Here is a 71,515-nt window from a genome sequence, read left to right as displayed (position 1 = left end):
AGACGTGGTAAAAACTGGCCTGGCACGCACCCAATACACGCGTATTCACTATCGCAGGCCACTTTTTTTTTTACCTCGGCTTAGCAGAAGGGCCCCTTAGAATGTGTTAGTCTGGGCCAACGAGGATTCCTTTTGAGATGCATTCATTTGAATCATTTTTTTTTGCTTGCATTTTGACTCCTCTAAACCTCGCTAAGGATTAAAGTCATAATTTCATGATCTGACTCAAATATGAATAGATTCCCTTTTAGATCTTAGTGGGAAGCACAAGATAGTGCTTCACAGAGAGCATACTACGTACCTCATCTGCATGCAACATTCCCTTCTTTAAATACAAGTACACACTAATCTTTATGCTGGTCCAAATAAAGCTAACCAAATGATAAAACTATCCTGAAGCAAAATGGCTATTAGATCCCCACACTGGTTGAAAAATGTGTTAATAAGCTCTGCTGTCTCTGTCCACTTCAGATTAAACATGGAAGAAATGATCCTGCAAAATCAGACCCTCAAGACTGAATTTATCCTCCTGGGATTCTCGGACCTGTCTTTACCTGTGCAGCAATTTCTCTGTGTACTGTTGCTGTTAGTCTACATGCTTGCTGTGACGGGAAACTTGCTTGTCTTTACCATCCTTACTGTAGACCCCGTCCTCCACACGCCCATGTACTTCTTCCTCAGGAATTTGTCCTTCGTAGAAATGTTTCTCACGACAATTACGGTGCCCAAAACACTGATGAACCTCTTGACTGATGATGGAAGCATCTCATTTTTGGGATGTGCCTTGCAAATGTATTTCTTTCTTCTTTTTGCTAATGAGGAATGCGTGCTTCTATGTATCATGGCTTATGATCGTTACGTCGCAATATGTAATCCTTTGCGTTATTCTATTGTTATGAGCAATATAAGGTGTATTTATATAGCTATGGGGTCCTGGATTATGTGCATTCTCTTCCAGTTTGGACAGGTCACTTTTATATTCAGTTTACCTTTTTGCAAGTCGAACAAGATCCATCACTTCTTCTGTGATATTTCACCCGTACTGAAGTTGTCTTGTACAGATACTTATTTGAATGACATTGTCCGGATGACAGCCTCTGTGCTTTTCCTGCTCATGCCATTCGTGATCATTCTTTCCTCTTACATATACATATTCTCCACCGTAATGAAGATGAACTCCAAAGCCGGGAGAAGTAAGGCTTTCTCAACTTGTATCGCTCACATCACTACTGTTACCTTATTTTACGGGACTGCCATGCTCGTCTATTTACAACCAAGTGAGGGCTATGTAGATGAGAGAGTTTTTGCAATATGTTATTGCTTAATTAACCCACTGTTAAACCCCCTGATTTACAGCCTGAGGAGCAAAGAGGTGAAAGGATCCCTGAAGAGAAAAATATGGGACAAAGTATTATTTCTCTTCAAGCTAAGACACATTTTTTAGAAGACTTGTAATACTGTTTAATAGATATGTGGATTTGCTCTCAGATGAATGGTTACACGGGACAAGGTCAATATTCGGACTCTGGTGGTCATTAGTTTTTACACACTGTCTTCCGTGGACTGAACGAAACCCAGATATTCAGTTACAGGTCTAATCTGGCCACGGGCACTGAATTTTCATGTCTTTACAGGCTGCCCGAAGTTATCTGGGTCTGGTTAGTATCAGTGGCGTAGCTACGGGTGGACCTGGGTGGGCACAGGCCCACCCATGTTTGACTCAGGCCCACCCAGTGATGACACTACACTATATTACCCCTTCTCCCCTCTGTGGCACTCCAGCATCTGCCCTCCTGTCGCCAAACCCCATCCCTCCTGGTGCACCCCAAAGGTGTCCCCGGCACCTGCTGCTATCCACTCCACTACCCATAGTGGCCCACAGGCTGGGACGCTGTGGAGGAAGGAGGAGAGATGTTGGATATGGGGTTAAGTAAAAAAAAAAACTGTAATTGTTTTAAATCTCAGGGTGGGAGGCGTAGAAGGGCCCATCCAAATTAACTCTGGGCCTATCAAAATACTGGCTCTGGCTATGACCCTGGTTGGTATTCAGTGCCATTACCCAGATTAAGAAATGAGCTTAGTTAGGACAAAAGTAGTTCTTCAAATGCTACTGAAGGCTTGAAGGGACACGTTTTTAAGACTTTATACATTTTTGACATCAATGATGTGTCAGAACTGGTTGGGCATCACATTCCACATCTGTAGAGCACAGCAAGAAAACACCTGGCTCTGAGTTACCTGGGTTCTACCAAATGCCAAGTCAGCAAGACATATATGTATTCTGAGATCCAACATGAAGTAGTTGGGTAGACATTAAAGAGGCATTTTAGAAAGGTCATCCAACTCAGAATATGGACATCTAACTCTGTACGTCAAGTATGGGACCTCCATTTCTCATGTATTTTATAATAAGAGAAAGGGGAAATGGGACTTGATATACTGCCTTTCTGAGGTTTTTGCAACTACATTCAAAGTGGTTTACATATATTCAGGTACTTATTTTGTACCAGGGGCAATGGAGGGTTAAGTGACTTGCCCAGAGTCACAAGGAGCTGCAGTGGGAATTGAATTCAGTTCCCCAGGATCAAAGTCCACTGCTCTAACCACTAGGCCACTCCTCCACAATAAGGTCTTCCATCATACAGCATGTTCTAAAATACAGGAGAAATAGACATTTAAGTGCTGTATATATCCATTTTACAAACTGAAATGTCTAAATTATGAATTGAGCAAAACAAGGGACATAGACATCTTTGTGGCAGCAGAGGGACATCCATATAAAATGACCCCAGAACCAATCATGGGGAGAATAACCTAATGGTAAGAGTAACTTGCAGAAAACCAGAGTTCAGGCTCACTTCCTTTGCACTACCTCCCCTCTCCCTCAGAAGGGCTTAGCAGGAGTTCAGCCTGCTGTTCCTTACATCCCAATAATTCAACCCTTTCACAAACAGTATCTTCAAAGGAAACCACTACTTAATGCCCCTGTCCTCTTCACAGCACCCAGGAGGACCCTGTATCAAACAAGGCTGGCAGCTTTCCTCCTACCACACAGCACCACACCCCTGTGGCCTCTCACACTGCCTTCATATGCTGGACAGGGCTACGTTTACATTCTCACACTCTATGGTAGCTTACTCTTCCCCCCCAGGGAAGCTCCAGTGGCAGGCCCTTTGCGTCCTCCACCTACTCCATGGCAGCTTCTCTCTCAATCAGTTTCCTCTCCCTCCTAGTGGCTGGGAGCCACCCAGAAATCTCTCCCCCTCTTACAGCTGGAGGGAATTATATACCGACACTGCAGCTAAGGGACTGAGCTCCACCTCCCCTTCTACCTCTAGTGGGGAAGGGAGTAACTGTCTCCCCTAGCACTGAGCCACTGCTCCCACTGTTGGGGTTAGAAATCCGTTCCACCCTTTTGGGGCTACCCTCCTCTCGCCTGCTTGCAAGGGCTTCTGGGAACTGTAGTTCAGGGATTAGCTGCTTCTCTGTGGGGCTTCGAGTTTTCACTGATAATGGAAACTAATGGCGGCAATATCAAACCTCCTCCACTCCTGAACACAGTGAAAAGAACATGGGTAGATGAGTACTTTTACATTCTGATCATCTACTTAGATGTATACTGCCACCCTACATAGCTAAACCTTGATTATATTCATAAAGATACTGAAATACATTGAAAGTGTGATGATTTTTTTTCCAACAAGTTGACTGAAAATAAAATCTTTTCATTAATTAATATCCAGGGGAAAGAAGCATGTACAGTTAATTATAATGTTGGGACTTGACCTTTATCAGTTCCCTTCAAGTATATAAAGGTGGTTAGTTATGGATAAAAAGTTAACTTGCTCCACATCTCTTGAGACTGTCATTGGAATGCTTTTCATGTCTTACTGATATATATTCTTGATAGTGTCATGTTTTGCTCATATCCGACCTGAAGAATGTTCTGCCTTTGAAAACGTGTCAAAAAATATATTAAGCTAGTCCAGTTAAAAAGGTATCACTTCCTTTTCCTTTCTTTTGTTTTCTATTTTATTTTTACTTTTAAATTGGATTCCTACTGCTTTATCCTTAATAAGAAGAATCTTTGTGGATTTTGATTATTTTAATACATGAAATTTTGAGACCACCTGCAGCTCTTTTTTTTAATGTTGCCATTTTTTTCTTCAAATACATCAACAAAATCGATAAAGATTACTTGTTGCATCCAGTTTCTTACAGGTACCAGATTCATTTTGTATTCTCTGTTTCGATAAGATTGTTTGCAGGTGGTTATGCTTGAATTTTAACATGTGTACTATATGAGATTTCAAGACCACAAAAGTCCTTTGTTTAAGTTAGTTTGGGGGTCTTTTATAAAGTCCCACGTTAAAAATAAGCACTTTTTAAATGTTAGAATCGCCTATATATTTCTATGGGCGTTGCTAGAGTTTAGCGCACGCTAATGGTTAGCGATTCCTATAAAAGAGAAGAAAAGACACTAAATTGCCGGGAAATAATTATAACACACAAGGCTGATAGTCAACTGTATTGAAAGAAAAATTGATTTGGTTACACATTTCCAGTTCAGAAATAATATAACTTGCCTGCTTCGTTAATGATCGATCATACACTTAAACAATACAGTAAGCGCAAGTGAACCTTCAGGAACAGGACAAAGGAAACTCAATAAAGAGATTCCTTTGTCCTGTTCCTGAAGGTCCACTTCTGCTTTAGTAGTAGATGACGGCAGAAAAAGACCTGCACGGTCCATCCAGTCTGCCCAACAAGATAGACTTGGGGGAAAAGCCACTGCATATCTTTGAGCATAAGCTGTAGTGGATATAGTGATCAATTAAGCTTTATTAGTCACATTTAGGTAGATTCACACAAGGCTGAGTACAACAGATATAACTTATACTGTTAACTACAATGAAAGTTATTTAGGTCATCAATAACGTCACAATATGTCAGTGAAATACACAAACACAGGCAAATTGGAGAGAAGCAATTAATTTCTAGGAATTACAATAATATTATAGAGTGACAGTCTAGTACACAATGTAACAGCACAGTAGAATATTCATATAATAAAAATAATATAACATGAGCAAAATACAAATGATCCATCATAATAGACAACATGATATGATCTGTCTACTCTTTGAGATCCTGCCACTACCACAGAAAGAATACTGGATTCGATGGACCTTTAGTATAATCCAGTATTACAGTTACCATAGTCTTATGTAAGAAAACAAGATTACATGGTTGATATAAAAAGAAAATAAGGGCATATTAACATATGGGTAAGAATCATGAATTTAGAGGACACGGCTGAATGAACACAAGAGCTCAAACTTGCTGTAGCTCTATTAACTTGAACTGATACTGCAATCTCATCGAATACAAGAATTTAGAATGTGTTAGTCTGGGCCAATGAAGATTCCTTTTGATATGCATTCATTTGAATCATATTTTTTTTTGCATTTTGACTCCTCTAAACCTCGCAAAGGATTAAAGTAATAATTTAATGATCTGACTCAAATATGAATAGATTCATGTTTGGATCTTAGTGGAAAGCAGATAGCATACTATCCAGCTTATTTTCGAAACAGAAGGTCGGCCATCTTCCGACACAAATCGGGCATGCATAGACGTTTACTTTGCTTAGTAAAAGGGCCACTAATCTTTATGCAGCTCCAAATAAAGATCTCCAAATGATAAAACTATCCTGATGCAAAATGGCTACTAGATCTCCACACTGGTTGAAAAATGGGTTAATAAGCTTGGCTGTCTCTGTCCACTTCAGATTAAACATGGGAGAATTGATCCTGCAAAATCAGACCCTCAAGACTGAATTTATCCTCCTGGGATTCTCGGACCTGTCTTTACCTGTGCAGCAATTTCTCTTCGTACTGTTGCTGTTAGTCTACATGCTTGCTGTGACGGGAAACTTGCTTGTCTTTACCATCCTTACTGTAGACCCCGTCCTCCACACGCCCATGTACTTCTTCCTCAGGAATTTGTCCTTCGTAGAAATGTTTCTTACGACAATTACGGTGCCTAATACACTGAAGAACCTGTTGACTGATGATGGAAGCATCTCATTTTTGGGATGTGCCTTGCAAATGTATTTCTTTGTTCTTTTTGTTAATGAGGAATGCGTGCTTCTATGTATCATGGCTTATGATCGTTATGTCGCAATATGTAATCCTTTGCGTTATTCTATTGTTATGAGCAATATAAGGTGTATTTATATAGCTATGGGGTCCTGGATTATGTGCATTCTCTTCCAGTTTGGACAGGTCACTTTTATATTCAGTCTACCTTTTTGCAAGTCGAACAAAATCCATCATTTCTTCTGTGATATTTCACCTGTACTGAAGTTGTCTTGTACAGATACTTATTTGAATGACATTGTCCGGATGACAGCCTCTGTGCTTTTCCTACTCATACCATTCATGATCATTCTTTCCTCTTACATATACATATTCTCTACAGTAATGAAGATGACCTCCAAAGCCGGGAGAAGTAAGGCTTTCTCAACTTGTGCCTCTCACCTCACTACTGTTACCTTATTTTACGGGACTGCCATGCTCGTCTATTTACAACCAAGTGAGGGCTATGTAGATGAGAGAGTTTTTGCAATATGTTATTGCTTAATTAACCCACTGTTAAACCCCCTGATTTACAGCCTGAGGAGCAAAGAGGTGAAAGGATCCCTGAAGAGAAAAATATGGGATAAAGTATTATTTCTCTTCAAGCCAAGACACCTTTTGTAGAAGACTTGTAATACTGTTTAATAGATATGTGGATTTGCTCTCAGATGAATGTTTACACGGGACAAGGTCAATATTCGGACTTTGGTGGTCATTATTTTATAACACCCTGACTTCCATGGACTGAACGAAACCCAAATATTCAGTTCCAGGCCTAATCTGGCCACGGGCACTGAATTTTCATGTCTTTACAGGCTACCCAAAGTTATTTGGGTCTGGTTGGTATCAGTGGCATAGCTACGTGTGGACCTGGGTGGGCACAGGCCCACCCATTCTTGATTCAGGCCCACCCAGTGATGACACTACACTACATTCTCCCTTCTCCCATCTGTGGCACTCCAGCATCTGCCCTCCTGTCGCAAAACCCCGTCCCTCCTGGTGCACCCCAAAGGTGTCCCTGGCACCTGCTGCTATCCACTGCACTACCCATGGTGGCCCACAGGCCTCCATCCACCATGTCCCACCCTTGCTGACATAATTTCCTGTTTCCTGTTTTGTGGGTCATTTCACATCACGGCAGATGGAAGCCTGTGGGGCCAGGACGGGCAGCAAAAATGAACCACTGCAGGTGCCGGGGATGCTCACAAGGCACACTGTGGAGGGATGCGGCCCAGAAACAGGAGGTCAGATGCTGGGACGCTGTGGAGGAAAGAGAGGAGAGATGTTGGATGTGGGGTAAGTAGAAAAAAGACAAACTGTAATTTTTTTTATCTCAGGGTGGGAGGCGTAGAAGGGCCCATCCAAATTAACTCTGGGCCTATCCAAAATACTGGCTCTGGCTATGACCCTGCTTGGTATTCAGTGCCATTACCCAGATTAATAAATGAGCTTAGTTAGGACAAAAGTAATTCTTCAAATGCTACTGAAGGCTTGAAGGGACATGTTTTTAAGACTTTATACATTTTTGACAACAATGATGTGTCATAACCAGTTGGGCATCACATTCCACATCTGTAGAGCACAGCAAGAAAACACCTGGCTCTGAGTTACCTGGGTTCTACCAAATGCCAAGTCAGCAAGACATATATGTATTCTGAGATCCAACATGAAGTAGTTGGGTAGACATTAAAGAGGCATTTTAGAAAGGTCATCCAACTCAGAATATGGACATCTAACTCTGCATGTCAAGTATGGGACCTCCATTTCTCATGTATTTTATAATAAGAGAAAGGGGAAATGGGACTTGATATACTGCCTTTCTGAGGTTTTTGCAACTACATTCAAAGTGGTTTACATATATTCAGGTATTTATTTTGTACCAGGGGCAATGGAGGGTTAAGTGACTTCCCCAGAGTCACAAGGAGCAGCAGTGGGAATTGAACCCAGTTCTCCAGGATCAAAGTCCACTGCTCTAACCACTAGGCCACTCCTCCACAATAATGTCTTCTATCATACAGCATGTTCTAAAATACAGGAGAAATAGACATTTAAGTGCTGTATATATCCATTTTACAAACTGAAATGTCTAAATTATGAATTGAGCAAAACAAGGGACATAGACATCTTTGTGGCAGCAGAGGGACAGCCATATAAAATGACCCCAGAACCATTCATGGGGAGAATAACCTAATGGTAAGAGTAACTTGCAGAAAACCAGAGTTCAGGCTCACTTCCTTTGCACTACCTCCCCTCTCCCTCAGAAGGGCTTAGCCAAAGTTCAGCCTGCTGTTCCTTACATCCCAATAATTCAATCCTTTCACAAACAGTCTCGTCAAAGGAAACCACTACTTAATGCCCCTGTCCTCTTCACAGCACCCAGGAGGACCCTGTACCAAACAGGGCTGGCAGCTTTCCTCCTACCTCACAGCACCACACCCCTGTGGCCTCTCACACTACCTTCATGTGCTGGACAGGGCTACATTTACATTCTCATACTCTGTGGCAGCTTATTGTTCCCCCCCAGGGAAGCTCCAGTGGCAGCCCCTTTCCGTCCTCCACCTACTCCATGGCAGCTTCTTTCTCAACCAGTTTCCTCTCCCTCCTGGTGGCTGGGAGCCACCCAGAAATCTCTCCCCCTCTCACAGCTGGAGGGAATTATATACCGGCGATGCAGCTAAGGGACTGAGCTCCACCTCCCCTTCTCCCTCTAGTAGGGAAGGAAGTAACTGGTTCCCCTAGCACTGAGCCATTGCTCCCACTGTTGGGGTTAGAAATCCGTTCCACTCTTTTGGGGCTACCTTCCTCTCTCCTGCTTGCAAGGGCTTCTGGGAACGGTAGTTCAGGGATTAGCTGCTTCTCTGTGGGGCCCCGAGTTTTCGCCGATAATGGAAACTAATGGCAGCCATCTCAAACCCGGCCAAATCCAAGCCATTTGGTTGTGGGAGGAGCCAGCATTTGTAGTGCACTGGTCCCTTTCACATGCCAGGACACCAACCGGGCACCCTAGGGGGCACTGCAGTGGACTTCAGAAATTGCTCCCAGGTACATAGCTCTCTTACTTTGTGTGCTGAGCCCCCCAAAACCCACTACCAACAACTGTACACCACTACCATAGCCCTTACGAGTGAAAGGGGGCACCTAGATGTGGGTACAGTGGGTTTATGGTGGGTTTTGGAGGGCTCCCATTTACCACCACAAGTGTAACAGGTAGGAGGGGATGGGCCTGTGTCCGCCTGCCTGAAGTGCACTGCAGTACCCACTAAAAAGTGCTCCAGGGACCTGCATACTGCTGTGATGGAGCTGGGTATGACATTGAGGCTAGCATAGAGGCTGGCAAAAAAAATGTTTTTAATTTTTTTTTTTGGGTGGGAGGGGGTTGGTGACCACTGGGGGAGTAAGGAGAGGTCATCCCCGATTCCCTCCGGTGGCCATCTGGTCATTTAGGGCACATTTTTGAGGCTTGGTCGTGAACAAAAAAGGACCAAGTAAAGTCGGCCAAATGCCTTCTTTTTTACATTATCGGCCGAAGCCAGCCATCTCTTAACCACACCCCCGTCCCGCCTTCGGTACACTGCTGACACCCCTCCTTTAACTTTAGCCGGCCCTGCGACGGAAAGCAGTTGGCGCCGGCCAAAATCGGCTTTCAATTATACCGATTTGGCCGGCCTTAGGAGAAGGTCGACCATCTCCTGATTTGTGTCGGAAGATGGCCGCCCTTCTCCTTCGAAAATAAGCAGGATAAGGAGCCCCAGAGGGAGTCAGAAACAGTTCTATAACCAGTGGGCGACTCCTCCGCTCCTGAACACAGTGAAAAGAACATGGGTAGATGAGTACTTTTACATTCTGATCATCTACTTAGATGTATACTGCCACCCTACATAGCTAAACCTTGATTATATTCATAAAGATACTGAAATACATTGAAAGTGTGATGATTTTTTTTTCCAACAAGTTGACTGAAAATAAAATCTTTTCATTAATTAATATCCAGGGGAAAGAAGCATGTACAGTTAATTATAATGTTGGGACTTGACCTTTATCAGTTCCCTTCAAGTATATAAAGGTGGTTAGTTATGGATAAAAAGTTAACTTGCTCCACATCTCTTGAGACTGTCATTGGAATGCTTTTCATGTCTTACTGATATATATTCTTGATAGTGTCATGTTTTGCTCATATCCGACCTGAAGAATGTTCTGCCTTTGAAAACGTGTCAAAAAATATATTAAGCTAGTCCAGTTAAAAAGGTATCACTTCCTTTTCCTTTCTTTTGTTTTCTATTTTATTTTTACTTTTAAATTGGATTCCTACTGCTTTATCCTTAATAAGAAGAATCTTTGTGGATTTTGATTATTTTAATACATGAAATTTTGAGACCACCTGCAGCTAGCTCTTTTTTTTAATGTTGCCATTTTTTTCTTCAAATACATCAACAAAATTGATAAAGATTACTTGTTGCATCCAGTTACTTACAGGTACCACATTCATTTTGTCTTCTCTGTTTCGATAAGATTGTTCGCAGGTGGTTATGCTTGAATTTTAACGTGTACTATATGAGATTTCAAGACCACAAAAGTCCTTTCTTTAAGATAGTTTGGGGGTCTTTTATAAAGTCCCACGTTAAACATAAGCACTTTTTAAATGTTAGAATCGCCTATATATTTCTATGGGCGTTGCTAGAGTTTAGCGCACGCTAATGGTTAGCGATAAAAGAGAAGAAAAGACATTAAATTGCCGGGAAATAATTATAACACACAAGGCTGATAGTCAACTGTATTGAAAGAAAAATTGATTTGGTTACACATTTCCAGTTCAGAAATAATATAACTTGCCTGCTTCGTTAATGATCGATCATACACTTAAACAATACAGTAAGCGCAAGTGAACCTTCAGGAACAGGACAAAGGAAACTCAATAAAGAGATTCCTTTGTCCTGTTCCTGAAGGTCCATTTCTGCTTTTTCTTTTTTTTTTTGCTCTTGGACTGTACTTGTTCCCCTTTCTTTTCTGCTTCAATCATACTTAGACATTATTATTTTCCTTACTTTTTTTTATTATAGGTTTATGAGATATTTACCTTTTTATCTCCCCGGTTTAATCTCAGCCCCCTTGTTTGTGGACTGTATTAATGGGCAGGGGTATTATTTTGATTTATTAAGTAAATGTATATATTTTCTACATTTTTATAAAGAATGTTTATTTATTTATTTTTTTCTCTTTCTTGGCTTCTTCCTATTTTTCTTTACAAGTTTGAATTTTATATTTTTTTGTTAAATTGTGTGACCTCACCTGTGTGCAATTCTGATCTCTGCATCTCAAAAAAGATATAACAGAATGAGAAAAGGAGAAGAGAAATGCAATCAAAATGATAAAGGGGAAGAACAGCTCTCCCTTATGAGGACAATTCTAATAACGCTAAAAGAGAAAGTATACAGCTTAGATGAAATATTTTTATGTACTACTATTCACTCTCATTGCCACTTTCAGGCTTGCCTACCAGCTTCGGCTGTCCATCCAGTACCCCGCTTACTATTTGGGTTTCTGCCAGGTACTTGTGACCTGGATTGGCCACTGTTGGAAGGAGGAGACTGGGCTAGATGGACCACTGGTCTGACCCAGTATGGCTGCTCTTATGTTCTTATGATAGAAGTCTGTGAAATCGTGAAAGAAGTGTATTGGATAAACTCCATACAGTAATTTACTCTTCAAAACAAATGACGTTACTAAGTAGATTTAAGAAGAAACAGGAGAAAATATATTTTTACCCCACACGTAATTAAGTTCTGGAATTTTTTGCTTGAAAATGTGGTAAACAGCAGTGAGCACAGCTGGGTTTAGGCTTGGCCAAAATCCTGGAGGCAAAGTCCAGAAGCTGTTATTAACCAAATAGACTTGAGGAAAAGCCACTGCATATCTTTGAGCATAAGCTGTAGTGGATATATTGATCAATTAAGCTTTATTAATCACATTTAGGTAGATTCACACAAGGCTGAGTACAACAGATATAACTTATACTGTTAACTACAATGAAAGTTATTTAGGTCATCAATAACATCACAATATGTCAGTGAAATACACAAACACAGGCAAATTGGAGAGAAGCAATTAATTTCTAGGAATTACAATAATATTATAGAGTGACAGTCTAGTACACAATGTAACAGCACAGTAGAATATTCATATAATAAAAATAATATAATATGAGCAAATGATCCATCATAATAGACAACATGACATGATCTGTCTACTCTTTGAGATCCTGCCACTACCACAGAAAGAATACTGGATTCGATGGACCTTTAGTATAATCCAGTATTAAAGTTACCATAGTCTTATGTAAGAAAACAAGATTACATGGTTGATATAAAAAGAAAATAAGGGCATATTAACATATTTATTTGTTGCATTTGTATCCCACATTTTCCCACCTATTTTCAGGCCCAATGTGGCTTACATAGTGCAGTAGTGGCAGTCGCCAATATCGGCAAGAACAGATACAAAGATATTGGTAAGACTCATGAATTTAGAGGACACGGATGAATGAATATAAGAGCTCAATCTTACTGTACCTCTAACAACTTGAACTGATACTGCAATCTCATCGAATACATGCTAAGAATTTAGAATGTGTTAGTCTGGGCCAATGAAGATTTCTTTTGAGATGCATTCATTTGAATCATATTTGTTTTGCATTTTGACTCCTCTAAACCTCGCTAAGGATTAAAGTCATAATTTAATGATCTGACTGAAATATGAATAGATTCACTTTTAGATCTTAGTGGAAAGCACAAGATAGCATACTACGTACCTCATCTGCATGCAACATTCCCTCCTTTAAATACAAGTACACTCTAAGGGGTCCTTTTACTAAGGTGCGCTGAAAAATGGCCTGTGGTAGTGTAGACGCATGATTTGGGCACACGTGGAATTCAGTTTTCAGCACACCTGCAGAAGAAAATGCCCTTTTAAAAATGTTTTGCTGAAAATGGACGTACGAGAAAATGAAAATTGCTGCACGTCCATTTTGGGACTGAGACCGTACCATCAACCATTGACCTAGCGGTAAAGTCTCACGTGGTAACCGTGAAGTAATGACTTATGCGCGACAAATGCCACTTGGTGCATTTAGCTGATGTGAGCCAGAAAATAAGAAATATTTTTCTGGCGAGCATAGTGGACTTGTGTCCGAAATGAAACTACTGCAAGGACCACGTGGTAACCATGTGGTAACTCCATTTTGGTGTGCATTGGGCATGCATAGATGCTTACGCGGCTTAGTAAAAAGGCCATTAATTTTTATGCTGGCCCAAATAAAGATATCCAAATGATAAAACTTCCCTGTTTATCGTGATGTAAAATGGCTACTAGATCTCCACACTGGTTGAAAAATGTGTTAATAAGCTCTGCTGTCTCTGTCCACTTCAGATTAAACATGGAAGAAATGATCCTGCAAAATCAGACCCTCAAGACTGAATTTATCCTCCTGGGATTCTCAGACCTGTCTTTACAAGTGCAGCAATTTCTCTGTGTACTGTTGCTGTTAGTCTACATGCTTGCTGTGACGGGAAACTTGCTTGTCTTTACCATCCTTACTGTAGACCCCGTCCTCCACACGCCCATGTACTTCTTCCTCAGGAATTTGTCCTTCGTAGAAATGTTTCTCACAACAGTTACGGTGCCCAAAACACTGACGAACCTCATGGCTGATGACAGAAGCATCTCATTTTTGGGATGTGCCTTGCAAATGTATTTCTTTCTTCTTTTTGTTAATGAGGAATGCGTGCTTCTATGTATCATGGCTTATGATCGTTACGTCGCAATATGTAATCCTTTGCGTTATTCTATTGTTATGAGCAATATAAGGTGTATTTATATAGCTATGGGGTCCTGGATTATGTGCATTCTCTTCCAGTTTGGACAGGTCACTTTTATATTCAGTCTACCTTTTTGCAAGTCGAACAAAATCCATCATTTCTTCTGTGATATTTCACCCGTACTGAAGTTGTCTTGTACAGATACTTATTTGAATGACATTGTCCGGATGACAGCCTCTGTGCTTTTCCTACTCATACCATTCATGATCATTCTTTCCTCTTACATATACATATTCTCCACCGTAATGAAGATGACCTCCAAAGCCGGGAGAAGTAAGGCTTTCTCAACTTGTGCCTCTCACCTCACTACTGTTACCTTATTTTACGGGACTGCCATGCTCGTCTATTTACAACCAAGTGAGGGCTATGTAGATGAGAGAGTTTTTGCAATATGTTATTGCTTAATTAACCCACTGTTAAACCCCCTGATTTACAGCCTGAGGAGCAAAGAGGTGAAAGGATCCCTGAAGAGAAAAATATGGGACAAAGTATTATTTCTCTTCAAGCCAAGACACCTTTTTTAGAAGACTTGAAGTACTTTTTAATAGATATTCAAACTCTGGTGGTCATTATTTTTTAACACATTGTCTTCCATGGGCTGAACGAAACCCAAATATTCAGTTCCAGGCCTAATCTGGCCACTGGCACCGAATTTGAATGTCTTTACAGGTTGTCCGAAGTTATCTGGGTCTGGTTGGTATTCAGTGCCATTACCCAGATTAATAAGTGAGGTTAGTTGGGACAAAAGTAATTCTTCAAATGCTACTGAAGGCTTGAAGGGACACGTTTTAAAGACTTTATACATTTTTGACAACAATGATGTGTCATAACCAGTTGGGCATCACATTCCACATCTGTAGAGCACAGCAAGAAAACACCTGGCTCTGAGTTACCTGGGCTCTACCAAATGCCAAGTCAGCAAGACATATGTATTCTGAGATCCAACATGAAGTAATTGGGTAGACATTAAAGAGGCATTTTAGAAAGGTCATCCAACTCAGAATATGTACATCTAACTCTGTATGTCACATATGGACCTCCATTTCTCATGTATTTTATAATAAGGTCTTCCATTGTACAGCATGTTCTAAAATACAGGAGAAATAGACATTTCAGAGCTGAATATATCCAACATGTATTTTACAAAGTGAAATGTCTAAATTATGAATTGAACAAAACAAGGGACATAGACATCTTTGTGGCAGCAGAGGGACATCCATATAAAATGACCCCAGAACCATCCTTGGGGAGAATAACCTAATGGTAAGATTGACTTGCAGAAAACCAGCATAGAGAACCAGAGGTTGCTGGTTCATATCCCACCCTAGCACCTTGTAATTTAGGGGTCCTTTTACAAAGGCATGGTAAAAAGCGGCCTGCGGTAGTGTAAGCACGGGTTTTGGGCGCGCGCAGGATAATTTTTCAGCGCATCTAGCAAAAATGCCTTTTTTTTCAATATTTGCCGAAAATGGACGTGCGGCAAAATCAAACTTGCCAAGCGTCCGTTTTGGGTCTCAGACCTTACCGCCAGCCATAGACCTAGCGGTAAAGAATTTGGGCGGTAATGACCTATGCGCGTCAGATGCCACTTGGTGTGTGTCAGCTTGGCGTAGCGGACGTGCACCAAAAATGAAATTACGGCAAGAGCCAAGCGATACTTGGGCGGTAAGTCCATGTTGGCGCATACTGGGTGCGCGTAGAGCCTTCCAAGACTTAGTAAAAGGGGCCGTTATTTGTCTATTCTTTTCTTTTTTTAACTGTGAGCTCTCCAGCAACAGAAAAATACCCGTTAGACTTCCTTTACTCCATCCAGTGGAGAACTGCTTAACCGGAGCAGCTTTCTCTAACCTGGACATGCCAAATACCAGATCTAAATACAAATGCCCATTTTTTTTGTCATGGACACTCTTTCCCGTTTTGCAATATGAGTTTGATGTTCAAATTTTGACCGCTCCCTAGTCCCAACCCAAAAATGTCTATATCTTGGTTTTATAAAATCCGGCTTTGGATGTTGTAAACTCCCTCCTTCCACAGAAGGGCCGGGTCACCTTCCCGGGCTCAGCACTCCACTCTCATTCACAGCAAGTGAACACCTCCACAATGCCAGTTGAGGGAAAGAAATCCCTTTTATTGCAGTCCACATTCACAGTTCATAAACAAGTTTAGGTGTAACCCCCCCCCCCCCCCCCACAGTCTCAACCTGGGAAGCAGTGCCAGTACTATAACAGTCCTCTGCCCTCCCGTAAGCAATGAACAGGCTTCGCCTCTTTCTTCCAAAAGAAACACTTTTACCCAGGGCTTTTTTTGAGGGGGTACTTGGGGGTACTGAGTACTGGCACCTTTTCCATTGTCTGCTAAAATTGACCCATGGACCCCGTTTTATTGATAGACCTCAGGCTCTACACACCAATTCTGCCTTGTCATAGATTCTGTGACTGGTAGTAGGGGGCCTGGCTATTATGGGGTGGGTCCCTCAGTGATCACCCCACTCCTGAAGGGTGGCCTAGCATTTGAGTACCTTTTTTGCTAGAAAAAACACACTGCTTTTACCACCAGTTATATCAGTCTTTAGTCCTCTGCATTGACAGCTCAATGCTGTCCTCTTCCCAGCCTGGAACCTCAGTCCTTGAGGTTCCCTGCCAGAGCAGCGCTCCTCCCTCTGCACAGCAAGAAACAACCCTGTGGCCTCCCATGCACTGCCCTTTTCTTTATGCCAAAGTCACTTATCTGAACTCCTCCACCTCCATATGTTCCTCCCCACCGGGTGTAACAGCAGGTAGATTTGTCTCACTTGCTTCCCATTCCATGGCCTTCCTCTCTTCTCCCTCCTCCCCCTCCCTTCTCTTCAAAGACTCCAGAAAAGCCACCCCCTCTTTCTCACAGGTGGCAGGAATTATGTATTGATTCTTAAGCCAGGGGAACTGATTTCCCTGGTTCATGCACCCCCTTCTGGTAACCACTGCCTCTCCATTCCCCTTCACTGCTGCTGCTGGAAGGGGAATCTGCCCCGGGATTTGGGTTCTACCCCCTCTCCTACTGGATTCTGGGTATAGTATTTCTGGCTCCATTGGCTTCAAGGAGAGTTCCCCGGGTCTTATCCTATTACAATGTTCATGAAATATGGATGCTTGAATGGCAGTTTTCAGATTCCAAAACATGAATAAAGCTTCTTAAATAACCACCATCGATGATCAAGAGTGCCAATAAACTGTCAGGGAACAGGTGTTGAGAAAGCTTTTTGAAGTAAAAAAAATATTGAAAAATGAAAAAAAGGAAATGAATCTTGACAGCAAAGGCAGGGCTCAGAGAAAGATATGATAGATATTAGCAGCACCGCTTTCTTTCAGTATCATAGGAAGTGACTCTTTAAATAATATATCTCAGACTGTTAACGTGTGAGACCTTACCGCTAAGTCAATGGGTGGAGGAAAGGTCTCAGGCCCAAAATGGACATGTCCCAATTTTCATTTTGCCGCACGTCCATTTTCGGCCCAAAAAAGAAGGGCCTTTTTTGCCGGTGCACTGAAAAATGAACCTGTGCGCGTCCAATACACGCGTCAACACCAACGCCGGCCACTTCTCGTCACACCTTAGTAAAAGGACCCCTAAATTTACCCCTTATAATGTAAGCTTAAGGTTAAAACTGATAAACAATAATTAATATCTGGTCATGTTTTCTTTTTAAAATCAGAATTGTCTAACACAGTTTCTAAATAAATATTGTTGAAAACAAATTATCTTTAATAATTAATACCCAGGGATCAGGGAGAACAAGGGGGCAATTACAACGCTTGTAAGAATCTCTATGGATTGGCGGATTAATGGTGGTACTATACTATAAATATCGAGAGAAGTAAACTGTAGGATAGTATGTGAAATTATGAGACCACGTAGGACTCTTTCCTAACAAGGTACCATTATTCATCTTTAAACAGAGTAGACAAGAATGCCTTAAAGGATTTTGCAGAATTCATTCAATCACAGGTACAAGTACATTTTCCTATATATTTCATTATTTTGACTGGATTACTACTACTACTACTTATCATTTCTATAGCGCTACTAGATGTACGTAGCACTGTACACTGGACGTGAAGAGACAATCCCTGCTCGGTAGAGTTTACAATCTAATTAGGACAGACAAACAGGACAAATAAGGGATAATGGAATTACTAAGGTGGGAATGATGAAACACGGGTACTGTGCAAGTAAGTAAGGGTTAGGAGTTAAAGGCAGCATAAAAAAGGTGGGCTTTAAGCCTAGAGTTGAAGACAATCAGAGATGGAGCTTGACGGATTACATTATTAGACATTTCTATCCTACATTAGCCATAAAGTTCAATGTGGCATACCCTTTGTAAAGAGTTAAATAAGCACAGTAGAGTCAGAGAAAGCCAGAAGGAAACACAGTGCTATATTAAGAATACAGAAATCTCCGGAATAAAAAAGATTTCACCGTTTTTCGAAACAGTCCATAAGATCCCAGAAGCCTAATTTCTGGCGTCAGAGTATTCCACCAATCTGATGCCAACTAATAAAAACTGGCTGAATATGAATACTTACAAACCATTCGCCCGATATTTAGTGCTATTTAACTGGTCAGAATGGATGCTGATCGGTTAAATAGCGCTTAATTGGCCAACCACCGATATTCAACGGGGGATAACCGGCTATCTCCTGCTGAATATCCATGGTTAGCAGCTAACAAATAACTGGTGATATCGCTTGATGTAACCAGCCATCCACCTATTTTTAAACCGGGTTTAGTGGCCGCATCAAACCCTGGTATATCTTTGGCTGGTTTAAACATAATTGGCCATGTCTGAATATCGACATAGCCGGTTATCTTCAAACTGGTCAACCACCCCCCCCCCCCCAGTCACCAGAAATGACCCGGCATTGAATATCCAGGTTCAGTGTTGCTCGAGTGAGACAGCCCAGCTATCTCCCATGGTCTGAAAATCGGCCGGAATATTCCTACAACTGGGGAAAAAAGAGAGTGAGTTAATTCCTAGACTGAAAATTAGAATTCCTGTCAGACAGTTGAATAAATCCTTGCATATAGCTAGGTACAAGTCCATATATTATTTAAAAGACAAATGTACATAACTTAAAAAGTAACCGGGCCTCAACAGGTATCCAATGAAACTTTACCAATAGCGGAGATGTCTTTTCAAACTTGCTGGCTTTGATACTCCTTTTGGATCAAATAGAAAACGGGACCACAAAAGATAAGATAGGACCTGAGCTTCAAGACTACAGAGGTCCCTGTCCTTGGTGCTGAACGTTGAGACGTCCATAGGAATTTAAGACCCGATTCTAAATAAATAAAAACTGCAGATACATCTTTTAGACACTAATCTATAAAAAAAAGTGGGCACGGACATGGGAGGGGCATGGGTGGATCAGGGGCACTCCTAGATTTTGCGCTCTGTGTTACTGAATAGGGCCAATCCATGCCTAATTTAGGAATGAGGATTTATGCCAGGTTTCCATTAACGTAAATCCTTGCACTCAAAATTGTTCATGGATCCTGGCCCCAAGCCTGAGCTTGAGGGCTATTTATAGAACAGAGCTTACCCCCTCCCCCTGGATTCTATATAGTGTGCTTAGATTTAGGCACTGATAGCGTGGATTCTAGAACTCTGCATGTAACTTAATTGGCTCAACAAGCTAATGAGCGCTGATACTAGCATTTAACAAGCAATAAGGAGCACTAATCGGCACTGATTAGAATTTAGGCGCACAACTCGCTAAGCGTATTCTGTAACGATGTGCTGAACTTCTAACGTGTGGATGTAAAATGGGGTGTGGTGTATAGGCTTGCTTGAAGAGGTAAGTTTTTAGCAGCTTCCAGAAAGGTAAGTGGCCATTGACTATTCGAATAGACCTTGGTAAGGCGTTCCAGAGTTGGCTGCCTCTGACGGAGAAGTTGGATGCATAATATGTTTTGTACTTAAGTCCTTTGCATATTCTATAATCAGTGCTTAAATCTAGGTGCCGATTATAGAATACGCTTACTCAGTACTGATTTCAATGTCAATTTTTTTTAGGCGCCATATATAAAATCTCCTGCTTAGTGCTTAATTCTTTTTTTAATTGATCAAATTTGGTCCCAATGGTTACATGTTTAGGCTATCACCTTGCACTATGGTTGGGCCACAGTCACTAATCTTGTAGCAAAATCATTGTATAAATTCTAAAGCTACAAAATTCTTCACATTCTCCAAAAGCAATGTCGCTATAATGTCTTTGCACTGGTTGATTAACATGTCAACAAAATATCACTTTTATGTCTGCTACAGGTTAAACGATGAATTAATGGCATCTGAAAATCAGAGTGTTGTGAGTGGATTTATACTTCTGGGATTCTCGGACCTGTCTGCTCAGGTTCAGCGATTCCTTTTTGTCCTGTTGCTTCTCTGCTATATGCTCGCTATGACTGGAAATCTTCTTGTCTTTACCATCCTTACAGTTGATCCCGCACTTCAGAAACCCATGTATTTCTTCCTCAGGAATTTATCCATCATTGAGATCTTTATTGCAACGTCTATAATCCCAAGAACACTGGTGAATCTTTTGTCTGAGGACAGAAACATCTCTTTCCTGGGATGTATCTTGCAAATGTATTTCGCCTTTTTCTTTGGCAGTGAAGAATGCATGCTTCTTGGTATCATGGCCTTTGATCGCTATGTGGCAATATGCAAACCCTTACATTACTCCACCATCATGAGCAATAGAAACTGTGTCTCTATGGCCGTGAGCTCCTGGATTATTTCGGTTGGGCTGCAGTTTGGACAAATGACATTCGTAATCACGTTACCTTTCTGCGGGTCTAAAGTAATCCATCACTTCTTCTGTGACTTTCCAGCTGTACTGAAGCTGGCTTGTACTAACACGTATTTTAATGACGTAATTCGAATTGCTATAGCAGTTTTTTTCCTGGTCCTACCATTTCTGATCACTCTCTCCTCTTACATTTACATTCTGTCCACCGTGCTGAGGATGGTTTCCAGAGCAGGAAGAAGCAAGGCGTTCTCCACCTGCTCCTCTCACCTTGCTGCAGTGACGCTATTCTATGGGACTACCATGCTTACGTATTTGCAACCAGCTACAGATTCTGCACATCTGAGAGTTTTTGCAGTGCTTTATTGCTTAATTAACCCAATGTTAAACCCACTGATTTTCAGCCTGAGAAATAATGAGGTGAAAGGTGCTTTTAGGAGAAGAATTTGGGGCAAAATAACATTTCTTTGCAAGTTATGATATAAGGCTAGACAGGGGTGGCTCAAGGCAATCTGCTGTCTGTGGCAAGGGATAAGCTGGAGCCCCTCCCCCATGCATCCAAAATATTAGTGGGTCCAGGACTGCCCCAATCATTAGGCAAGACTGGCCAGCTGTCTAGGGCAGCAGATTCTTAGAGGGTAGCAGCCACAGTCAAAGCAAAACAATATATCCTAACCATCAGACAAACTCAAAGAACCATATTTCTATCAGTACATAATTTAACCTGCTTTTCTGCAAAAACACAAAAGAGATTCAAGATGCTCAAACAACGAGAAAAAAAAAGTGACCAAAAGAAATGTTCAGTTTATCACACCCTAATAAAACTAGTTATACTGGGGCTGGTATTCTAACATAGAGGGGCATAATTGAACGGCGCCGGCCATCTATATGGGCGGCAATCTATTTGGCCGGCGCTGAAAGAGCGGTTCCGAACCGTATTATCAAAAAAGATGGGCGGCCATCTTTTGTTTCGATAATATGGTTGGGGCCGGCCAAATGCATTGGATTTGGCCGGGTTTGAGATGGCCGACATTGGTTTTCGGCGATAATGGAAACCAAAGCCGGCCATTTCAAACCCGGCCAAATCCAATGTATTTGGTCATGGGAGGGGCCAGCATTCGTAGTACACTGGCCCCCCTCACATGCCAGGACACCAACCGGACACCCTAGGGGGCACTGCAGTGGATATCATTAATTGCTCCCAGGTACATAGCTCCTTTCTCTTGGGTGCTGAGCCCCCCCAAATCCCCCCAAAACCCAGTATCCACAAATATACACCACTACCATAGCCCTTATGGGTGAAGGGGGGCACCTACATATGGGTATAGTGGGTTTCGGGTGGGTTTTGGAGGGCTTCCATTCACCACCACAAATGTAACAGGTGTGTGTGGGGGGGGGGGGGGTGGGCTTGGGTCCGCCTGCCTGAAGTGCACTGCAGTACCTCCTAAAACTGTTTCAGGGACCTGCATACTGCTGTCAGGGAGCTGGGTATGACATTTCAGGCTGGCATACAGGCTGGCAAAAAATGTGTTTTTTTAGGGCGGGAGGGGGTTGGTGACCACTGGGGGAGTAAGGGGAGGTCATCCCTGATTCCCTCTGATGGTAAGCTGGTCATTTAGGGCACATTTTTGTGACTTGGTCCTAAAAATAAATGGACCAAGTAAAGTCGGCCAAATGCTCGTCAGAGCCGGCCTTTTTTTCCCCCATTATCGGCCGAGGGCGTCCATGTGTTAAGCACGCCCCCATCCCGCCTTCGCTACACCTCCAACACGCCCCCTAACACTTTAGCTGCCCCTGCGACCGACTGCATTTGAGGCCGGCGAAAATCGGCTTTCGATTATGCCAATTTCGCCGGCTTGAGAGATGGGCGGCCATCTCCCAATTTGTGTCGGAAGATGGCCGCTTTACTTTTTCGAAAATAAGCTGGATAGTAACATAGTAGATGACAGCAGATAAAGACCTGCATGGTTCATCCAGTCTGCCCAACAAGATAAGATTCTAAGGTGGTATTTTACTAAACAGCGGTAGCGTCTTTAGCTCACAGAAATCAGCTGGCGGTAAATGCTGAGATGCCCATAGGAATATAATTTGAGAAACGCCCATGATCCACCCATTCCACACCCACATTTTGGTATCACGCATAAGAGTTTATACACAGCACTTTATAGACTATCCTTTGCAAGTTGTGTGCGCAAATTCTAATTAATGTCAATTATTGCCTGATAATTGGCAATTAATTATCTTACAAACCAATCAGTGAAATTAAGTTGCATGCACAATACATAATCTACATTCCATTCATGGGCAGATGCATTTCTCGTCTCATCCTCTCATCACAATATAACACGAATAAACCCACCACTATAAGCTTACCAAACTTCATTCTTCCCATCTCAGATAGCCTGAAGATTCTTGGAGTCACAATTGACCGCAATATGACACTCGAAAGCCATGTGAAGAATACAAAAAAGAAAATGTTCCATTCAATGTGGAAGCTCAAAAGAATTAAACCTTTCTTCCCAAGAGAAATATTTCGAAGCCTAGTACAATCAATAGTACTAAGTCCCATAGATTACTGCAATGCACTCTATCCTGGTTGTAAAGAACAAATTATCAAGAAGCTTCAAACAGCCTAAAATACTGCAGCCAGACTCATATTTGGTAAGACAAAATACGAGAGTGCCAAACCCCTAAGAGAAAAACTGCATTGGCTTCCACTCAAAGAACGTATTACGTTCAAGGTCTGCACCTTGGTCCATAAAATCATTTAAGGGGATGCCCTGGTTTACATGACAGACCTCATAGACTTGCCACCCAGGAATACTAAAAGATCAGCACGCATATTCCTAAATCTCCATTTCTCCAGCTGCAAAGGACTAAAATACAAATTAACACATGCATCAAGCTTTTCCTACATAGGTTTGCTTCAGCCAGGGTCGCTTTACTCATACTACCCCTCTCCTCAAGACCCTTCACTGGCTCCCTATCCGTTTTCGCATCCTGTTCAAACTTCTTCTACTAACCTATAAATGTACTCACTCTGCTGCTCCCCAGTATCTCTCCACACTCGTCCTTCCCTACACCCCTTCCCGTGCACTCCGCTCCATGGATAAATCCTTCTTATCTGTTCCCTTCTCCACTACTGCCAACTCCAGACTTTGCGCCTTCTCTCTCGCTGCACCCTACGCCTGGAATAAACTTCCTGAGCCCCTACGTCTTGCCCCATCCTTGGCCACCTTTAAATCTAGACTGAAAGCCCACCTCTTTAACATTGCTTTTGACTCGTAACCACTTGTAACCACTCGCCTCCACCTACCCTCCTCTCTTCCTTCCCGTTCACATTAATTGATTTGATTTGCTTACTTTATTTATTTTTTGTCTATTAGATTGTAAGCTCTTTGAGCAGGGACTGTCTTTCTTCTATGTTTGTGCAGCGCTGCGTACGCCTTGTAGCGCTATAGAAATGCTAAATAGTAGTAGTAGTAGTAGTCTCTTGTAATCAGAGGTGATATTGTGATGTCATAATGCCTCAGGCCACCAATAAGAGCCAACCTCATCAGTGATGTCACAATGGCTTGATTGTCCTATACTTGGCTCACTTTTATTACATAGCTCTTTGAGCAGGGACTGTCTTTCTTCTATGTTTGTGCAGCGCTGCGTATGCCTTGTAGCGCTATAGAAATGCTAAATAGTAGTAGTAGTAGTAGTACATAGGCACGCAGCTATGGAATGCATTACCACTTGACGTGAAAAAACAGAGCGACCTAACCAACTTTCGGAAATCACTGAAAACCTGCCTCTTCAACAAGGCATACCGCAACGATCCTTCATATGAACTCTAACGTGTTACCACTTTATCTATTATTCTGAATGTGTTCTCTTTATATCTGTTTGCCTAAGTTTATTTCATTATTCATGTTCTCTATGTAATAACACTTGCATCTCTTACTCTGGAATGGCGATTGTCATGACGGAACAATGTAAGCCACATTGAACCTGCAAATAGGTGGGAAAATGCAACAAATAAATAAATAAATAAATAATATGACCTGAATTCCTTGCACAACTCAAATCACACTATATAGAATGTGTGTGATGGTGACTAATGTTGTGCGTGCAGTTTTGATCATGTGTGCAACTTAATTGTTTAACAAGCCAATCAGTACTGATAATTGGCCACTAACAATTATCAGCACTAATTGGCACTAATTAGAATTCACGCGCACAACTTGCTAATCATAGTCTATAAACCAGCTTATTTTCGAAAGAGATCGATGGCCATCTTCCGACACAAATCGGGAGATGGCCGGCGATCTCCTGAATTTGGCCAAATCGAAAGCCGATTTTGGCCGGCTTCAACTGCATTCTGTCGCAGGGCTGTCAAAAGTTCTTTTGTATACAAATGAGCTACTTTGAATGGATTTGTATGATAAACAGCTTCTTACCATTCCATCCTTGTACCGGGTTTAGGACTAATCTGCTGCTGTCTTGCATGATAAATATGTTAACAGAAATTAATAAAAAGGGCCATATACTTGTAAAGTGCAAGATGAAGAAAATGGAAAGTGGAGTGGAGGAGTGGCCTAGTGGTTAGGGTGGTGGACTTTTGGTCCTGGGGAACTGAGGAACTGAGTTCAATTCCCACTTCAGGCATAGGCAGCTCCTTGTGACTCTGGGCAAGTCACTTAACCCTCCATTGCCCCATGTAAGCCGCATCGAGCCTGCCATGAGTGGGAAAGCGCGGGGTACAAATGTAACAAAAATAAAATAGATACTATTGGAGATTCTACATGGAATGTTGCTACTATTGAGATTCTGTTGCTACTATTGGAGATTCTACATGGAATGTTGCTATTCCACTAGCAACATTCCATGTAGAAGCCTGCGCGGCCACATTGGTGCAAGGGCCGACTTCTAGTGGAATAGCAACATTCCATGTAGAATCTCCAATAGTAGCAACAGTGGAGGAGTGGCCTAGTGGTTAGGGTGGTGGACTTTGGTCCTGGGGAACTGAGGAACTGAGTTCAATTCCCACTTCAGGCACAGGCAGCTACTTGTGACTCTGGGCAAGTCACTTAACCCTCCATTGCCCCATGTAAGCCGCATTGAGCCTGCCATGAGTGGGAAAGCGCAGGGTACAAATGTAACAAAAATAAAATAGATACTATTGGAGATTCTACATGGAATGTTGCTACTACTGAGATTCTGTTGCTACTATTAGAGATTCTACATGGAATGTTGCTATTCCACTAGCAACATTCCATGTAGAAGCCTGCGCGGCCACATTGGTGCAAGGGCCGACTTCTAGTGGAATAGCAACATTCCATGTAGAATCTCCAATAGTAGCAACAGTGGAGGAGTGGCCTAGTGGTTAGGGTGGTGGACTTTGGTCCTGAGGAACTGAGTTCAATTCCCACTTCAGGCACAGGCAGCTCCTTGTGACTCTGGGCAAGTCACTTAACCCTCCATTGCCCCATGTAAGCCGCATTGAGCCTGCCATGAATGGGAAAGCACAGGGTACAAATGTAACAAAAATAAAATCTTTGTGAAAAACGCTCAACAATAATCATTATCTGGTTATGTATGTTTCTTTGAATCATAATTTTCTTATACATTTTCTCAATCATTGTTGAAAACAAACTCTCTTCAAAAATTAAACCCTGGGAGAAGGAAGAGCAAGGGACTAATTACAATACTGATAACTTTCTCTATAGCTAGACATAGGGAGGCTGATACAATAAATATCCAGTTTACAGACAAGCAAACCAAAGGGAAGCGCAAGTAAATGTGTCTGAGATGAAAGAATTCTGGAGAATAGGGAGTGAGAAAGTGGAGAAATATAATGATTGATGGGAAGCCAATGTTCATTTTTAAGTAAAGGAATGAAACTGTGAAATTTTGAAACATCAATTTATTTAAATACCACAGGGATGTGCAGTATGAGTTCTGCCAATGAACCTTAAGACAGGATTGAAAGCAGGAAAGAACAAGCCCAGATACACCTAACTCAGAAAGTCTTTGAAGGGAAATAGAATATTTCATAAGATCAAAGGCTGCAAAATGGTCAGGTGAGAGCAACAAGATGTATTTTCCATTACCCTAGTTGATTTTAATGAAGTCTAATATTGCAATTAGTGCATGTTCAGTTCTACGATGAAGACCAAACCCAGTCTCTCTTGAATATAGTGCATTCAACTGGTCTAACTAGAATGTGAACTGAGAAGCAACTTTTTTCTCTGTGACTGTGGAGATACATAGAAGATTAGAGATGGGATGGTAGTTTAGAGGATCAAAGAGATCAGCTTTGGCATCTTTCAGATGTGGGCAAAGATTGTTTCTTTCCAATCTGATGGGAAGACTCAACGAGATCACAGAATGAATAAAAGGAAGAAGTAGCAAGAACGTCTTCAAGAGACAAGTGGGAATTAGATTAGCAGGAGAGGTAGCTGAGTTTATGCAAGTTATAATTCCTGGCATTCTGAAGGGATAGGAATTGGAAAATATTCAAAATAACTAACAGAGGAAGCGATACAGCTGGTAGACCCAATAATGGATGTGGTCTCACTATGGACAACGTAGATCTGGGACATCTGGAGGAAGCACATCCAGAGGTATAACCCCTCTATAGCAGTAGCTTCTTACTCATAATAACAGATGTACTTCATTACTGGTGGTGGTTAAATCATTAGGATAATATCTTGAAGCCAGTGCTGGTACTTCTGCCCTTCACCTATTTGTATCAAAATCATTGCATAATTCTAAAGCTACTCAATTTATTGTATTCTTCAAAAGCTATTTGGCCACCTTTATATCTGATACAGGTTAAATGATGAATTAATGGCATCTGAAAATTGGACTGTTGTGAGTGGATTTATACTTGTGGGGTTCTCGGACCTGTCTCCAAAGATTCAGCTATTCCTTTTTGTGCTGTTGCTTCTCTTCTATGTCCTTGCCCTGACGGGAAATCTGCTCGTCCTTATTATCCTTACAGTTGACCCCGTCCTCCACACACCCATGTACTTCTTCCTCAGGAATTTATCCTTTTTGGAGCTCTGTTTAACATCAGTTACAATCCCCAAAACACTGATAAATCTTTTGTCTGAAGATAGAAGCATCTCTTTCCTGGGATGTACCTTGCAAATGTATTTTGGCTTTATTTTTGGCAGTGAAGAAAGCATGCTTCTTGGTGTCATGGCTTTTGATCGCTATTTAGCAATATGTAAGCCCTTACATTACTCCACCATCATGAACTATAGAAAGTGTGTTTTTATGGCTATGGGTTCTTGGATTATATCTGCTGGGCTGCAAATACTACAAATGTCATTGATATTTAGATTACCTTTCTGCAGATCTGGGGTAATCCCCAATTTCTTCTGTGACATTCCACCTGTACTGAAGTTGGCCTGTGCTGACACTTATTTCAATGACATATTCTGTATGATAGTCACTGTGATAGTAATACTTATACCACTCCTGATCATTCTTTCCTCTTACGTTTATATTTTCTCCACTGTGCTGAGGATGAAATCCAGGGAAGGAAGAAAAAAGGCTTTCTCAACCTGCTTCTCTCACCTTGCTGTGGTCACCTTGTTCTATGGGACCGTCTTGTTTGTATATCTGCAGCCAGATACAGGCTCCGCAAATGGCAGGATTTTATCAATGTTTTATTGTGTAATTAATCCAACGTTAAACCCACTAATCTACAGCCTGAGAAACAAGGATGTGAAAGGGGCTTTAAGGAAAAGAATTTGGGGGAAAGAAAACAGGCAGTGATATTTTGTATTGGTTAAATGTAAAACATTATCATAACATGTTGTAATATGCAAATTCTTGAGACCGCTTTGATCCATTCTTTTGATAATTCTTTTTTATAAGGTTTTATTCCAATAAAATCACTGCGTAGAAATGATTCGAGTTTTCTCTTGTATTCATGCAGACACAATGACTCTCATATAGATTTATAATTTAAGGTTACATTCTTCAAGGAGACTCGTAAACAGAAACTGGCATATTATTATGTTGTTACGTATTCTGAAGTAGGTGCAAACTATGCCAGTGAAAATATTTTTGGGGAATACAAAAATAAGAATACAAGAACATAAGTATTACCATATCAGGCAAACCAAGGGTCCATCTAGCCCAGTATCCTGCTTCTAATAGTGGCCAATGCGGGTCACAAAGATCTGGAAGGTTCCCAGATTCTATGCTGCTTAGTCCTGGTGATAACTGACTTTCATGAAGTCTCTCTTTTTAATAAGTGTTTTAGTGGTAATTTTGTAAGGCGTTATCTAAAGTCAGTTGTCAAGAACAACTGTAAATACCAGTATTCTAGTCATCTGCGTGCATTTTTCTACAAATACATATGTGTAATGCCCAGCATACCAAGTGCTATTTTGCAATCTCATTCATTGTGGGTATTCGTCTATACAAAGTATGAGTGGGGCACACGGTTATGCATTCACGAAAGTAGTGTATAAAATTACGCATCATTGGCACTTAAGTGGTGGAATTTACTGCCACTAAATATTAGACTTCAAGAAAATTATTCTAGGTTTTGGAAGAGTTTGGTTTTGCAGATTTCTTTTGATTTAGAATGTGCTAACGAGGGATGTTGTACTGTAATTGCGATGTTTTGCTATAAATAACCGAATGCTATGTTATATCAGACTTATCGCCTGCCAACTCCTTCAAATTGAGATTCAAGGTGAGATACAATAAAGAAACCGATTACAAAACATCAGGAATTTACAAAAAGATCCAATAAAATAGCAATTAAAAACGAACAAAAAGCTACATCCCTTATCAACTAAAGTTACTCAGAACATATACGTTTTAAAAGCTTTAGGAAAGGAATAATAACATTTTACCAGATGTAATTCCAAAGAGGAAGATTATTCCATAAGCAGACTGCCAAAAACAAAAAGGAATGAGAAAATATAGCCTTAAATCTAACAGACCTAATAATTGGAAAAGCCAAAAGCAATTGATTATAACACCTAGAAGTTGCAGTAAAGTTTAAGATTAACAATAATTTGCACAAATGCTCAGGGCAGTTACCTTCCAAAAATTTGAACACTAGACATAATACCTTAAAATGGATCCTAGTCTGTACCAACAACCAATGCAACTTCTCCAATAGAGAGAGGAGTCACATGATCAATATAAGACTTACAAAAAATAAGTTTAGCACTTAATTTTGGATCAATTGCATTTAACGAGTCAGCTTAGCAGTTATACTCAGATATAAAGAATAGCAATAATCAAGTAAAGCTAAAATCAAAAGTTGAACTATGTGCTATAGAAATTTGGTGCTAATATTACAAAATAGCAACTTAAAAAATATATATTTATTGATTGATTTATATAATACAAAACAAGCAAACAATACTTGTCAAGAAATTAAACTTTGGCATCCATTGTACTTGAAAAAGAAAAGTTAGGTTTAAAGAAATACACACAGCCAGTTTACTAAAGTCCACAATTATGAGATTCAAGATAGATAGAAGCATTGACACAGTCTGAATTTCCTTGTTTGATGTCTTTAAACTATATCCATATCTGTTTAATTACCCCAATTTAGTTTAATAAGAGCTATAATCCAATACCCCCCGAAGTCCCTTTAGCTGCCAAAAAAGCAGGGAGTTGTGAAGGTTCAAAAAATACATACTTATTTACTTATTTACCCGAAATTCTATTACACATTTGCAAGGGTATTTAAGGAAGAAAGTTCCCACCTAATTGGAGTACACCCAGGTCTTTTTCTGCCGTCATCTACTATGTTACTATCCAGCTTATAATCGAAAGTGCTCGCCGGCTATCTTCCAACACAAATCGGGAGATGGCCGGCGATTTCTTAAAAGCGGCGAAATCGGTATAATCGAAAGCGCCATTTTAGACAGCATCGCCGCTTTCCCGTCGCTTCGCCGGTGAAAGTTCAAGGGGGCGTGTCGGTAGATTAGCGAAGGCGAGACATGGGCGGGCATGGGCGTGGCTACCAGATGGCCAGCTTTTGCCGATAATGAAAAAAAAAAAGCGGCGTTAAGCAGTATTTCGCCGGGTTTACTTGGTCCTTTTATTTTCACGACCAAGCCTCAAAAAGGTGCCCCAACTGACCAGATGACCACTGGAGGGAATGGGGGATGACCTCCCCATACTCCTCCAATGGCACCAACCCCCTTCCATACTAAAAAAATAAAACTAAAAACCTTTTTTGCCAGCCTGTATGCCAGCCTCAAATGCCGTACCCACCTCCATGACAGCAGAATATGTGCTATCCTCCGACAGCCTTTCCCTGGTTGCGATGTGGCTCTCGGGTGAGTGTGACACCTTTTCTGTTAGGTGCCCTGCAGAGTCACATTAGCAATGCATTGTGGTGGGTGTAGGGTACTGGGCTCTACTCCCATGGTGCTTTTTCCCCCTGCTAACTGGGTCAGAGTGTGCCCTGTTTTGTTTCCTGTTGTAGTCCATGCGGTAGTGGCCATTTTTGTAAGCCAGTTTTAGTTCCCTTTCCTGTGTTACCCACGTTAGAGAACGTAGTTCTTACCCTGAATGGTGCTGAAAGAGGGCATGGTACACCATTGTGCCAGCTCTGACCTACTGCTAATCTTAGTACTAGGGGACTCTTTGCCAGTGGGGCACAACCTCTGATCTGCAGTTAACTGTGAGTAAATGTGGTTATTTCAAGAAAGGACTTTTTCAGAGAGATTAGTCTTCAGGTGTGAACTGGTGTGCCAAAGTTATACAGCAGCAATAAGTCCTAGAGGCTGTATGCAGGTCCCTGGAACAATTTTAGTGGGTGCAGTACATTTGTGGGTAGTGGGTTTGGGGGGGGGGGGTTGGGGGGCTCAGCTCCCAACGTAAGGGAGCTATGCACGTGGGAGTTTTTCTGAAGTCCACCGCAGTGACCCCTAGGGTGGCCCGGTTGCTGTCCTGGCATGTCAGGGGGGCCAGTGCACTAAAAATGCTGGCTCCTCCCACGGCCAAATGCCTTGAATTTGGCCAGGGTTTGAGATGGCCGACATAACTTTCCATTATCGCTGAAAAACAAACCCGGCGAACTCCAAGGCATTTGGCCGGGCTAAACCGTATTATCGGAAAAAAAAAGATGGCCACCCATCTTTTTCGATAATACGGTTCCATCCAGCTGTAGCGCCGCCGCCAACATAGATCGCCGGCGATCTATTTGGTCGGCGATGTTCGATTATGCCCCTCTGTGTAGTTGAACCTTCAATCTGAGAACGCTCTTCTCTTTATTTTGGAAGAATAATCTCATTAGCCAGTTCTTGTCTGGTGATAGAGCCACCGTACCTATCAAATGTAGATGGAATTATTGAATCACTATCTGAGGCTTCTAATATCATCGAGACATCCAGAACTGGTTTATTCTCAGATATTTGGTTTTGTTGAAGGTAAATAATACATTTGTGTGAATGGAAGAAGCATTTCCTCTGAAGCTCCTAATATCTCCTTAATATATTTTCGTAGCATTTCTCTTGGTAGAATCCGAAATTGTTTAGGAAAGTTCAAAAATCTAATATCATTATTCCTTGATACATTTTCCAAACATTCTGTTCTCCTTCTAAGTGTTGTTAAGTCTTTTATCATTGTCTCTTGGTGAAAATGTAATTTTTAAAATTCTTTTTCTATTTCTTTATGTTGGTTCAATAAAGACTCCACCTTACAAAATAGCAACTAAGGGGCCATTTTACTAAGCTACGTAGACACCTATGCACACCCAATGTGCGCCAATGTGGAAATACCACACGGCTACTGTGTGACCCAGGCAGTAATTCCATTTTTTACATGTGTCCACTACACGCTCGCACAGAGCTAACCAGGCAGTAATCATCATTTTTTGCACGTAGACGATTAGCACCCAGTTAACATAAGACACCTTACCGCTAAGTGAATGGGTAGTGGTAAGGTCTCAGATCCAAAATGGACGCGTGACAATTTTCATTTTTGCCGCAAGTCCATTTTCGGCCACAAAAAAGGCATGTTTTACAGGTGCGCTGAAAAATAGATCTGCGTGCGTGTAAAACACGTGCCTACGGTAGCGCAGGTCTTTTTTCAGTGCACCCTAGTAAAAGGATCCCTAAGTGTAGTCAAATGCACAAGTGAAAATTAGTGCCAATTAGCAGAAATTAACAGTAATTAATGCTGATTATTAATTGTTAGAGAGAATTAGGGTCAGATTCTGTAAATGACATCTAAACTCTAGAAATAACCAACACTAGGGAAACAAGCTGGTAAAACGTCAAAGCTATAAATATAAAGCCAACCTGATTAATGAGCAATTTAGCTCACAGTCATAATCATTCTTAATCTATTTAAGTTTTAAACAACAAGACCTCTAAGCTTGCCGTTGAGATAATTCAATATTGAATAATGGTCCCTTTATTTATCATGAGGAACACCTCAACTTTCCTGGAGCAAGATATTATCATTGGTCTATTTTATCAATACAGAGGGGGGAAAACTGAACCAACACAAAAAACTCTTCTTACTGAGAAAAATCATTGGTTCTCAAAACTCCCCCTCTAATCTATCGTAGAAAACTCAATGTGACTGTGAGAGAAAGTTCCCAATTAAAAGAACCTGCAATCTAAAGAATAAAGTCATAACATCAAATATATATATATAAAAGGCTTCTGAACAACAACGGTTCCCCAGAAAAAAGCGCCAAATTGGACTTATCTAGGGCGAAGAGCCCAGGTCACAGGATCCCAATCGCTTCCTTCAATTTTTTAGAATCATTGCCTCAACGCCGTTCTCTGCTCAATCGTACTAGGTCCGGTAATATAGAAGCCATTCTTTCCTTCAATACTCTACCTCTTTCTAAAATCTAGATGCATCCGATTCACATGCCTAGTGCTATTCTATATATTGTGCCTAAAGTTAGGCGAGGTAGCACATAGGACCAGAGAATGCGCCTACATTTAGGCGTGGCCATGTATGCCACTGAAAACCTGGTGTAAATACCCTTGACTAAATGTAGGCGAATCCCCCTGAATTCTATAAAAATGCTCTTAAATCCAAGTAATGGTCCCAACATGCCCACCCTGCTCCCATGGCAGCACACCCCCTTTTCAGCTACGTGCATTGGAATTTACATGTGCCTCTTTTTAGAATATGCTTATACTCTGGGTTCGCCTATTCTGACATCAGACACCTTCATTTTAAAAGCAGGAACTTCTCACTACTTCATTGCCTCAGCTACTACCTTCCTGTTGTGCTTTCAGGTGTTCTTTAGCTGATCTGACTACTGCCTGGACCTGACCTCTGATGGTTTGCTGCCTGACCTGACTACCACCTGGACCCAACCACTGCTGAATTGCTGCCTGCCTTGTCCACGGCCTGGACCTGACTTCTGCATAGCTATGTCCTTGCCTCCTTCTGTCTGAGCCCGAGTCCTCTCTCTCACCCGACTTCCTAAGTCCAGTTGGCCACATGAACCCAGGGGCTCAACCGCATGTGGAACAGTGGTCACCACAGGTGAAGCATTGGGCTTCTGACTGCTGGTCCCTGGATCAGCACAGGGGCTCACTTCTATTCCTGATATCAGTGACAAGTGTACCACACAGTAGACATGCACTAGTTCCTATCATGGGTTAGTTAAAGGGCCCCTATGTGAAGCAGAGACATGAAAACTTACAGGATAATACAATGCAAACAATATCCTGAAAATGGGGCTAGTTCTGGGCAAGACGTCTACAGTCTGTGTCCTGAAAAAGGCAGATACAAATCAAGGTAAGGTATACACAAGAGGTAGCACATATGAGTTCATCTTGTTGGGCAGACTAGATGGACCATGCAGGTCTTTTTCTGCCGTCATCTACCATGTTACTATGTAGACGTCCATCTCATGTATTTTTTGCACAGGATATGTCAATGTTTTTCGTTTTCATTTATGGCTGGGAGATGGACTTATTTTTGGACGTTATGTGCAGGATGTCTCAATTCTGACTTGAACGTTCTTTTGAAAATACCCTCCATGGGACAAAAATTCTTTTGTATACAAATGAGCTACTTTGAATGGATTTGTATGATAAACAGCTTCTTACCATTCCATCCTTGCACCGGGTTTAGGACTAATCTGCTGTCCTGCATGATAAATATGTTAACAGAAATTAATAAAAAGGGCCATATACCTGTAAAGTGCAAGATGAAGAAATTTAAAACATCTTTGTGAAAAACGATCAACAATATTCATTATCTGGTTATGTATGTTTCTTTGAATCATAATTTTCTTATAAAGTTTCTCAATCATTGTTGAAAACAAACTCTCTTCAATAATTAAAACCCTGGGAGAAGGAAGAGCAAGGGACTAATTACAATGCTGATAACTTTCTCTATAGCTAGACATAGGGAGGCTGATACAATAAATATCCAGTTTACAGACAAGCAAACCAAAGGGAAGCGCAAGTAAACGTGGCTGAGATGAAAGAATACTGAAAACCAGGGAACGAGAAAGTGGAAAAATATGATTGATGGGAAGTCAATGTTCATTATTAAGTAAAGGAATGACACTGTGAAAATTTGAAACACCAATTGTATTTATTAGACTATTTAAATACCACAGGGATGTGCAGTCGAGAATGAGTTCTGCCAATGAACCTTAAGAGAGGATTGAAAGCAGGAAAAAACAAGCCCAGATACACCTAACTCAGAAAGTCTTTGAAGGGAAATAGAATATTTCTAAAGATCAAAGGCTGCAAAATGGCCAGGTGAGAGCAACAAGATGTATTTTCCATTACCCTAGTTGATTTTAATGAAGTCTAATATTGCAATTAGTGCATGTTCAGTTCTACGATGAAGACCAAACCCAGTCTCTCTTGAATATAGTGCATTCAACTGGTCTAACTAGAACGTGAACTGAGAAGCAACTTTTTTTTCTGTGACTGTGGAGATACTGATGGTAGTTTAGAGGATCAGAGAGATCAGCTTTGGCATCTTTCAGATGTGGACAAAGATTGTTTCTTTCCAATCTGATGGAAAGACTCCACTTATAAGACTCAACGAGATCACAGAATGAATAAAAGGAAGAAGTAGCCAGAACGTCTTCAAGAGACAAGTGGGAATTAGATTAGCAGGAGAGGTAGCTGAGTTTATGCAAGTTATAATTCCTGGCACACTAAAGGGGTAGGAATTGGAAAATATTCAAAAAAACTAACAGAGGAAGCGATACAGCTGGTAGACCCAATAATGGATGTGGTGTCACTATGGACAACGTAGATCTGGGACATCTGGAGGAAGCACATCCAGAGGTACAACCCCTCTATAGCAGTAGCTTCTTACTCATAATAACAGTTGTACTTCATTACTGGTGGTGGTTAAATCATTAGGATAATATTTTGAAGCCACTGCTGGTACTTCTGCCCCTCACCTTTTTGTATCAAAATCATTGCATAATTCTAGAGCTACTCAATTTATTGCATTCTTCAAAAGCAATTTGGCCACCTTTATATCTGATACAGGTTAAATGATGAATTAATGGCATCTGAAAATTGGACTGTTGTGAGTGGATTTATACTTGTGGGGTTCTCGGACCTGTCTCCACAGATTCAGCTATTCATTTTTGTGCTGTTGCTTCTCTTCTATGTCCTTGCTCTGACGGAAAATCTGCTCGTCCTTATTATCCTTACAGTTGACCCCGTCCTCCACACACCCATGTACTTCTTCCTCAGGAATTTATCCTTTATGGAGCTCTGTTTATCAACAGTTACAATCCCCAAAACTCTGATAAATCTTTTGTCTGAAGACAGAAGCATCTCTTTCCTGGGATGTACCTTGCAAATGTATCTTGCCTTTATTGTTGGCAGTGAAGAAAGCATGCTTCTTGGCATCATGGCTTTTGATCGCTATTTAGCAATATGTAATCCCTTACATTACTCCACCATCATGAACTATAGAAAGTGTGTTTTTATGGCTGTGGGTTCTTGGATTATATCTGCTGGGCTGCAAACAGTACAAGTTTCATTCATATTTAGATTACCTTTCTGCAGGTCTAGGGTAATCCACCATTTCTTCTGTGACCTTCCACCTGTACTGAAGTTGTCCTGTATTGACACTTATTTCAATGACATATTCTGTATGATAGTTACTGTGCTGGTAATACTTATACCACTCCTGATCATTCTTTCCTCTTACGTTTACATTTTCTCCACTGTGCTGAGGATGAAATCCGGGGAAGGAAGAAGAAAGGCTTTCTCAACCTGCTCTTCTCACCTTGCTGTGGTCACCTTGTTCTATGGGACCATCTTGTTTGTATATCTGCAGCCAGATACAGGCTCTGCAAATGGGAGGATTTTAGCAGTGTTTTACTGTTTAATTAACCCAACGTTAAACCCACTGATCTACAGCCTGAGAAACAAGGACGTGAAAGGGGCTTTGAGGAAAAGAATTTGGGGGAAAGAAAACAGGCAGTGATATTTTGTATTGGTTAAATGTAAAAAATATTATAACACATTCTTCAGATCACTTAGGTGCATTCTTTTTTTTATAAGGTTTCAATGCTATACAATCACTACATGGGAAGAACTTCAATTTTCTCTTGTGTCCATGCAGACACAATGACTCTCATAGATTTATAATTTTAACTTAAATTCTTCAAGGAAACTTGTAAACTCCAAATGACGTTATTAAGTTGTTACATATTCTGAAGCAGGTGTAAACCATGCAGGTGAAAATATTTTGGGGGAATAAAAATAAGAATACGAGAAAATAAGTTTTGCCATATCAGGCAGACCAAGGGTCCATCTAGCCTAGTATCCTGCTTCTAATAGTGGCCAATGTGGGTCATAAATACCTGGAAGGTTCCCAGACTCTATGCTGCTTAGTCCTGGTGATAACTGACTTTCACTAAATCTATCTTTTTAATAAGTGTTAAGGATTTAGTGGTAATTCTATAAGGAGTAATCTAAAGTTAGTTGTCTAAAACATCTATAAATACCAGTATTCTATATCCCAACTTAAGGAGAAGAGAGAATTGCATATAATGTTCCAACAAATAAAAAAATCTCTCATAAAATGCCAAGAAATAGTATTTTTATCAATAGACTATAAATTCTGTAGAGTGCATCAACGTTTAGGAGGAAAATAAGGGAAAAAGCCTCTGAATCTGACCCAACCTCCAACCCAAGTAGTCATTTACAGAGAAGGGCACCCATCTTCTGACACAAATCAGGAGATGGGCGTCCTTCTCTCAGGGCCGCCCAAATTGGCATAATCGAAATCTGATTTTGGGCGTCTTCAATTGCTTTCCTTCATGGGCACGATCAAAGTTCATGGGGGCGTGTCGACACCGTAGCGAAGGCTGGACTGGGGCGTGATTAGGAGATGGGCGTCCTTGGCCAATAATGGAAAAAAGAAGGACATCCCTGACGAGCACTTGGCTGACTTTACTTGGTCCATTTTTTCTTGCGGCCAAGCCATGAAAAGGTGCCCGAACTGAGCAGATAACCACTGGAGGGAATCTGGGATGACCTCCCCTTACTCCCCCTGTGGTCACCAACCCCCTCCCACCCTAAAAAAAAAACTAAAACATTCTTTTTTTTTAGCCTGCCTATATGCCAGCCTCATATGTCACACCCAGCTCCATGACAGTCCCTGGAGCAGTTTTAGTGGGTGCAGTGCACTTTAGGCAGGCGGATCCAGGCTCATCCCCCCACCTGTTACACTTTGTGGTGGTAAATGTGAGCCCACCAAAACCCACCGGAATCCCACTGTACGTGCCCCCCTTCACCCCTTAAGGCTATGGTAGTGGTGTACAGTTGTTGGGAGTGGGTTTTGGGGGCTCAGCAAACAAGGTAAGGGAGCTAAGCACCTGGGAGTAATTTGTGAAGTCCACTGCAGTGCCCCCTAGGGTGCCCAGTTGGGTGTCCTGGCATGTCAGGGGGACCAGTGCACTAAGAATTCTGGCTCCTCCCATGACCAAAGGGCTTGGATTTAGTCATTTTTGACAAGGGCGTCCTCAGTTTCCATTATGGCCAAAAACCAGGGGCGACCATCTCAACATTTAGGTCGACCATCTCTAAGGTCGACCTAAATGCTGATATTTGGTCGTCCCCGACCGTATTATCAAACGAAAGATGGACGCCCATCTTGTTTCGATAATACGGGTTTCCCTGCCCCTTCGCCGGGACGTCCTTAGAGATGGGCACCCTTAGAGATGGTCGTCCCTGTTCGATTACACCCCTCTTAGTAATAACAAGGGTTGAAAAAATGTTTTGCTGGGAGTTTTATCATCATCGGCAAAAAAACCTTTTAATTCCAAATATATGTAAAAAAGATGCTAAAACTCTACATAATCAGCTAGGGATCCAAACAGCATGTGAAAGTCAAAATCGTAACTTAGCTTTCAGGTGCAGATACAAAGCAACGTGTGAGTCATCTGTCCAACACACCGACTTTGGCCAAGGTTTCGCTAATAACGCTGTGTCAAGACGTGAGTAACCTTCAAAGATAAAAAGCATGTGATTCAAAAGTGAAAACGCAAATGAACAAAAAATAAACAAAAAAGTGTATAAGTAGGATCCATAAACTTAAACTTTAAAGCTTATAATATTTGAAATTCAAGGTGAGATACAATAGAGAAACTGATTACAAAACATCTCTAAATTTAAAAAAAATCCAGTAAAATAACAATTAAAAACAAACACAAATTACATCCCTTATAAACAGTTACTCAGAACATAAAAGTTTTCAAAGCTTTACAAAAAGAGTAATAACATTTCACCAGATGTAATTCCAAAGAAAGATTATTCCATAAGCAGTCTGCCAAAAACATAAAGGAATGAGAAAATATAGCCTTAAGTCTAACAGACCTAATAATTGAAAAAGCCCAAAGCAATTGATTATAACACCTAGAAGCTGCAGTAAAGTTTAAGATTAACAATAATTTGGACAAATGCTCAGGGCAGTTACCTTCCAAAAATTTCATGACTGATCATATCGAAAGCTGCAGAAATATCAAACTGGTTTACCTCAGTGGTCAATGACAACAACAATGTTTCAGTACTATGAAAGGAACAAAATCCATGTGGAGAACTATGCAATGATGCCCATTATCCAAACAGCTCGAAAACTGAAGTCCAACCACAAATTCAAGCAACTTAGTAAGGAAAGGAAAATTAACGATTGGCCTGAAACTAGAATTTTGAGACATGTCGCCATCAGACTGTTTGGGGATTGGAGTTAAAACAATACTTCCTATTTCTTCAGAAAACCAACCCAAACTTAGATTTCTGTTTACTGAGCTGCCCTATAGGCACACTAGCATTTTAGTGCATGATAAAAATTAGTGCACGCTAATGCTATAGACTGCTAAAAACACTAGCACACCTTGGTAAACAGGGCCCTCAAAGATGTATTACCAAACAAAGCAAACCAGTTTAACAAATCCCATGAGGGATGTTTATCAAATACGAGTGAGGGCACACTATCCAATGGACATCCAGATCTAGATAATCTATTTACCAAAGGACTCAAGGTTAATGGAGAAACAGGTTCAAATCTGGACCAGACATTTTGATGGAACTGTTTCGATTATAGGATATGGTCATTACTGTTTTTAGATGGGAAGGCGGTAGAACGAGAGGACATGAAATGAGATTGAAGGGGGGCAGACTCAGGAAAGATATCAGGAAGTATTTTTTCACGGAGAGGGTGGTGGACGCTTGGAATGCCCTCCCGCGGGAGGTGGTGGAGATGAAAACGGTAACGGAGTTCAAACATGCGTGGGATATGCATAGAGGAATCCTGTGCAGAAGGAATGGATCCTCAGAAGTTTAGCTGAAATTGGGTGGCGGAGCAGTTGGGGGGAAGAGGGGGTGGTGGTTGGGAGGCGAGGATAGGGGAGGGCAGACTTATACGGTCTGTAACAGAGCCGCTGATGGGAGGCGGGACTGGTGGTTGGGAGGCGAGGATAGGGGAGGGCAGACTTATACGGTCTGTACCAGAGCCGCTGATGGGAGGTGGGACTGGTGGTTGGGAGGCGGGAAATACTGCTGGGCAGACTTATATGGTCTGAGCCCTGAAAAGGACAGGTACAAATTCAAGTTAAGGTATACACATATGAGTTTGTCTTGGGCAGACTGGATGGACCATGCAGGTCTTTTTCTGCCGTCATCTGCTATGTTACTATGTTAGTTTGAAAATTGTGTTATCTAATTGAGGCAGGCCACATTGAACTACAAGGTAAATGTAGGATAGATATGTTGTTCATTAGTCTGTCTTCTTTTTGAGAAAGGGAACAATTGATTCATGCTTACTGAGTGAACCTGCATTCATGATTTTAGACACCTTTGTCATATCTCCCCGCTGCCATTTGTGCACAACCTAAAGAGCCTTACCTTCTCTAGCCTTTCCTCATTGAGGACTAGATTTCTCCCCCTTGTTATTTTGGTAGCCCTTTTTCTTGTCTTAGGATGCAGTGACCAGAACTTAAGATAAGATCATATCATGGAGTCATACAGAGGCATTACAATATTCTTAGTTGTAAGATGGAGTAGGGAAGGAGAGATGCTGCAGGAGGGGTGGGGGGTGATAGTGGGAGAATTGTTGAACATAAGGGGGGAGGGGGAGAGGAATGAGAGAAGGAGAACTGTTGGACATGGGGTGGAGAGGATTTGATTTGCTTACTTTATTTTTTGTCTATTAGATTGTAAGCTCTTTGAGCAGGGACTGTCTTTCTTCTATGTTTGTGCAGCGCTGCGTACGCCTTGTAGCGCTATAGAAATGCTAAATAGTAGTAGTAGTAGTCTCTTGTAATCAGAGGTGATATTGTGATGTCATAATGCCTCAGGCCACCAATAAGAGCCAACCTCATCCGTGATGTCACAATGGCTTGATTGTCCTATACTTGGCTCACTTTTATTACATAGCTCTTTGAGCAGGGACTGTCTTTCTTCTATGTTTGTGCAGCACTGCGTACGCCTTGTAGCGCTATAGAAATGCTAAATAGTAGTAGTAGTAGTCTCTTGTAATCAGAGGTGATATTGTGATGTCATAATGCCTCAGGCCACCAATAAGAGCCAACCTCATCAGTGATGTCACAATGGCTTGATTGTCCTATACTTGGCTCACTTTTATTACATAGCTCTTTGAGCAGGGACTGTCTTTCTTCTATGTTTGTGCAGCGCTGCGTACGCCTTGTAGCGCTATAGAAGTGATAAATAGTAGTAGTAGTAGTCTCTTGTAACCAGAGCTAATATTGTGATGTCATAATGCCTCAGGCCACCAATAAGAGCCAACCTCATCAGTGATGTCACAATGGCTTGATTGTCCTATACTTGGCTCACTTTTATTACATAGCTCTTTGAGCAGGGACTGTCTTTCTTCTATGTTTGTGCAGCGCTGCGTACGCCTTGTAGCGCTATAGAAATGCTAAATAGTAGTAGTAGTAGTCTCTTGTAATCAGAGGTGATATTGTGATGTCATAATGCCTCAGGCCACCAATAAGAGCCAACCTCATCCGTGATGTCACAATGGCTTGATTGTCCTATACTTGGCTCACTTTTATTACATAGCTCTTTGAGCAGGGACTGTCTTTCTTCTATGTTTGTGCAGCACTGCGTACGCCTTGTAGCGCTATAGAAATGCTAAATAGTAGTAGTAGTAGTCTCTTGTAATCAGAGGTGATATTGTGATGTCATAATGCCTCAGGCCACCAATAAGAGCCAACCTCATCAGTGATGTCACAATGGCTTGATTGTCCTATACTTGGCTCACTTTTATTACATAGCTCTTTGAGCAGGGACTGTCTTTCTTCTATGTTTGTGCAGCGCTGCGTACGCCTTGTAGCGCTATAGAAGTGATAAATAGTAGTAGTAGTAGTCTCTTGTAACCAGAGCTAATATTGTGATGTCATAATGCCTCAGGCCACCAATAAGAGCCAACCTCATCAGTGATGTCACAATGGCTTGATTGTCCTATACTTGGCTCACTTTTATTACATAGCTCTTTGAGCAGAGACTGTCTTTCTTCTATGTTTGTGCAGTGCTGCGTTCGCCTTGTAGCGCTATAGAAATGCTAAATAGTAGTAGTAGTAGTAGTCTTAGTTTAGCTCTCCTTTCCTAACAATTCTCACCCCCCAATATTCGAAAGGATCATCACCTGGCTGGTTAAATGCCCTATAACTGGCTATCCAATGATATTCAGTGGGATATAGCCGGTTAGAAGCTTGCAGATAGCCGGTTGTATGATTCCGAAATAACCGGCTACAGCCGATTTTCAGCCCCACTTTACCAGCTATATTTGGCCTGGTGAATATTTGGGATATCTTTGGCTGGTTAAAAGATAACCAGCTAAGTCTGAATGTCAGCATAGGTGGTTATCTTCTAACCGCCCAAAAACTAACCGGATATTCACTGCCGGTTACCGGAAATGGCCTGGTATTGAAGATCCGGGTTTAGTGGTGACCGCAGGACTTAGCTGGGCTAACTTCCATATCTGAATATCATTCTCCCCCCCCCCCACCCCCAGTGTTCTGTTTGCCATTTTGGCTGGCATCACACTCTGAACAGAGGATTTCAGTGTAGTGTCTATGATGGCGCCTAGATCTTTTTCTACAGTACTGACTTCTTGAGAGTAAATAGATAAAACAGAGCCTGGTTGAAGAGAACAAGTAGACACTTTCATAGATGCTATGACACATAGGCCTAAACCAGGACACACCATCATGTTAAAGTCCATGCCATCCTTGCCCCATGTTTAGGATATATGAAATAGCATGCAGGACTTTTCAATCTTTGTTGCACAAATCTGCTGTACTGCATGATAAATATGTTAACAGAACTTAATAAAAAGGGCCAGATACCTGTAAATTTCAGGATGAAGAAAATGGAAACATCTTTGTGAAAAACAATCAACAATAATCACTATCTGGTTATGTATGTTTCTTTGAATCAGAATTTTCTTACAAACTTTCTCAATCATTGTTGAAAACAAACTCTCTTCAATAATTAAATCCCTCGGAGAAGGAAGAGCAAGGGACTAATTACAATGCGGATACTTTTCTCTGTAGCTAGACATAGGGAGGCTGATACAATAAATATCCAGTTTACAGACAAACAAACCAAAGGGAAGCACAAGTAAACGTGGCTGGGATGAAAGAATACTGGAGAATAGGGAGTGAGAAAGTGGAAAAATATGATGATTGATGGGAAGTCTATGTTCATTATTAAGTAAAGGAATGACACTGTGAAATTTTGAAACATCAATTGTATTTATTAGATAATTTAAATACCACAGGGAATGTTCAGTAGAGATGGCGTTCTGGCAATGAACCTTAAAAGTACAACTCTGAAGAGAAGATTAAAAGCAGGAAAGAACAAGCCCAGAAAGACCTAACTCCGAAAGTCTATGAAGAGAAATAGACTGGTTTGTAAGACTGAAGGCCACAAAACAGTCAGGTGAGAGCAACAAGATGTCTTTTCTTCACCCTGTTTTGTTTTAATGAAGTCTAATATTGCAATTAGTACATGTTTAGTGCTATGAAGAAGACCAAACCCAGTCTGTCTTGAATGTAGTGCATCCATCTGGTCTAACTGAGAAGTGATTATTTTTCACAGTGACTGTGGAGATAAATAGGAGATTAGAGATGGGATGGTAGTTTAGAGGATCAGAGGGATCAGCTTTGGCATCTTCAGATGTGGGTAAACAATTGCACCTTTCCAATCTGATGGAAAGACTCCACTTGTATGTCTCAATGAGATCATAGAATGACTAAAAGGAAAAAGAAGTAGCAAGAACGTCTTCAAGAGACAAGTGGGAATGAGATCAGCAGGAGACGTAGCTGAGTTTATAGAAGTTATAATTCCAGACATTCGAAAAGGGTAGGAATGGGAAAATGGTCAAAATAACTAAAACTAACAGAGGAAGCATTAGATTTGGAACACCCAAAAATGGGACCTCTGGAGGAGGCACATCCAGAGGTGCAACCCCTATGTAGCAGCAGCTCCTTACTCATAATAACAGTTGTACCTCATAACCACTGGTGGTGGTTAAATCATTAGGATAATATCTTGTCGCTACTGTTGGTACTTTTGCCCCTCACCTATTTGTAACAAAATCATTGCTTAATTCTAAAGCTACTCAATTTATTGCCACTGTATCCATGCACTGGTTAATTAAATTGTTAGCAAGCTATCACCTCTATATCTGCTACAGGTTAAATGGTGAATTAATGGCATCTGAAAACCAGACTGTTGTGAGTGGATTTATACTTTTGGGATTCTCGGACCTGTCTCCACAGATTCAGCAATTCCTTTTTCTGCTGCTGCTTCTCTTCTATCTGCTCGCTGTGATGGGAAACCTGCTCGTCCTTATTATCCTTACTGTAGATCCTGTCTTTCACACTCCCATGTACTTCTTCCTCAGGATTTTAGCCTTTATGGAGATCTGTTTAACGTCCACTATAATCCCCAAAACACTGACAAATCTTTTGTCTGAGGATAGAAGCATCTCTTTCCTGGGATGTGCCTTGCAAATGTATTTCACCTTTATTGTTGGCGTTGAAGAAAGCATGATTCTTGCTATCATGGCCTTTGATCGCTATATAGCAATATGCAATCCCTTCCATTACTCCACCATCATGAACAAAAGAAAGTGCATTTCTATGGCTGTTGGTTCTTGGATTATATCTATTTGGCTGCAGATAGTACAAATTATATTCATATTTAGTTTACCTTTCTGTAGGTCTAGGGTAATCCACCATTTCTTCTGTGACATTCCTCCAGTACTGAAGTTATCTTGCACTGACACATATTTGAATGACATAATCTGCATGACAATCACTGTGCTGGTAGGATTCATACCATTCCTGATCATCGTTTCTTCTTATGCTTACATTATCTCCACCGTGCTAAGGATGAATTCCAGAGAAGGAAGAAGAAAGGCGTTCTCAACCTGCTCTTCTCATCTTGCTGTTGTCGTCTTGTTCTATGGGACTGTCATGCTCGCGTATTTGCAGCCAGATACAGACTCTTCAGATGGGAGAATTTTAGCAGTGTTTTATTGCGTAATTAATCCAACGTTAAACCCAATGATCTACAGCCTGAGAAACAAGGAGGTGAAGGGGGCTTTAAGGAAAAGTATTTGGGGGAAAGAAAACATTTCTTTCATGCAGTGAAATGTATTGGTGAAATGTAAAAATCATTGTAACGTGTTGTAGTATGCAAATTATTGGGATCACTTTGGTCCATTCTTTTGGTAATTCTTTTAAAAAAGGTTTTGATGAAATAAAATCACACCATAGATATGACCCTAATTTTCTTTTGCAGACACAATGACTCTCATATAGAGTTACAATTTAAGGTTACATTCTTCAAGGAGTCTCGTAAACTGAAATTGGCACATTTTTAAGTTGTTACATATTCTGAAGCAGGAGCAAACCATGCTAGTGAAAAATAAGAATACAAGAAAATTAAGTATTGCCATATCGGGCAGTCCAAGGGTCCATCTAGCCCAGTATCCTGCTACTAATAGTGGCCGATGCGGGTCATAAATACCTGGAAGGTTCCCAGATCCTATGCTGTTTAGATAACCGACTTTCACTACACGTTAAGGATTTAGTGGTAATTCTGTAATCAGTTGTCATGAGGAACTGCATTGGCTTCCTATCAAGGGCCGGATAACTTTTAAAGGTTGCATCCCGGTGCATAAAATTCTCTACGGTGAAGCTCCAGCATATATGGATGCTCTTATCAGCTTACCGCCTAGGAACTCTTCCAGATCATCTTGCACGTACTTGAATGTTCATTACCCAAAATGTTGTGGCATCAACTATAAAACCACCTACACATCCACCTTTCCCTATGTTAGCGCTCACTCATGGAATGGTTTACCAAAATCTGTAAAATCTATTCAAGATCATTTGGCCTTCGGAAAATCTCTAAATACCCTATTATTTGGAAATACTTACGCTAAAGACCCGCCTAGCATCTCTAACTTCTGAACTGCTGCAGTCGTAACGACATATTGAACTCTATTACTCTTTCTCCTTTTCCTCTCCTTTGCTGTAACTCACTAATCTCTTTAACTTCAAAGTATTTGATTGTTTGCTGAATTGATGTATGTTTTTGCAGACTGATGTAAGCCACATTGAGCCTGCCCATGGGTGGGAAAATGTGGGATATAAATGCTATAAATAAATAAAAATAAAGATAGTTGACAAAAACATCTGTAAGTACAGTATTTTAGTCATTTGCTTGCATCTGTTTACAAATACATATGTAATGCCCAGCATACCAAGTGCTGTTTTGCAAACTTGTTCATTGTGGGTATTCATATGTGCAGAATACGGGTAGGAATTTACTACCTCTTAATATTAAGTTTCAAGAACATTATTGTAGGTTTTGAAAGATGTAGATTTCTTTTGATTTAATATGTGCGAAGGAGGAATGCTGTACTGTAATTGCAATGTTTTGTTTTATCGAACTGAATTCTAGCTATTTAATCCATCTTGCAGACATTTTGATGCAACTGTGTTCCCTTGTAGGACATGGTTAGTACTGTTTTGGGATGAAGATTGTGTTATCGAGACACCAAGCTCTCCTGCAGTGGAAAAAGAAGGACGCCCTCAACTGCTCCGTCGCAGGGACGGCCAAATTTCAAGGGGGGTGTCAGGCATAGCAAAGGCGCGTGGATGTCCTTCTCAAAGAAACGTCCATTTTGGGCATCCTCAACTGCTCCGTCGCAGGGACGGCCAAATATTTCAAGGGGGTGCCGGGTATAGCAAAGAAACGTCCATTTTGGGCATCTTCAACTGCTCAGTTGCAGAGACAGCCAAATACTTTTCTAAGATTCAGTATATTAATGAGTGAAGAAATATTTTCTCTGATTCGTTTTAAATGTATTACTATGCATTGTGTGTCCCCTGTCCACTCCACTCAGTACTTTATACTTCCTTTTTTTATGGGGACGGGCGGGCATGGAGGATATCACTCACGGGGGTGGGCAGGGATGGAGGAGATTACTCACGGGGACGGGTTAGATTCCGGCAGGGATGAGTGGGGACGGGTTTGATTCCGGTGGGGACGGGTCACGTTTCTGTCCCCGTGCAACTCTCTACTCTGAGCAGAGGATTTCAGTGTATTGTCTATGATGGTGCCTAGATCCTTTTTCACAGTAGTGACTTCTTGAGAGTAATTATATAACAGGGTTCCTGGTTTAAGAGAACATGTAGACACCTTCTCAGATCCTTTTTTTTTATATAAAAACACAGCCCTAAATTATGATTTGTGCCTTGATTAGGGAGCTCACAGCTTAGGACTGTGAGCAGATAACAGCAGCTGAGCATAGCTGTGCTATTTTAGTGAGGGTTGGTGGAAAGGGGAGAAGCAGGGGAGTTCATGGTGAAAGAAGGAACGATGGACAGGGTGGTGACGTGGCAGGTGGAGATTGGTGGGTTATGGTTTCTGGGAAGCTGTCAGGCTTATTTTTGAAAGAGAAGGGCGCCCATCTTTCGACACAAATCGGGAAATGGGAGTCCTTCTCCCAGGGTCGCCCAAATCGGCATAATCGAAAGCCGATTTTGTGCGTCCTCAATTGCTTTCCGTCGTGGGGATGACCAAACTTCATGGGGGGGGGGGGGGGGGGTGTCGGAAGCTTAGTGAAGGTGGGACTGGGGCGTGCTTAACACATGGGCGTCCTTGGCCAATAACGGAAAAAAGAAGGGCGTCCCTGACGAACACTTGGGCAACTTTATTGGTCCATTTTATCTTGCGACAAAGCCTCAAAAAGGTGCCTGAACTGACCAGCTGACCACCGGAGGGAATCAGGGATGACCTCCCCTTACTCCCCTAGTGGTCACCAACCCCTTCCCATCCTAAAAAAAACTTTAAAAATATTTTTTGCCAGACTCAGATGTCATACTCAGGTCCTTCGCAGCAGTATGCAGGTCCCTGGAGCAGTTTTGTAGGTGCAGTGCACTTCAGGCAGCTGGACCCAGGCCCATTCCCCCCTACCTGTTACACTTGTGGTGGTAAATGTGAGCCCTTCAAAACCAACCAGAAACCCACTGTACCCACATCCAGATGCCCCGCTTCACCCCTAAGGGCTCTGGTAGTGGTGTACAGTTGTGGGTAGTGGGTTTTGGGGGGCTCAGCAAACAAGGTAAGGGAGCTAAGCACCTGGGATCAATTTGTGAAGTCCACTGCAGTGCCCCCTAGGGTGCCCGGTTGATGTCCTGGCATGTCAGGGGGACCAGTGCACTATGAATGCTGGCTCCTCCCATCACCAAATGGCTTGGATTTGGTCATTTCTGAGATGGGCGTCCTTGGTTTCCATTATTGCCGAAAATCAGAAACGACCAAGTCTAAGGACGACCATCTCTAAGGTCGACCTAAATTTCAAGATTTGGGTGTTCCTGACCGTATTATCAAAATGAAAGATGGACGCCCATCTTGTTTCGATAATACAGGTTTCCCCGACCCATCACGGCGCCATCCCCAGGAAAACTTGGGCGTCCCTTTCAATTATGCCCCTCCACGTGGGAGAATTTAAAAGAAGCTTTTGTTGGGTAGTGTAATTGTTTTAGAGGGAGGTGAGGAGTGGGAACGGGTTGGGAGGTGAGGTGGTTACTCGCCCTGCCCTCTCTGTTGGGTGAGTTAGCAGATTGGTGTGGTGGTATTCTTGAGGTAGGTTGGGTGGGTTGGTCACAGCTGGTGGTTGGCAGAATCATGGGGGATTGTGATACTGTTGAGGAGGCCTTCAGAAATTGGGAATTGGTTTAAGAATGAATATGCTTCATCGTGTGCTGCACCTCCATGAGAATTTGTAGGTTCTGCATCACCACAGACTTGTGGGAGGTAGGAATACATGTACTGTAAAGTAATTGATGAAGCTACTTCAGCACCAACTGGCTTCAGGTATGGGGGGAAAAGATCTCTATATTGGAGCTGGGTAATTCAGTTATGTGCTATTGCATGAACAATGTTACTGCTATTGTTAATTAGTATTTCTTAATAAAGCTGCGGCCCATTTATTGCACCATTTATTGAGCCAGATATTTAGAGTGGTTTTGTTTATTGTGTCTGTGTATTGAGAGCATGGCGTAGTGCGAATGCTGATGTTATACATGTTACTTAGTGCAATTTATGATCTACATTTGCAGTACTACAAAATCATCTACGGAGAAGCCCCGACCTACATGCTAGACCTTATAGACTTGCCTATTAGGAACGCAAAACGATCATCACGCACATTCCTCAATCTCCACTACCCTAACTGTAAAGGGATAAAATACAAATCCATATACGCGACCGGCTTCTCATACATCTGCACGCAGCTATGGAACGCATTACCCAAGGCCATAAAAACAACGCAAGACCTAACCATCTTCCGAAGACTACTGAAAACAGATCTTTTCAAGAACGCCTACCATAAACATCCATCTTAAATACTAAATATTAACATTATACACGATCTATACAAATCCGAACTTTTAACACATGACTGCTCAACCTCTTTGCTATTAATGATCAAGCACTACCACTTTAAACCTTATGCTGAATAGGACTTCTCTACAATCGATGACCTAATGTCTGTTACAATCTAACTTATTACTCAGGAACCTTCTTGCACTACCATAATGTATTCTTTACCATGTATGTATTCATATGGTATATATACATACCACGATTTGTTCCATATACACTATGTTCCATATATGTATGCACCATGAATGTTACCATGTATGTATGCTCCTTAATGTAATTCTGTTACCCGGAAATGACAACCACCATTACGGCAAATGTAAGCCACATTGAGCCTGCAAATAGGTGGGAAAATGTGGGATACAAATGCTACAAATAAATAAATAAATAAATAAAGACATCTGTGCCTGAGCATTACAAGGAAAGGCACATTTTCTGTGGTTGGCCCTATTGAGAAGAATAAGCTACTTTTAGTACTGAAGTGTCACTTACTAAGTCAAGTTTATGAACTGCCATGATTTGCTTGTGCCTTTTGAACTTACTTTTGTTGCATGTTTTTGTTTAGTTGTTTGTTGAATGTATTTTAATTGTGTTTGTTGATTTGTTACCCACCTTGGATAAAGGCAGATTATAAATAAGAAAAATATAAACATCCATCCATCTTTATGAACCCCACCCATGCTCCAACCAAACTCTGACTCTGTATGTGCCTACAGGCAAAGGACACACCATCATGTCAAAGTCCGTACTTCTATATTCAATGAAGCGGTCAATATTCAGGCAATATTCAGTGGCAGTCAAGGCATTGGCAATGAACATCATGATCCTCAGTGGATCCGGAACTTATGCAGGTGCCAACCAATATTCAGTGCTGCTTTTCGTGTAATGGTATCCACCTCCTAGTATGTTCTGATACGATATTTACATAGCCAATAGTTCCCATTAATATTGTGTTGCCAAATTTAATCTCAACATTTGGGCTGGCCTTAGAGATTGCCATAATTAGAGATGGCCGCCATTCCCCGATAATGGAAACTCATGGCGGCCATCTCATTCCCGGCCAAATCCAAGGCACTTGGTCGTGGGAGGAGCCAACATTTGTAGTGCACTGGTCCCCCTCACATGCCAGGACACCAACCGGGTGCCCTAGGGGGCACTGCAGTGGACTTCACAAATTGCTCCCAGGTGCATAGCTCCCTTACCTTGGGTGCTGAGCCCCCCCAACCCCCCCCCCCCCTCAGGTCTGCCTGCCTGAAGTACACTGCACCCACTACAACTACTCCAGGGACCTGTATACTGCTGCGATGAACCTGAGTATGGCATTTGAGGCTGGAAAAAGTATTTTTAACCTGTTTTTTATGGTGGGAGGGGGTTAGTGACCACTGGGGGAGTTAGGGGAGGGCATCCCCGATTCCCTCCGGTGGTCATCTGCTCAGTTCGGGCATCTTTTCATGGCTTGGTCATGAAAAAAAATGGACCAAGTAAAGTCGGTCAAGTGCTCGTCAGGGACCCCTTCTTTTTTCCATTATCGGCCGAGGACGCCCATCTCCTAATCACTCCCCTGTCCTCCTCCAGTCCCGCCTTCGCTACCCTGCCGACACGCCCCTGTGAACTTTGGTCGTCCCTGCGACGGAAAGCCATAGAGGGTGTCAAAAAAAAAATCGGCTTTTGATTATGCCGATTTGAGCAGCCTTGCGAGAAGGTCACCCATCTCCTGATTTGTTTCGAAAGATGGGGCGCCCTTCTCTTTTCGAAAATAAGCGTGAAGGTCTCAGACCCAAAATGGACGTGCACCAATTTTTATTTTGCCGCATGTCTATTTTTGGCAAAAATTTAGAAAAAGGCCTTTTTTGATCTGCACGTGCCCAAAATACACGCCTACACTAGCGCATCCCATTTTTCAGCGCACCTCAGTAAAAAGGACCCCCAAATCGGCAGCGGTATTTGGAGTCATCTGCAGTTTGGCCAACAAGGTTTTTCTTTTGGAATCAGAATTTGCAAACAACTTTTCTCAATAAATTATGTTGAAAACATATTGTCCTCAATAATTAATACCCAGGGACAAGAAAAAGCACGAGGGTAATCACAATGTTCATAGCTATGGCTAGACAGATGATGCTGGTTGCTATAAAAGGCCAGGTCATAAAATAAGCAAACTATTGCAAATAAGTATATGAAATTATGACACCCGATAGGGCTATTTTCTAACAAGGTGTCATAATTGTCTTTCAACAGAGAAGATTAGAAAGCATTAAAGGAGTCTTTACAAAGCCATGCTAGCATTTTTAGCTGCACTAAAAATCAGCTGATGGTAAATGCTGAGGCACCCAGAGGAATATAATGGGCATCTCGGCGTTTTCCGCCAGTTGATTTACACCACGAGCTAAAAAAAATGCTAGCGCGGCTTTGCAAAATGCGCCCTGAAAGATTTTTTTTGCCGAATCCATTCAATCACAGGTACAAGATTCATTTTTTCCAGCCTACTTCATTATTTTCACTGGATTCCTTGCATGCCGTGATGCATTCCATTTAAACTAAATCGAGCAGATATTGTAGGACCTGAGTTTCAAGACTGCGGGGGACGTGAGGTTCAAGACGGCAGAGGTACTACATTTTTATTGAAATATTTCATTTACAATAAACCAGGTTGAGATTCCAACGAGTTAATACAGGTTCTAGAAATGTTTGAGTAACAATGTTCCCGGTTTGGAGATTATACGAAAGAATGAACGAGAGGATGAAATCATAAGGCAGTAGGAAAACAAACAAACAAATGGATTAAATAGAATATAGATCTCAGAAAAAGGAATATTAATACGTTTATTGGACAGGAATGAGTGAACATGATTCCAGATGTATAACAGCTGTAACCGACACTGCAATTTTACTTAACACATCTTAAGAATTCAATCTTCTGATGCCTCCATTCTAGTTCATTATGTTGGCTTCGTTTCTCTGTCTTCTTTCGCCTGGCATCAGGAGAAATCCAGATCTTCTGATTCAGATTTCTACAGTGTACCCTAGTGTACAATTCTAGAGCAAGCAGACTCGAGGTTGCAATAATTTCTATTTTAATTTATTTTATTATACTTCAGTCTTTCCTGTCTTACTAGGGGGATTTTTTTTTTTAAATACTTGGAGCAGTCTGTTACTTAAATGAGATCCTGTGATCAGGGATCTTACAATAGGTAGATCAATCAGTGTCCAGATATGAGGAGCAATTAAAAAGAAATCAAAGAATAGGGGTCCGTGCTACAAATGTGAAACTGCAAAGATCATGAATTAAAAGTTGATCAGTTTTCTGTCAACAACAATAATAATAATAATATTAATAATAAAAGCACTATGGCAAAAGGAAAAGCGTAATTGTTGGTGAAGTGGTCTGAGAACCACAAAGCTTAGGTTGAATTCCCACAGCAGTGCCTGGTCACCCTGGGCAAATCCCCTAACTCTCCATTGCCACTGGTGTAAAAAAAAAAAAATTAAAATGTGATCCCATTAGAGACAGAAAAAGCCAAATGAATTTTGTAGCTCACTTGTTCATATTGCAGGTCCATCATTATGGAATTTGCTACCCTTAAGGCTGAAAAAAATACAGGTTTGAAACAGAAAAAGCCAAATGAATTTCGTGGCTCACTTGTTCATATTGCAGGTCCATCATTATGGAATTTGCTACCCTTAAGGCTGAAAAAAATACAGGTTTGAAACAGAAAAACCCAAATGAATTTCGTGGCTCATTTGTTCATATTGCAGGTCCATCATTATGGAATTTGCAACCCTTGAGGCTAGAAATAAATACAGGTTTGAAACAGAAAAAGCCAAATGAATTTCGTGGCTCACTTGTTCATATTGCAGGTCCATCATTATGGAATTTGCTACCCTTAAGGCTGAAAAAAATACAGGTTTGAAACAGAAAAAGCCAAATGAATTTTGTGGCTCACTTGTTCATATTGCAGGTCCATCATTATGGAATTTGCTACCCTTGAGGCTTGAAATAAATACAGATTTGAAACAGAAAAAGCCAAATGAATTTTGTGGCTCACTTGTTCATATTGCAGGTCCATCATTATGGAATTTGCTACCCTTGAGGCTTGAAATAAATACAGGTTTGAAACAGAAAAAGCCAAATGAATTTCGTGGCTCACTTGTTCATATTGCAGGTCCATCATTATGGAATTTGCTACCCTTAAGGCTGAAATAAATACAGGTTTGAAACAGAAAAAGCCAAATGAATTTCGTGGCTCACTTGTTCATATTGCAGGTCCATCATTATGGAATTTGCTACCCTTGAGGCTTGAAATAAATACAGGTTTGAAACAGAAAAAGCCAAATGAATTTCGTGGCTCACTTGTTCATATTGCAGGTCCATCATTATGGAATTTGCTACCCTTAAGGCTGAAAAAAATACAGGTTTGAAACAGAAAAAGCCAAATGAATTTCGTGGCTCACTTGTTCATATTGCAGGTCCATCATTATGGAATTTGCTACCCGTAAGGCTGAAAAAAATACAGGTTTGAAACAAAAAAAGCCAAATGAATTTCGTGGCTCACTTGTTCATATTGCAGGTCCATCATTATGGAATTTGCTACCCTTGAGGCTGAAAAAAAATACAGGGTTTGAAAGAGTTAAATAAAAAGAATTAAACATGTTCTTTTTCTTGCAGGCATATGAGAGGGTCGATGACGGAGTCAATTAAGAGGCATATTTATTTGTCTTTGCAATGGACTGATTGCATTTTTCTCAGTTGATCTTTCTTGAGATATTTTTATGTGTTATGTCATGAGTTGTATTGTAAATATTTTGTATTATGTATGTGACATTTGTGATCTGCCTAGAACTTTGAGATTGTATGGAATAGATGTTTTTTTTTTAAAAATAAAAATAAGTAAATGCTTGTATATGATATGCAAACTGCTTTGATTGTAACACAGGAAGGCCATTCATCGAATCCATTTCACTTCTAGAGTAATACTTTTACTATTTTCCAGCTCTGTATAATAATTTGCTTCATCTGGTTTGATACTGAGATGTCCAATCATCAATCAAATGGAGCAGCTCTTGCTACGAGGTAAGACAGAGACATAACAACACAGAAAATAGTAGGCTAGCTTTCCTAGATGCCAATGGAGCTCATTTTCGAAAGAGAAAAAAAAAACATCTAAAAAGTGGGATAAAGCAGCATTTGGAGGTTTTTCTCTCACAAAACCAATCTTTAGACATTTTTCTATGAAGTCCGTCAAAAGTGCGTTCAAAACACAAGGGGGCGTGTCGGGGGCGTGTTAAGGGCGGGCTTTGGACATTTCCTAAGACTTGGATGTTTTACAGCCGTGATGGAACAAAACCAAACCATCCAGGACTAAAACTAAGACATTTTGAGCTAGACCTGGTTTTATAATGAACAAGGCACAAAAGAGTGCCCCAAATGACCACTGGAGGGAATCCAGGGTGACCCCTCAATACCCCCTAGTGGTCATGGACCCCCCCCCCTACACCCCAAAATCTGAATAAAAATATGACTTCCCAGCCTCTATGACAGCCTCAGATGTTAGAGCCAGGTCTATTAAACAGTGGCGTAGGAAGGGGGGGGCGGTCTGCCCCGGATGCACGCCGCTGGGGGGGGGGGGTGTCGGCTCTGCTGGTTCCCTGCGCCCTCTGCCTTGGAACAGGTTACTTCCTGTTCCGGGGCAGAGAGAGAAGGGAACCAGCGGAGCCGACGCAGCTCCCAGCAACGTGCACTCGGGGGCAGATCGGCCCGCCTGCTTGTCCCTCGCTTCTCAATATAAGTAAAAATGCGCTCCGGGGGGGGGGGGTGCGCGCCGGAGGGGGGAGGGTTCGCCGTGCTGCACCCGGGGGGGGGGGGTTGCGCAGCGGCGACCAGCCCCAGGTGTCAGCCGCCCTTGCTATGGCACAGCTATTAAAGCAGCAGGCAGGTGCCTGGAGTAGTATAGTGGTCAGTGCACTGCACCATGGGGTGGGGGACTCTGGTCCCTCTCTCCCTCTACCTGTCACATTTGTGGTGGAAACTGTGTTCCGAAAATCTAGGGTCACTGTTATCCATATTTTTATGCACAATTGGTAAGAGAAGACTTGCCTTGGCTAAATCCATGTTGAAGCTGTCACATTAAACCATGTCTATCTATGTGTCCAGTAACCTTGCTCTTTAGAATAGCTTCTACCATTTACATGACACTGACATCAAAATCACTGGTCTGTAGTTTCCTGGTTCACCTCTGGAACATTTTTTTTAAAAAATTGGGTTTATGTTGGCAACCTCCAAACCGTAGGTACTGTAGCTGATTTTTAATGATAGGATACTAATTACTAACAGTAGCTCTGCAAGTTAATTTCTGATTTCTTTTAGCATTCTGGGTTGTATGCCATCCAGTCCAAGTGATTTTCTGTTCATTAGCTTGTTAATTTGACCTATTACATCTTTTCAGTTTCTCTGAATTGTCACCTTTAAATACCCTTTCTGGCATGAGTAGTTCCCTTGCATCTTCCTCAGTAAAGACCAAAGCAAAGACAGGATAATGTAACAGGTAATACTAGTGAACCAACTGATATGTTTCTCTTCTCCCTCCCCGCCCCTCTGCAGCAGCGGCTCCTTAATCATAGTAACGGTTATACCCCATATACACTATTTGTATTGTAGCTAAGTTATTAGGCTAACACCTTGTGGCCACTGCTAGTCCATCGCACAAATCTAAAACTATAAAACTTGATGCATTCATCAAAAGCAACATGGCTGCTGTATCCCTGCCCTGGTTAATCAATGTATTAGCAAGTTCTCACTTGTATGTCTGTTGCAGGTTAAACGGCGGATTAATGGCCTCTGAAAATCAAAGTGTGGTGAGTGGATTTATACTTCTGGGATTCTCAGACCTGTCTCCGCAGTTTCAGCGATTACTTTTTATGCTGCTACTTCTCTTCTATGTGCTTGCTGTGTTGGGAAATCTGCTAGTCCTCACCATCCTTACAGTCGATCCTGTCCTGCACATGCCCATGTATTTCTTCCTCAGGAATTTATCTTTCGTGGAGATCTGTTTCACGACAGTTACTATTCCCAAAACACTAGCGAATCTTTTGTCTGAGAATGGAAGCATCTCTTTCCAAGGATGCACTTTGCAGATGTATTTCTTCTTTTTTTTCGGCAGCGAAGAATGCATGCTTCTCGGTATCATGGCCTTTGATCGCTATGTGGCAATATGTAAACCCTTGCATTACTCCATTATCATGAGCAAGAAAAAGTGTGTTTATATGGCTGCGTGTTCCTGGATTACATCCGTTGTGCTGCAGTTTGGACAAATCACATTCATCATGAGCTTGCCTTTCTGCAGGTCCAAGATAATCCATCATTTCTTCTGTGACGTTCCACCTGTATTGAAGCTCTCCTGCACTGATACTTACTTTAATGACATAGTCCGACTGGCAACAGCTGTGTTTTTCCTACTCATTCCCTTCCTGATCATTCTTTCCTCTTACATTTACATTATCTCCACTGTGCTGAGGATGAATTCTAGAGAAGGAAGAAGCAAGGCTTTCTCAACCTGCTCCTCTCACCTTGCCGTGGTGACCTTGTTCTACGGGACAACCATGCTTGCATATTTACAACCAGATACAGGGTCAGCAGATCCGAGAGCGTTTGCGGTTTTTTACTGTTTAATTAACCCAATGTTAAACCCACTGATCTACAGCCTGAGGAGCAGAGAGGTGAAGGGGGCTTTGAGGAAAAAAATTTGTGGTAAAATAACATTTCTTTGCATGTATAAAATGTAAAAATTATGTTGCATTACATAAGCTCTTGAGACCACTCAGGTTCACTCTTTTGATAATTGTTTTAATGATCGATATGACAGCATAGAAATTACTCCAATGTTCTCTTCAATCAGTGCAGATACGATAACTCTCAAACAGATCTATAATGGATGGTCACATTCTTCCAGGATTTTCATAAACTGAATTTGACATAGTCTAAGATTGTTACATATCTTGAAGCAGGTGCAAAATGTTTGTGTGAAAAAAATATGTACATAAGTACATAAGTAATGCTACACTGGGAAAAGACCAAGGGTCCATCGAGCCCAGCATCCTTTCCACGACAGCGGCCAATCCAGGGAAATAAAAAATAAGAACATGAAAACAGAAGAATTGTGATACTAAGCCAAACCAAAGGTCCATCTAGCCCACTATCTTGTTTCTAGTAGTAGCCAATTTAGGTCACAAGTACATGTCGAAATCCTAATAAGTAGCAAGACTGAATGCTACTTATCCTCAGGTCTACCTTAATAACTGTTTATGGACTTAACCTCCTGTTTTAAACCTGGTTATGCTAATTCCATTTACAACATCTTCTGGAAATGAGCTCCAGAACTTGACAATGCATTTCCAGAGTTTAATTATACTTGACAGCTAGCTATTATGCCACAGTATTACCACTAGAGATCACTCTTTCCTCACTAGCCCCAGGATTCTATACAGCATGCCTAGAATTCTGCATTCCAAAATTGGCGAGGATTCTATAACAATCCACGTAACTTAAGTGCTGTTATCAGTCCTCATTAGCTTGTTAACAAGCAATAATGAGCACAAATTGGCACTGATTAGAATTAATGTGCCCAAGTCACTAAGCATATTCTGTAACAATGTGTGTCAGACTTCGAACGCACGCAGGCAAAAAGGGGCATGGTTATGGGCAGAGAAATGGGCGCTTCATGGGCATTCTAAAATTTACACGCCTAGTTATAGAATATGGGCCAGTGCATCTAAATCTATGTGCTGGGATTTACACATGTTTTCATTGGTATAAATGGATGCGCACAAATTTGGGCACTGAAATTAGTCAGCACTGATTTCAGCATTGATTTTTTAGGCAACATATATAGAATGTCCCCCTAGATGCTTAGGACCCCTTGTAAGACCAGGGTTGGGATCAGGGGTTGAGGATGAGGTTGAGGGAGTATACTGGGGAGATGCCTGAAAGGGAGGTGGGTTTGGCCTCATTGGTAGGTTGCTACAATGTAGGGAGTTGTGGCCACTTAGAAGAGGTTCTTGTCTCAGATCAGTTAGTTGGAGGGAGGGCTTCTGCAATGAGGAAAGGTTGACTTGGGGGTTGTGAAATTGTGTGGAGGTTTGATGTCTTGAGGGAGGTTTGCTATGGATGTCAGTGGACGATCAAGGGTCAATCATTGGGAAGGGATGATTGGGAGGTGCCAGGCATCGACATTTACAAATGCCCCTTCCAGCAGGCACTTTTGTGGCAGCTATAAATGCTGACGATCATCTTTTTCTGTACAGATGTGGATCTCTATGTGAAATGAGGAATCCATATCTATATTGCAGGCCTGCTCTTCTTACCCTACTCATATACTCTTCACATATAGACATATTTACATATGAGGAAGCTTATTGGCCCTGTGATGAAATTCCATTTATATGTGTAGAGCTCTCTATATGTGTCAATGACCATTTACACATAGGGATACTTCTAAACTAAGGGCCATTATTAGTAACTATCCTGCTTATTTTCAAAGGAGAAGGGTGCCCATCTTCCGACACAAATTGTCAGATGGGCGTCCTTCTTCTAAGGTCATCCAATTCAGCATAATCAAAAGCCAATTTTGGGCGTCCTCAACTGCTTTCCGTCATGGGCATGACCAAAGTTCAAGGGGGTGTGTCAGCAGTGTACTGAAGGCATGACGGGGCCGTGGTTAACAGATGGGTGCCCTCGGCCGACAATGGAAAAAAGAAGGGCGTCCCTCATGAGCATTTGGCCGACTTTACTTGGTCCATTTTTTTTCACGACCAAGCATCAAAAAGGTGCCGGAACTGAGCAGATGACCACTGGAAGGAATCGGGGATGACCTCCCCTGACTTTTCCAGTGGTCACTAACCACCTCCCACTTCAAAAAAACAACTTCAAAAACTTTTGTCTTTTTTTTTTTTTTTAGAGTATGTCCTTCGCTATTCCTCCGTCCCTTTGATGGCAGTTGAGCACATCCAAAATGTGGATGTTTCTGTGAGAAGGTATCAGGGAAGGCTCTCCACGGAGTGGATGAACACAAAATCCCACGGGGTGCAAATACAGAAAGACAAAGTGGGAAATGGACCAATGACTTCAGGACGATGGGACTATGGTGGTATAAAAAGAATAAACTTTATTGTAGACTCGACACAGTACTGTGTTTCGGCCACAGGCCTGCCTCAGGAATCTTGAGTGATGTAGATCAATTGTTGAATAACTAGTTCGTCTTGAGCAGACATAGCTGGTTAACACCAATATTCATCGGCTAACCAGCTAAGTTTAGCATCCAGATAGACCCGTATAAATAGCAGGTCTATCTTTGGTTGCTATAACTTAGCTGGTTGGGGGCATCGGGCTGTAAATCTATGACCTTCCAGCCAATTTGTTAAAGGAGCTGGCCAAACAACAAGGGAACTCCCCCTTCCTGCCGATGACCCTCCAATCACAAAATGTCCCATCCTGAAGCCCCCAATCAAATTCCTCCTCCTGATGTAACCTCAATCACTAACCACCCTGTCCCAAATTCCCTTCCATCAAATCCCCTCCTCTTGCTGCTCCAATCACATTTCCCTTCCTGAATACACCCCTTCCAAAGACCCCTTAGTCATCAAAAGCACCACTCCCATAGCCCATCCCCCTAGGTCAGGGTAGGCGTGATTCCCAGTCACTCCTTCCCCTTGCCAGTGCAAGGTTCAACATGGCACTGGTGCTCCCTAATTATAGTGTTGCATTACTACCACTAGGGTCAAGCTGCCTTGTGCCCTATACAGTAGCTTGACCCCCTAGTGGTGTATCACAAGGCTAGTGCTAGGGTTGCTGGTGCCGATTTGAACCCAGTGCCTGCAAGTTCCAAACGTGACTGAGAATACATTCTTACCCTGACCCCATTAGCAGGTATTTTGCCAGATAGTGTGTGTGTGTGTGTGTTTGCTTGGATTGGAAGTCTTTGATGTGGGGGAGAAGTTGAAAGAAAGGCATCAGGGTGTGGAGAGACGTTGATGACAGGAATTATATGTATGGGATTATGTGATTGGATTGAGGCATTGACCAGAGGTGCTAGCTTCCTGTCAGTTTGGATGGCTAGGGACCGTCAGGATTGCTTAGAGGCATATTTTCAAAGCACTTAGCCTTCCAAAGTTCCATAGGTTTCTATGGAACTTTGGAAGGCTAAGTGTTTTGAAAATATGCCTCTTAATGACCTGAAACTCTGGGCAGTGTGAATAACAGTACTTACAAGGCTATTATTATTATTATTTATAACATTTATACCCCACATTTTCCCACCCACTGGCAGGCTCAATGTGGCTGACATCAGACCTTAAGGGCAATCGCCAATCCGGTAAACAAACAAACAAAGTAAAATAAGGTGAATGGGAAGGATAGTAATTACAAGGGGCGAGGGAAAAGAGGGGAAGGGTAATAGAGTCCATGAGGTCCATAAATAAATTGTATTCCAGGAGTTATGGATTTAAGACGGGTCCTTTAGGATAAGTCTTTCCAAATAAACTGGTTGATCACAATCACTGTTATTCATACCAGCGGCGTAGCGAGGCCGGCTGACACCCGGGGTGGGTCGCCACAGCGCGCCCCCCTCCGCCGAGTGCACGTTGTCTCTGGGAGCTGCGTCGGCTCTGTTGGTTCCCTGCTCTCTCTGCCCCGGAACAAGAAGTAACCTGTTCCGGGGCAGAGACAGCAGGTTACCAGTGGCGCCGACACCCCGTAGTGCGTGCACCCGGGGCGGACCGCCCCACTGCCCCCCCTTCCTACGCTACTGATTCATATCTCAAGGGTAACTAACCTGCAGTGCTGAGCTACCAAAAGTTAGCCACTCCTATGGGACATTAAGCTGCAATAAAGTCCAACTTTTAACATACTTTAATAACTATCCCCTTAAAACTTTGTTTTACCTCTTGTGGTCAAAATATGAGTTGAATGAATTATCTTTGTAAAAGACATGAAAATATATCCATATATGATGTCTAATTTTCTCAATAAAAGTTGCTGAAAATGAATCAATATCCAGGAGAAATGAAGCGTGAGCAGATAATTACAACAATGGCAATTAGCCATGACAAATTCCTTCCACCTCCGTGGAGGGACAGGTGGATATTAGAGCTATAAATATCCAGTTTTAGATCAGAAGCAAACTGCAGTGCAGTACCTGAAATTTTGAGATGACGAAGGTTTCTTCATTAACAATGTGTGATGTTTTATCTATAAATAAAGACAAGAAGACAAAAGAATCTGTCCAGTCACAGTTGCAGGTACTTAATTATTTTTTCCAATATATTTCTCAAGTTGTAAAGCCCGTTACAACGGGCAACATTTCTGTTGTGCGTAATGTAATGAAATAGCCAAACAGGCCATATGTTTTATTTCTGAAATGGAAAAAGAGAGAGAGAGTGTATATGTGTGTGTGTGTGCGTCTGTGTGAAAGAGAGAGAGTGTGAGAGTGAGTTAAGAGAGAGAGACAGAGAGAGTGTGTGTATGTGTGAGAGACATAGAAAGTGTGTGTGTGTGCGTCTGTGTGAAAGAGAGAGAGTGTGAGAGTGAGTTAAGAGAGAGAGACAGAGAGAGTGTGTATATGTGTGTGTGTGTGAGAGTGAGTGTGTGTGAGAGAGACAGAGAACGTGTGTGTGTGCATGTGTGTGAGAGTTAGTGTGTGAGAGAGACAGAGAAAGTGTGTGTGTGTGCGTCTGTGTGCAAGAGAGAGTGTGAGTGAGTTGAGAGAGACAGAGAGTGTGTGCCCCCCCCCCTGTAGCCACCCAGCGATTTCTTTGTGGCATGTGATGTGTTTATTTGGATCATTTAAAAATAAGATTTCCCAAATAATGAGCACTCAGGCAACATTTACTTTACGTTTTCATTGGAGTGTCCAAACCATTTTGGTGTCATTGATGCAACAATATTGCTGTATCAATCATGAGGCACTAGAAATCTCCCTGAGACTCCCATCTGGCTGCTCCTCATGACTGAAAGTATAATATTAATAAGAATATAAGAATTGCCATACTGGGTCAGACCTGCTGCTAACAGTGGCCAAGCAAGCTCATTACTTGCTGGCAAAATCCCAAAAAGCAGACAGATGCTATGCTATACCAGACCTGATTGTAGGCATGCAGGTTGCAGATGATTGGGCGAGTTACAGCGATGTGGTACAGAAGTCTGTTCATAACATAGCAGCTAAAAAGGAACTCAATAAGTGGCTCCAACAATTCTGCGCTGAAAACTTGAGCACGAAGGGTTAATCTACAAAGGGAATGCACCCTATATAGAACAGCGTTCGGTGCAAATCGCACGCCTAACTTTTGGGTGCCATACTTATGCCTGCTAAATACCAGCACCCAACTTAGGCGTGCTTCGGACAAATTCTATAAATCCGCGTGCGATGTTTTGGAATGCCCCCGAAACGCTGCCTTTTCAGTTACGTGCAGTTGAACTTTATAGAACTTCGCGCAGCGAGATGCACGCACAAATTTTTTAGACTGTCAATTAACATTAGTGCTTGGTTGTTAGCACTCAACTCTTGACGTTTCTGAGCTCACTGGTCAATTTATTTTTTCTGTGCAATTCTGATGCACGTACAAAGTTGAACATGGAAATTTGGGCATGATATATAGAATCGGGGGGTTTATCACATGAGGGCTAGAGCTTACATTGCTGTTTCATGCGTTAACTGCAGTCTATTTTAGGGGGTAGGAAATGTTACATAAAGAGGTTTGGCGTTATCAATGTTCTACTTAAGATGTGTTATTTACTATTAATTTGAATTTTTAGTAACTAACGTCTCATTGTATAAAATAAAACCTGTGCTATAATAGCCTGAGTTAGTGATAAAATGCACACCTTACGTAAGTACATAAGTATTGCCATGCTGGGAAAGACCAAAGGTCCATCAAGCCCGGCATCCTGTTTCTAACAGTGGCCAATCCAGGTTACAAGTATCTGGCAGAAACCCAAAGAGTAGCTACATTCCATGTAGAACCCCAAAGAATAGCAAAATTCTAGAATCCTAAAGAGTAACGAGATTCCACGTAGAACTCCAAAGAGTAGCAACATTCCATTACGAATCCCAAGTACATAAGTACAAAAGTATTGCCATACTGGGAAAGACCAAAGGTCCATTAAGCCCAGCATCTTGTTTCCAACAGTGGCCCACCATTCAGGTCACAAATACCTGGCAAGATCCCAAACGGTCACCCATTTGGATAACTTACCCCCTAAGGAAAGGAGGGGACCTATCAATGTCGGCTACTGCTAAGGGTGTGAGCTACCATTAAGATGTATTATTCTACAGTTAATCCCAGTTATTAATAACTGGGGAGAGGGGGATTATCAGTGTGGGCGACCATTAGGACAGGTTATTTTAGCACTGGTCCCATTTTATGCAATGAGATCTAGTTAATAATAGCAGGGGATAACAGTAAAATAACATGTCTTAATTGTAGCTCACATTAATAACTACAGCCCTTAATTCTATTTTGGCATGTTTTTGGTTCAATTACATGAACCGAGAACATAACAACCACTTGACATTCACTTGGACAAAATGGGCTGCTGGGAAACAGCTCCCATCAAAGGGCAATCAGAAGATGTGCAGGTTTCAATAACATTGGTATTTTAACTTCATTATAAACAGGTGTTGCTCTTACTGTAGGTGAGATAGAAAAGCAAAATATGTGCATTCAATTTTCAAAAAGAATAATATAAAAAGTGATAATAATGTGTCACGTGAAAAATATCACAGAGATAGTGTCTCCTTTCCCTTCCAGTCAATCCACTGAAGCTGCTGCTCCTTCCCAAATATTACCAGTCAAAAGCAACGTAGTCACCGCATCCCTGCGCCTGCTTGACTAATGTGTTAGCAAGCTGTGGAGAATCAATGGCATTGGAAAATCAGACTGTTGCAAGTGGATTCGTACTTTTGGGATTCTCAGACCTGTCTCCACAAATTCAGCGAGTCCTGTTCCTGTTGCTCCTTCTCTTCTATTTGCTCGCCGTGATGGGAAACCTGCTCGTCTTTATCATCCTTACAGTGGACCCCGTCCTTCACACGCCCATGTACTTCTTTCTCAGGAATTTGTCCTTCTTAGAGATCTGTTTGACCACGGTTACCATCCCAAGAACACTGGTGAATCTCTTGTCCCAAGACGGGAGCATCTCATTCTTGGGATGTGCCTTGCAAATGTATTTCTTCTTCATTTTTGGAAGCGAGGAATGCGTTCTCCTCGGCATTATGGCCTTTGATCGCTATGTCGCCATTTGCAACCCCTTGCACTACGCCAATGTTATGAGCAACAAAAACTGTGTTTATTTGGCTGCGGGTTCCTGGATGGTGTCTTTCGTGCTGCAGTTTGGACAAATCACATTCATAATCACTTTACCTTTCTGCAGGTCTAAAGTAGTCCGTCACTTCTTCTGCGACGGTGTAGCTGTAATGAACTTGTCTTGTACCGACACTTATTTTAATGACATAATCCGACTGGCAACAGCTGTGTTTTTCCTGCTGATACCATTCCTGATCATTCTCTCCTCTTACGCTTACATTCTCTCCGCTGTGCTGAGGACGAATTCCAGAGAAGGAAGAAGCAAGGCGTTCTCAACCTGCTCTTCTCACCTTGCCGTGGTCACCTTGTTCTACGGGACTGCCATGCTTGCATACTTACAATCAGATACAGGCTCTGCACATCTGAGAGTTTTTGCAGTGTTTTACTGCGTAGTTAATCCAATGTTAAACCCACTGATCTACAGCCTGAGAAGCAAAGAGGTAAAGGAATCTTTGAGGAAAAGAATTTGGGGGAAAATGACGCTTTGCAGGCAGTGATTTTTGTTTTTGATAAATGTAAAAACTGCTATAATATTTTATAGTTTACAAGCTCCCGAGACCATTTATACCTGTTATTTTTATAATTCCACGTGATTTAAATGAATGTTATCACAAGATAGAAAATACTCCATTTTTCTCTTGACTCAATACAGAGATTGAAATTTTTTGCATAGATCTATTATTATTATTAGCATTTGTATAGCGCTACCAGACGCACGCAGCGCTGAACACCTGACACAAAGACACAGTCCCTGCTCAAAAGAGCTTACAATCCAAATAACACAGACAGACAAGACAGTTACGGATGAGGGAAGTACTGGGTGAGAAGGAAGGAAGGAAGGAACAAGGGAGGGCAAATGAGTAGAGGCTAGGAGCCAAAAGCAGTGGTGAAAAGGTGGGTTTTCAGCACGGATTTGAAAACAGGTAGAGATGGAGCTAGACGTATAGGTCCAGGAAGTCGATTCCAGGCATAAGGTGCCGCGAGAGAAAAGGAACGAAGCCTGGCATTAGCAGTAGAGGAGAAGAGGGACGACAAGAGAGATTTGTCCAGTGAGCGCAGTTCACGGGAAGGAATGTAGGGAGAGATGAGAGCGGAGAGGTAATGAGTGAAGGTGCTAGATTCTCACATTATTCCAGCAGTCCCATCAAATGGAATTGACATCATGTCCTTGAATCTAACACACGTTGAAGCAGGTGCAAAGTTTGTATCAAAATAAGTAGAGTGAATAAAAAATGGGTCCCCAGTATGTATTTTTCCTTCTTTGACCAGAACACTCCTTGTATTCTGCGGTTAAATGGCCCCAAATTATGGAACAGTTTACCTGCTAACATGAGGGTCCATTAAAAGCCTATGAGTTTTCAAGAAAACTCTTAAAAGATTCCTTTTTCAGCAAGCCTTCGTGTCCTGTTGCTTCTTCTCAGAGTGATGACAGTGATAATAATTGGAAGCTTAACTGAAGTAGGTTTTTTGCTATTTTGTCTTGTTTTATGTTTTGGTTACTTATTTATATGGTGTATGTTTATTTATTTATTTTTAAAAGTTATACCCCAACTAATAAACTAGGGGGTCTTTTATGAAACCACCCTAGTGGTTCCTTCATGGCGATGCTGACAACCCATTCAAAGTGAATGCGCTTTGTCGGCGTTACCATACCGGGGACCGCTAGCGTGGTTTGATAAAAGAGACCCTAGGTGGCTTACATAAAACCACACATAAAATAGTTTAACAATACAATAAATGTACTCTGCCTAGAATGTTTTTAGATATAGTAGGTTATACATTTTTAAATAACTAAATAAATAAAGTAGAATAGAATTAAAGCATAATTAGTTGTACCGCTCTGGGGAGCACGGAATTTCTAAAGCTGACCTGAATGTGGTAAACATTTGTTTTCCTGCATAAGCATGATTTAAAATTACTTCCCTCTGGCAAAATTTTCAAACACAATGAAATTTTTGCACCCTAAATTCCAGTGCGCCTAAACAGGGCAGAATTTCAAACCTGCATTACATGTTGCAGGGAGTTTTAATTCACTCTAATCATTAATGTGACACCACATTAACAATTAATGTAGCACGTTAAGTGAAGTGGGATAATTCTATAAAGAGTTTGGCTAGATTTAGGTGAGAAGAACTTGCATAAATACTGAGGGGTCCTTTTACTAAGGTGCTCCGAAAAGTGTTCTGTGCTGGTGTAGACATGTGTACCGGACGCGCGCAGGTTCATTTTTCAGCGCACCTGCAAAAAAGGCCATTTGGGGGGGGGGGGGGGGGGGCGAAAATGGACGTGCAGCAAAATGAAAATTGGTGCGCGTCTACTTTGGAACTCAGACCTTACCGCCACCCATTCACTTAACTGTAAGGTCTCACGCATTGACCGGGTGGTGATCGTCAGCGAGTGTACAATGCTGATTACTGCCTGGTTATCGCCGTGTGCCAGATATTTTCTAGTGGAGTGGAGTGGAGGAATGGAGTGGAGGAGTGGCCTAGTGGTTTGAGCACCGGTCTTGCAATCCAGAGGTGGCCGGTTGAAATCCCACTGCTGCTCCTTCTGACCTTGGGCAAGTCACTTAACCCTCCATTGCCTCAGGTACAAACTTAGATTGTGAGCCCTCCTGGGACAGAGAAATATCCAGTGTACTGAATGTAACTCACCTTGAGCTACTACTGAAAAAGGCAAAATCTACATAAATAAGATTCTGGAATCCTAAAGAGTGACAAGATTCCATGCAGAATCTCAAAGAGTAGCGACATTCCATGTAGAACCCCAAAGAATAGCAAGATTCTGGAGTGGAGGAGTGGCCTAGTGGTTAGAGCAGCACCAGTCTTGCAATCCAGAGGTGGCCGGTTCACAATCCCACCACTACTCCTTGTGATCTTGGGCAAGTCACTTAACCCTCCATTGCCTCAGGTACAAACTTAGATTGTGAGCCCTCTTGGGGCAGAGAAATATCCAGAGTGCCTGAATGTAACTCACCTTGAGCTACTACTGAGAAAGGTGTGAGCAAAATCTAAATAAATAGTGTGTGTAGTGGGCACATGTAAAAAATGAAATTACCATCTGGGTCAGGTGGTAGTTTCAAATTGGCATGCATTGGGTGTGCACAGGCACCTACATGGCTTAGAAAAAGTGCCCCTGATATTCTAGTCAATTAGTATATATATGGATACATGTCTGTGTAAATGACCATTTTCTGGATATGTGCATTCTGTAGGTTGACACTAATTTTCAATGGCAGGTAGTTTGAAGGTGAGCGTTTGTATGGATGGAACCTGAGTGAAGCGTGGGCAGGGTGCACATTCACCCCATAGATGATGCAAAGGACTAAAATATAAATTAACATATGCATCCAGTTTCTCCTACATAAGCACGCAAATACGGAATGAACTACCAAAATCCATAAACACAACATAAATAATTTCCCGAAAATGACTGAAAACCAACCTATTCAACAAGGCATACCAGAAAGATCCATCCTAAATACCAGTAAACAAAATTTATACCAGAACTATACAAAACGGAACTCTCTACTCCTTATTGTTTAAGCTAATGTATCACGATTGAATTTTAACCCAATACCTTTTTATTTCCTATTACGAAAATGAACTCTCTGTACCTGTTTACCTAATCTACTACTACTACTTAACATTTCTAGAGCGCTACTAGGGTTATGCAGCGCTGTACAAATTAATAACTAAGGACGGTCCCTGCTCAGAAGAGCTTACAATCTAAAGGATGAAATGTCAAGTTGGGGTAGTCTCGATTTCCTGAGTAGAGGTGTTGTGATTAGGTGCCGAAGGCGACATTGAAGAGGTGGGCTTTGAGCAATGATTTGAAGATGGGTAGGGAGGGGGCCTGGCGTATGTGCTCAGGGAGTTTGTTCCAAGCATGGGGTGAGGCGAGACAGAAAGGGCGGAGCCTAGAGTTGGCGGTGGTGGAGAAGGGTACTGAAAGGAGGGATTTGTCTTGAGAGCGGAGGTTACGGGTAGGGACGTAAGGGGAAATGAGGGTAGAGAGGTAAGTAGGGGCTGCAGATCGAGTGCATTTGTAGGTTAGTAGGAGAAGCTTGAACTGTATGCGGTATCTGATCGGAAGCCAGTGAAGTGACTTGAGGAGAGGGGTGATATGAGTATATCGGTCAAGGCGGAAGATAAGACGTGCGGCAGAGTTCTGGATGGACTGAAGGGGGGGATAAGTGGCTAAGTGGGAGGCCGGTGAGGAGTAGGTTGCAGTAGTCAAGGCGAGAGGTAATGAGAGAGTTGAATATTCATGGATAGCCAGATACACTAACCACTGTTACCACATCCTCTGGCAAAGAGTTCCAGAGCTTAACCATTTATGGAGTGAAAAAATATTTCCTCGTATTTGTTTCAAAAGTATTTCCATGTAACTTCCTCGAGTGTCCCCTACTTTCTATACCACTCATAACAGCCTGGCTGACTGTATGCATTTGGGAAGTCTGCAACCTACACCTCTAAAGAAGCTTCAGGAATTTGCATAAATTTAAGAGCATAAATTTATATTTCACGCAAAATCTGTATGCTTTCTTAATAAAAATTGCAAAAAACAAATTCTCCCTTTAATTAATATCCAGGGAAAATGAAGCATGATCCTATAATTATAATGCTGGTAATAAGGACCATTATGAATTCCTTTGGTGTCTGTGGTGGAACAGATGTATATCATCGCTATAAATATCCCAGTTGTAGGTAACAAGCAAATGTAATAAGGAAATTTTTAATTTTGAGATGACAATAGTTTCTCTCTATTACAAGACTCTCATCTCAAAAGGAAATGGAATCAGTTTGATCACAGGTACAAAATTAATTTCTTTGGGTTGGATTCTTTGCAGGCTATGACGTGTTTAATCGTGTCTTCATTAAGATTTTGCAATAGGTAATTATACAACATACATCTTCAAAATCATAAAGGCAATACAGTCTGGTATCTACCACTTAAATTCTTACCGTCGGAACAGCAATATTACTGTTTCTATCAAGAGGGCAAGACAGGTTCTATCAGGAAATTGGCTGCTCCTGACGACCTGAAGCCATGATACCGATTAACACCCCTGATGGTAGGAATGTGGATGGAGGACTCCCATATACTTTCGAGGGAATGTTTTACAGAGGCAGTTTCTTTACATCGTTACTAGTGTGGAGAAAAGATGAATACACATCATTCAAAATGGCAGATGGGGAAAGTTATCAACATGGGCTACAGATAGGATGGGTTTGCTTAGTTTGAGAGAGGAAAACAGCATATGTGCACTCAATTTTCAGTAGTATAGTATCATGTGTAATAATAATGAACCCTGTGGCAAATTTACAGGTGCATTGTCTCATCTCCCGTCTGACCCATCTGCAGCAGTGGTTACTACTTGATGATACCACCTATATCTCTGGCTATTCTCTGTATTCTGGTTAAGCCATAACGCTTTCAGTTGGTTTAGCTGTTGTGTGTTAGCAAGCTGTGGTCTTTATGTCCATTTCAGGTTAAACAAATTAATTAATGGCATTGGAAAATCAGACTGTTGCGAGAGGATTTATACTTGTGGGATTCTCGGACATGTCCCCACAGATTCAGCGGTTCTTTTTCGTGCTGTTTCTTCTCTTCTACATCCTCACTGTGATGGGAAACCTGCTTGTCTTGACCATCCTTACAGTGGACCCAGCCCTCCACACTCCCATGTATTTTTTCCTCAGGAATTTATCCTTCGTGGAGATCTGTTTTACAACAGTCACAATCCCAAAAGCGCTGGTGAATCTCTTGGCTGACGACAGAAGCATCTCATTCTTGGGTTGTGCCCTGCAAGTGTATTTCTTCTTTATTTTCGGCAGTGAGGAATGTTTGCTTCTTGGTATCATGGCCTACGATCGCTATGTTGCTATTTGTAACCCCCTGCGTTACACCACTATTATGAGCAATAAAAGGTG

The 71,515-nt window shown here is 41.6% G+C and overlaps 10 protein-coding genes across 10 annotated transcripts in view; all 10 read left to right on the top strand.

Annotated features, from left to right (window-relative positions):
• Positions 1-487: 487 nt before the first annotated feature.
• Positions 488-1,444, top strand: LOC115457202 (olfactory receptor 10A4-like). Its single transcript, XM_030186626.1, has one exon. The coding sequence runs from the start codon at positions 488-490 to the stop codon at positions 1,442-1,444; it is 957 nt and encodes a 318-aa protein (XP_030042486.1).
• Positions 1,445-5,723: 4,279 nt separating this feature from the next.
• Positions 5,724-6,764, top strand: LOC115457200 (olfactory receptor 10A4-like). Its single transcript, XM_030186625.1, has one exon. It carries the CDS (start codon positions 5,724-5,726, stop codon positions 6,762-6,764), a length of 1,041 nt encoding a protein of 346 aa, XP_030042485.1.
• A 6,814-nt stretch (positions 6,765-13,578) lies between these two features.
• LOC115457199 (olfactory receptor 10A4-like) lies at positions 13,579-14,535 on the top strand. The gene has a single exon (XM_030186624.1). The coding sequence runs from the start codon at positions 13,579-13,581 to the stop codon at positions 14,533-14,535; it is 957 nt and encodes a 318-aa protein (XP_030042484.1).
• A 5,796-nt stretch (positions 14,536-20,331) lies between these two features.
• LOC115457198 (olfactory receptor 10A7-like) lies at positions 20,332-21,276 on the top strand. The gene has a single exon (XM_030186623.1). It carries the CDS (start codon positions 20,332-20,334, stop codon positions 21,274-21,276), a length of 945 nt encoding a protein of 314 aa, XP_030042483.1.
• A 6,357-nt stretch (positions 21,277-27,633) lies between these two features.
• On the top strand, positions 27,634-28,569 carry LOC115457197 (putative olfactory receptor 2B8). Its single transcript, XM_030186622.1, has one exon. The coding sequence runs from the start codon at positions 27,634-27,636 to the stop codon at positions 28,567-28,569; it is 936 nt and encodes a 311-aa protein (XP_030042482.1).
• Positions 28,570-36,288: 7,719 nt separating this feature from the next.
• LOC115457196 (putative olfactory receptor 2B8) lies at positions 36,289-37,224 on the top strand. The gene has a single exon (XM_030186621.1). It carries the CDS (start codon positions 36,289-36,291, stop codon positions 37,222-37,224), a length of 936 nt encoding a protein of 311 aa, XP_030042481.1.
• Positions 37,225-44,980: 7,756 nt separating this feature from the next.
• LOC115457195 (olfactory receptor 10A4-like) lies at positions 44,981-45,925 on the top strand. The gene has a single exon (XM_030186620.1). It carries the CDS (start codon positions 44,981-44,983, stop codon positions 45,923-45,925), a length of 945 nt encoding a protein of 314 aa, XP_030042480.1.
• Positions 45,926-57,056: 11,131 nt separating this feature from the next.
• Positions 57,057-57,983, top strand: LOC115457974 (olfactory receptor 10A7-like; the record flags this gene model as incomplete). The annotated part of the gene is made up of 1 exon (XM_030187704.1): positions 57,057-57,983. A coding segment is annotated over exon 1 (927 nt), but the record flags the coding sequence as incomplete, so codon positions are not given.
• Positions 57,984-65,134: 7,151 nt separating this feature from the next.
• Positions 65,135-66,076, top strand: LOC115457194 (olfactory receptor 10A4-like). The gene has a single exon (XM_030186619.1). The coding sequence runs from the start codon at positions 65,135-65,137 to the stop codon at positions 66,074-66,076; it is 942 nt and encodes a 313-aa protein (XP_030042479.1).
• A 5,014-nt stretch (positions 66,077-71,090) lies between these two features.
• The window catches only part of LOC115457193 (olfactory receptor 10A7-like), a 2,519-nt gene continuing 2,094 nt past the window's right edge, over positions 71,091-71,515 (top strand). The window contains exon 1 of the mRNA XM_030186617.1: positions 71,091-71,515. This exon is cut by the window's right edge and continues 63 nt beyond it. Coding sequence (XP_030042477.1) covers positions 71,091-71,515 — 425 coding nt within the window.

Source organism: Microcaecilia unicolor, chromosome 14, assembly GCF_901765095.1.
Source record: "Microcaecilia unicolor chromosome 14, aMicUni1.1, whole genome shotgun sequence".
NCBI lineage: Eukaryota > Metazoa > Chordata > Amphibia > Gymnophiona > Siphonopidae > Microcaecilia > Microcaecilia unicolor.
This window is presented reverse-complemented; position numbering and strand designations above follow the sequence as displayed.

Coding starts and splice junctions, on each gene's coding strand:
- LOC115457202 (XM_030186626.1), top strand. CDS start 488: ATGATCCTGCAAAATCAGACCCTCAAGACTGAATTTATCCTCCTGGGA.
- LOC115457200 (XM_030186625.1), top strand. CDS start 5,724: ATGGCTACTAGATCTCCACACTGGTTGAAAAATGGGTTAATAAGCTTG.
- LOC115457199 (XM_030186624.1), top strand. CDS start 13,579: ATGATCCTGCAAAATCAGACCCTCAAGACTGAATTTATCCTCCTGGGA.
- LOC115457198 (XM_030186623.1), top strand. CDS start 20,332: ATGGCATCTGAAAATCAGAGTGTTGTGAGTGGATTTATACTTCTGGGA.
- LOC115457197 (XM_030186622.1), top strand. CDS start 27,634: ATGGCATCTGAAAATTGGACTGTTGTGAGTGGATTTATACTTGTGGGG.
- LOC115457196 (XM_030186621.1), top strand. CDS start 36,289: ATGGCATCTGAAAATTGGACTGTTGTGAGTGGATTTATACTTGTGGGG.
- LOC115457195 (XM_030186620.1), top strand. CDS start 44,981: ATGGCATCTGAAAACCAGACTGTTGTGAGTGGATTTATACTTTTGGGA.
- LOC115457194 (XM_030186619.1), top strand. CDS start 65,135: ATGGCATTGGAAAATCAGACTGTTGCAAGTGGATTCGTACTTTTGGGA.